General features: G+C 33.3%; 2 protein-coding genes and 7 non-coding genes across 9 annotated transcripts; 2 read left to right on the forward strand and 7 right to left on the reverse strand.

Annotated features, from left to right (window-relative positions):
• Positions 1–10446: 10446 nt before the first annotated feature.
• Positions 10447–18155, reverse strand: LOC146906980 (GPI transamidase component PIG-S-like protein). The gene is made up of 13 exons (XM_085727578.1): positions 17709–18155; positions 17230–17595; positions 16582–16657; positions 16408–16497; positions 15952–16025; positions 15097–15181; positions 14902–14991; positions 14454–14584; positions 12428–12509; positions 12292–12339; positions 11722–11794; positions 11509–11612; positions 10447–10981 (listed from the first exon to the last, which is right to left on the reverse strand). The coding sequence occupies exons 1-13, from the start codon at positions 18134–18136 to the stop codon at positions 10862–10864; spliced, it is 1767 nt and encodes a 588-aa protein (XP_085583704.1). The 5' UTR covers positions 18137–18155; the 3' UTR covers positions 10447–10861.
• A 108-nt stretch (positions 18156–18263) lies between these two features.
• On the forward strand, positions 18264–18336 carry TRNAK-UUU (transfer RNA lysine (anticodon UUU)). The gene has a single exon. It is a non-coding gene; the product is annotated as a tRNA-Lys (tRNA).
• A 2237-nt stretch (positions 18337–20573) lies between these two features.
• On the reverse strand, positions 20574–20734 carry LOC146906982 (U1 spliceosomal RNA). Its single transcript, XR_015020787.1, has one exon. It is a non-coding gene; the product is annotated as a U1 spliceosomal RNA (small nuclear RNA).
• A 3725-nt stretch (positions 20735–24459) lies between these two features.
• LOC146906983 (U1 spliceosomal RNA) lies at positions 24460–24620 on the forward strand. The gene has a single exon (XR_015020776.1). It is a non-coding gene; the product is annotated as a U1 spliceosomal RNA (small nuclear RNA).
• Positions 24621–26649: 2029 nt separating this feature from the next.
• LOC146906984 (U1 spliceosomal RNA) lies at positions 26650–26810 on the reverse strand. The gene has a single exon (XR_015020798.1). It is a non-coding gene; the product is annotated as a U1 spliceosomal RNA (small nuclear RNA).
• A 1294-nt stretch (positions 26811–28104) lies between these two features.
• LOC146906985 (uncharacterized) lies at positions 28105–40207 on the reverse strand. The gene is made up of 2 exons (XM_085727579.1): positions 39570–40207; positions 28105–28857 (listed from the first exon to the last, which is right to left on the reverse strand). Exons 1-2 carry the CDS (start codon positions 39853–39855, stop codon positions 28487–28489), a joined length of 657 nt encoding a protein of 218 aa, XP_085583705.1. The 5' UTR covers positions 39856–40207; the 3' UTR covers positions 28105–28486.
• Positions 31273–31434, reverse strand: LOC146906986 (U1 spliceosomal RNA). Its single transcript, XR_015020820.1, has one exon. It is a non-coding gene; the product is annotated as a U1 spliceosomal RNA (small nuclear RNA).
• LOC146906987 (U1 spliceosomal RNA) lies at positions 35043–35201 on the reverse strand. The gene has a single exon (XR_015020844.1). It is a non-coding gene; the product is annotated as a U1 spliceosomal RNA (small nuclear RNA).
• LOC146906988 (U1 spliceosomal RNA) lies at positions 37804–37963 on the reverse strand. The gene has a single exon (XR_015020832.1). It is a non-coding gene; the product is annotated as a U1 spliceosomal RNA (small nuclear RNA).
• Positions 40208–72089: the final 31882 nt, after the last annotated feature.

Consider the following 72089-nt stretch of genomic DNA (forward strand, 5'->3'; position numbering starts at 1 on the left):
CCTCCCATTTTGTTAGGGTGTTTCAACACAAGATTTTTGATGAATTATACCATGATAAGCATAAAATGTGGAAAGCATGAACTCAGGGCCATTATCAGTTCTAATGAATTTAGGGGTGATATGAAATTGAGTTTGGATCATAGTAATGAAATTAATAACATGTTGAGAAACTTCAGCTTTAGATTTGAGCAATATCACCCAAAGGAATCTACTATGATCATCTACAATGATAAGAAAATATCTGTGACCATGAACTGAAGCAATGGATAAAGGACCCCAAATGTCAAGATGGAGCAATTCAAAATTGGTAGAAGCATGAGAAATACTAGAACTGAAAGGTAAATGCTTATGTTTAGCAAAATGGCACAAATCACATGCATCTTTATTATTATTATTGATAATGTTGGGATACAAAAGAGACATAGAATGAAGTCTCTGATGAGACAAATGACCAAGTCTGAAATGCCATAGAGCATTTGCAGGTATACTACTACTTGAATTACAAGAAATGGCTGCAACAGCATTACAAGTTTTATTGGAAACATCATTAAAAGCAGAATTTGAAGAGCAGGGAGATGGATTGTATTTGTATAAGCCACCCTTTTGCTTAGCCAAACCAATCATCTTTAAAGACATTTTGTCATGTATGATGTAATGAGTAGAAGTGAAGAGTAAATAATATGACAGGGATTCACACAATTTAGCAACATAAATGAGATTATGAGTAAAAGCTGGAGAATATAGAACATGACTAAGATAAAAAGAGGAAGTAAAAGGGACAGTACCAGCATATTGAACAAGAACACAAGTTTTATTGGGTAAAGAAACATAAACAGGTGAAATTCTGTAGAAAGAACTGAAAGACGAAAGATTACAGGAAATATGTTCATTTGCCCCTGAGTCAAGCAACCAAAAATAAGGTTTAGATTTTATACCTGATGAGGAAGACTCAGGTGCAGAGATGGATGTGGATATCAAAGGGGTAGCTGCAATATGGTTAGAAGAAACTTGAGGTGGTGATGATGCTGGAACAACCAAGTTTGCTTGTTGTAACAATGATGCAAGTTGAACCAACTGCTCTTGAGTAAAACCAGTGGAGGAACCTGTAGAAGAATCAGAACCAATAGAGGAGGAATTTCCAGCATCAACATCCTCATTAGTAGCAGCATTAACTCTGGGTTGAGTTTTATTGGGAAAACCATGCTTCAAGTAACAAAAATCCACAGTGTGATTAGTTCTGTTACAAAAAGTGCATAATCTAGTAGGCTTAGATTGGGATGGATTCTTTCCACGACCTGGAAATTTTCTAGCCTCAGAAGCATTGATTTGCACAGAAGAATCATCAGACACACTCAAAGAAGAAAGAGACTTGTGTACCTGCAAATGAAGGAAGAGGATCAAGAAGTTGCTTTATGGCCTCACTGGTTGTTCTTGTAATTCAAGTACCTTCAAAGTGTATCTGATGAGACAAATGACCAAGTCTGAAATGCCATAGAAGCATTGTTGCTTTCTTCTTGAACAACCAGTGAATACACTTTGTTCAATGAAGGAAGAGGATCAAGAAGTAACACTTATGTCCTGACAATTGCAAATTGGTCATTGAGACCTGTGAGAAACTGCATGATTTGGTCCTCATTTCTATGAGTTTTAGCAACTTTTGAACCTTCACAACGACATGTGTGAATGCATGAACAATTAGGGATAGGTTTGTGAGAAGCCAACTCTTCCCAAAGAGCCTTCATCTCAATGAAGTAATCTAACACAGACTTTGAACCTTGCTTGAGATTGTTAATAGTAGAACGAAGATTGGCAATGCGAATGCGATCAACCTTAGAGAACCTTTCTTGCAAATCACAAACATCAAATGCAGTATCATAGAAAACGATAGTTTGTGCAATGGAATCAGAAACAGAATTAATGAGCCAAGATTGCACCAAATGATTGCATCGTTCCCAAGCCGCGCGATTCAAATCATCAGCATCTGGAAATGGAATAGATCCATCAATGAACCCTAATTTGTTCTTCGTTCCCAATGCACACTTAACCGTGCGATTCCAAGCAATGTAATTAGGACCAGTAAGCTTAGGAGTAATAGAAAGTGAATTAGGACCTTCACTTGGATGCACAAAGAAGACTGATTCAGTATCAGGCGAATTGTTTCGAGGAGCCATGAAAATGGTGAAAAATTGCGAAAATAGCAGTGAAGATGAAGAAATGCAATGATACAGAACAAAAGAAGGATTGAAATCACAGTGAGAAACTAGTGAATCAATCACAACAAGAAAGAATAGGAATCAAGAAAGAAGAAGAACAAGAAGAAAGGTGAGATTGAAAAAGAATTCAATCGAACCAAAGAAACAGAGTATTCATCAAACGATGAAAAACAATGTGCAAAGAGAAGAATCTAGCACCATGAATCAAGCAGAGAAACGATCAATGAAGATGATCGGAGAAGAAAACACAGCGGAGAAAAACGATTAGAGGCCGTTGAGGATCGTAACTACCTTTCCCCATGGGAGAAGGCGCATGATACCATATTATGGAACACACTATAATAGTGAAAACTGAATTCTCATTGATAGAAAAGTTGTTACAGAAACTATATCTACATCTATTGAAGCTGCAGGATAAACTAATGTATATGAATCTTAGAGAATAACTAGCTACTACATGTTACTTGAGTTACAAGTTTCTTTAGTATGCTATGTAGGATCTTCTATACACTCTTCATGATGCAATAAATAGTGCTGGATAATTCAAAGTCAAACCATAATTATACCCCACTACCCCATGTTTTGTGGAAAGTGTGAAATTTCATTGGCTGGAAGGCAATTCTTGAGAAATTCGCTATAAAATTTCTCGCTACAAATAGCATTGCTGTTAGAAAATTACTCAATGTATCATCAATAACTAAGTCCACATGAAGCTCTACTTAACGAAATCTACGAGCTACTTTTTAAATAAATGATGCCAAAGCAAAAAAGGTTTTAAATTAATAATATCTTTCAAATTACCGTAAAAAATAAATAAATCTTACAAATTGTAAAAAAGTTTAGTTATTAGAAAAATTAATTCCTCTAAAAAAATCATTTGTTAAATATTACTTTTAGTTTTTTTAATGGAAATATAACTTACAAATGAAAATGATTGGTTTAATTAAATAAAATGGTATGATTTAACAGAAACGTTCTAAATAAACTTCAAAATAAATATATGAAGATGATAAGAAATTACATGTTTTTTTAGAAAAATTATAAATTGATGCCATATACATGAAAATGACATTCGATTTCGTAATAAATGTGTATCATATGTTTCATGTAGAATGATGAAAAATCATTTTCGAATTTAATAAAATGAAGAGAGTGCATCAGAATATTTATCACGCTCGGTGTTTGTAGAATGACTGGAACGTGGATAAAGGCAAATATATATGCACCGCATATGAGATGATCATCAACTCAAATCGACATAGACTTTGTTTTTTTGACCGAAACAAAGTTAACTATTATCATTAATCAACTAATGTTCAATACAAGAAGGATAAGAATCAAAAATACGGTGACTAGCCCAAGAACAGACCGTCCTAGCTAAACTATGAGCAATCATGTTTGTTTGTCTCCTAACAAACTTCACCTCGAAGTCGGAATGTAAAGATAACTGATAAATAATACTAGAAACAATAGCATAGAATTCCGAATCACCATGACCCGGAGACGATAGAGTTTGCACTAGAGTAGATGAGTCAGACTCGAAGACAATCTGGTCTCATCTGTTCGCATCAGCAAAGTGAAGAGCCTCGAGTTAGGCTACTGCCACCCCCTCCAAAATTGTCATATTTGTCTGCTGCCATTTCGTTTGAGCCCGAATAAATTGTCCGCGGGAGTCTTTAACACAACACGCAAAAGATGTAATATGGTTACAGTCATGGAACGCAGCATCCACATTGCACTTCAACCATGTCTCGCGTGGTTTCTCCCAAACTGAGTTGTTACCTTGCACTCTATTATGCCCGTGTTGCACAACTGGTTGTGGGGGATGTTTATGAACCTTCCCAAATTAATTGATATAAATAGTTGATATAAATAGTTTGTTGATAAAAATAGTTGAGAGCTGATAATTTAACCGGTAGTTTATACCGATAATTAATTGATGGTTGATAGTTGATCCACAATTTTTTTTTTGAACATCAAAATTTTTCTATATTATATATAAAGAAAACCGCCCCTTTCAGCACTTTTGGGTTGAATTTTTCTTTTCAAAAATACCCTCAATTTTCAATACAAATAACACATGTAACAAATAGATAAAAATAAATTTAAATATTAAAAAATGTAACAGACATGATATAAATATATATTTGCTCAAAAAAATGATATAAATATATATATATGTTTGGTTTTTTTTTTATCATTTAAAAAGTGTAACAAAACTATACGAGTACTTATTTTTTCATTATCCCAATTATATCCTTAAACAATTTTTTCTATAATAAAGATCGTTGTTGATGTCATTAAAAAATTAGATTATTTTTTTTTGTTATATTATTGGTGTTATTGAAATAAATAATCATGATTAGTTTGATTTGTTATAACTTGAAAGCAACAAACATTTATGTTTTTAATTTTAATTTAAATCAAAATTTTATAAAAAAAACACGGTTAATAATTTTTAAACGTTATTGCAATAAAAAGAGTGTAATCAAAAATGAAAAATCATTTTCGATTTTAATGAAATGAAGACATTGCATCAGATCATTCGGCAGGCTCGGTGCATGGAGAATGCTTGGAGCGTGGATAAAGACTTGCACCATCATGAGGGAGGTGCAAGCAACCAACTCTCTAGGAACTATGTGTAGACTCAACGATTCTCATCCAATTATTTGTTAAAGATTTGCTCACAAACACATTAAATTATGTTTTCTCGTATCTAAAATAATTCAAACGGTAATTAATTATTGTTTGAATCTCTCTCAAAAAGAAAAATTATTGTTTTAATCCTTTTCTTTCTTATTTTCTAATTGTTAATTAATTATTCTTCTTTGTTAATTTGGATTTTATTTGTTAAATGTTAATTATCTATTAATTTTATTTACCAGTTCAACTTCAATGTTGCTGAATTGACCAAGAACAATTACAAATGTTTAAACCGATGAAAATCGGTTTGGTTTGCTTCAGTTTTTACTATTTTCTAAAATGCAACCGAACCAAACTAACTGGGTTGGTTCGGTTTGGATCGTTTCGGCTGATGGTTTATTTGGAAATGTTGGTGTAAGGTATAGAGGCCAATAGTCTATTCTCTAATTATGAAACTTAATGTCTACTAAAAATACAATCTTACCTCTTAATTTTTTGATAAGTCATCAAAATTATATCATTTTGTGTCTTTTGCTTCAACTTCCCCCTATTTTTTTTCTCTTAAAATCAAATTAAAACAAACTCACTCAACAAAACACATTAACTTAATCTTTTTTTAAAGAACAAACAAACTTAATCTGAATCTCAATCAAAACAAATTTTCCTACAATTCTTCTTTTAAATATCTAAACAGTTAAAAAAAATTACAAAATATTTATTACAAGGCATATACCTACTTTTCAAAAAATTACACATTTTCAAGATTGCTTCTTTTCTAAATATAATTTGCCTTTGTTTTTTTCTTTATTTTTTTTAGTCAAAAGAAAAATTATATTAAATAAAAAGAAATAGATAAAGATTCTGACGACATTAGACCTGATTCATGTTCAACCAAAAACAGTGATACAACATAATAAATCAAACCAAGTGGATTGACCCAAATCTATCCTAACAAAAATTCATTAATCAGCAAGCGAACCTGTATACGGGCACGAAACAAGGTTTAAAAAAATATGAAAAGTGAACCTCTACGAAAAACAATTAATGGATCGACCGTCAACACGATATCAAAATTCAAGTGCCAACATCTCCCTAAACAAATCAGCATGCACAAAAGCTCTTTCGAGCTTGAAGAACCAGAGTGTATATAAACAAGACACATTGAAACGTGCAGATCTCAACATATTTAGAAACAAAAAGGAATCAAAGAAGTCAGACCACCATGTGATATTATAAAATATTTTATTTTATTGTTGTAGATTATTAATTATTATATCTTTTAGAAAGATGACTATCAAAAATACTGAAAACATGATAAATTAGTCACTAAATAATATTGTTGTACAATTCATACACGAGACTCATAACGACGTCTTTATCAATAATGAACATTTTACTATTTTAAATATTTCTACACATTTTTAGTTTACCATTTCATAATATTTAACAACAACTATTTCAATGATTTTATCATGGGAAAATTACACTAACCTATCTTAAGGTCTTCTTAAATAACACAAACACCCGGTCTATCTTTTAACTAAACACTAATCTCCCTTTTTTTATTTTATCAAATTGACAAGCACTTCTCTTATAATATAACACGGTTTAAACTTTGTTAATTTCATTTATTTTGAGCAATTAACTTCTTCATATGAGTATGAACTCATTTAATTTTCGACCATTTTTTCTTTCAATTTTTCACTTAGGTGATTTTTCTCAACTCATTGTTACTCAGTCAAGGTGGTTTAATTTTTAAACTTTAATGTAATAAAACAGATATATCGAAGATTATTTCCTTTTCATTGATCAACCATAATGTTCATCCAACAAAATTCTTCTCATTTCTATATTATCTTTTGATCTCTTTTGTAATTTCCGATGTTTGATTCTATTTGGTGGTAAAAACAAATGTTGTTATTGCTTCTCCATTGTGACAAAAAAAACTCATTTAACTTAATTGTGAAAAGAGAAAACATATACAAACAAACCAAGAAAAAAAAACCTTATTTTTCTTAATTGTGAAAAGAGAAAACAGATACAAACAAACAAAAATGACTGAAATTAAATCATATATTTATAAAGTTATTGAAATGGATAAAATGAGGGGAGATTGATGTGTTTAGAAAATTAGAATGGGTGCTTGTGTTATTTAAGAAAATCTTATAGGAAATCAAAGTAATTTGCCTTTTTATCATTAACGTCGGCTTTATCATTCGTTTTTTTTTTCTTCTTATTTTCTCAATTCATATAGCATTGCAATGCACTTTGATGCATAGCCCCTCACTTAGAATTAGCCCGTGTGGAGCACGGGTCCGTGCTTAGCACGGGTTTGTTGCTAGTTTTATTAAAACTTGATACTTGTATTGAAAATTTATTTATTAATAAATTGAGATATTTATTTATTATGTTTATATTTTAAAATAATAAAGTTCCTAGAATAGTTAGTTTGTTTACATAGAACATTAAGCATGACTTAACTGTGAGACTCCATTAAACATAAGGACACTATTCTTAAAACATCCATGATCAAGTTTTAGTGTGAAGTGAGATAACATTAAAACATGGAGATTATTATGTGGGAAGACTGATAATCACATCTCACAAATCATGGATAAAGAGTTATCAAATCTTCACATAGATATAAATATTAGGAGTAATATTTATATTGGATTGATCCGCCATGAGAATGCTACATATAACTTTATTTAAAAGTCACAAGTGATTCTCATAGTGATAAGTGGTGTATTCCACCCTTCGACCTAAATTCACTATGTACCCTAGATGTAGGAGTCGGGTACTTTGTTGTCGAACAAACGTCATTCGTAAAAGGATGACTATAAAGTCGGTTGATGGATACTCCACAAATCATTGTTGTGGGACATGAGTGATCTAGATGGAATTTGTCGCTCCTACATAATAGGAGAAATGTCTAACGGCTCAGTATTGAACTGGACAAGGGTGACACGTTATGCATTGTGTTCAATATAGACATGAGGATAAAAGAGTAATTATACACATGATTGTTATTACAGAAAAGTTTCGTTAGATCACTTGACATTCATTTCACTTGGGTAGTAGTTATGTATTGCTAGATACCGCTCATTGTTTCTTATATTAAATATAAGATTTAATGTTATTGCCAATGTTACAATAACTTATAGGGTCACACACAAAAGGACAGATAAATAAGGGGTATAAGTGAAACTTATTATTTAGGGGTGCATTCGGTGAGTGGAGCTAATTAGCTCACAAAGCAAATGGTTTATTGGGCTTACATAAGCACAATATGATTTCTTGACTTCTTCTTCTTTTTTTTTTTTTTTTTGAGAGGAGTGATTGCTTGACTTGCAGAGCAATAAGTGGTTATATGAACAGAACCCTTGTGTTGAAGTCAGTACTACACTTAACTTAATTCCATCATTAAGAATCCATATATTTCTGAACATTAAACCGTCCCTTTCTCTCTAAGTCATCATCTGTAAGCAGCTCGCACTATGAGTGAAGGAAGTTGTTCGTGTGGACCGAGTACAGGTGTTGCCAAACAAGCGGTGTTGGTGAAGTTCCATTGAATTCAACATCAAAAGAATTGCACTACAAGAAGTCATACGTAGATCCATGATCATGTCCATTCATAAGGATCCATTGTAAGGGAAATTTGTTTATTTCATCCATTGTGTATATTCTCTTTTGTTGTATGATTTCTCTTAAGAAAATATAATTAAAAAAAAAGTCATTCTCATAAATTTGTATTTCATACACATACTCAAATATTTCATGAAATTTGTATTCCATTTTGTTTGAAGCAAGTTGTACCCCTCCATAATCCATTCATTCATCATTCATCAAACACAACTTCATCAAACTCAAATATTTCAATCATTCATGATCCATACATATATTATCTATCAAACACAAAAATTCTAGGAAAACATCATGAAATTAAAACATACTAAAAACAACAAATCCATACAAACTGAAATTAAAGCATACTAAAAACAACAAATCCATACAAACTGAAATTCAACATCCTCAAATTAAGTTCACCGTCGAATTAAAAAAAAAAACACACACACACATCCAAACTAACATTTCAATTTAATTTCAACTTGAATCGCCAAATTCAAATTGATCATCCTAACTATACTTAAGTGTGTGTGGGGTGAAGAAGGAATGATATTAGTAAATTGAGGGGTGTGGTATCGGTTTGATTCATCAGTTCTTTTGATCTCAAAATAAAAAACTAAGAACCAAACAAAACTAAGTCGGTTTAGGTCGGTTTGGTTCAATTTTAAACCGAATCAAACAAGGTCGGATACTTTTTCGGTTTAGATTTTCCATACCGTTTGTTTTGTCCAAACCACTTACACCCCTATCTAGAGATGATGATTCAACTCAAATCGATATACTGAAATGCATGATATATTTTTTTCAATAATAATTTTATTTTTCATTATTGTAATTTCAATAAAATTGTTTTCCATTTTTTAATTCAAGATCAAATTCCTTTTTATTTATGTTTATATTTATATTTTATTAGATTTCAAATTCCTTTTTATTTATGTTTATATTTATATTTTATTAGATTTCATGCTTTATATTTTAAATTATATTGTGTAGGAATAATTTAGTAATCTATTTTCTTATCATATTTTACCAGTTTCTAATACAACTCTTAATCAAGATAAAAATAATAAAAAATAAAAATAATAAAAAAGTTAGGTAGAGAGACAGAATATGATTTATTTGAGAATTAATTTATCATATCATGTTGTTTCATCAAGCATTAGATAATCCCTATAAATAAAAATCAAGCATTAGATAAGATGTGATATGATATAATTATCATATGTTGCCTCTTATCCTAGTCACCAAATATGCCCTAAATAATCTCAAGTGCATCCACAATCCATTCATCTATCATTCATCAAACACAACTTCATCAAACTCAAATATTTCAATCATCCATGATCCATACATTAAGTTTTGCGTATCTGAATATTATTCACTTGGTGAGCATGCTACAGAGATTCGGTTGTATGGAGCTGATCTCATTGAAGGAGATTGGATAAATATAGTAATTGCATTAGAGCATTTGGAATAATATAAAAAGTAAATACTGGAATTTAGAATATGTAGTTGTTCTTGTGCAATGTGTGTGTGGGCGAGTGTGTGTCCTAAAAAAGGACATATCCAATTTTGGTAAACTTATATATGAAGAACAGGTGAAGCTTGTAACAGTTATCAAAACAAAACCATAGTTTTTTTGTGAAGGATTGGTCTAAATTAAAGGGAAGGATCCAGATTTGGAAATCTTTGTGAGATATGGGAATGCCAAGGTTTAGATTAACAACTTTTTTGTCATTAGTAATTTGATATTTGGATGTTCAATTTGTTTAAAAAACTCAGGTGCAAGTTTGAATCAAGTTTAAATTAGGAAAGCCATTTTTGAACTTATATATTAATTTCACACCAATTGTCTTTTTTTCCCCTTTGAAAACTCTAAAGTGTAATTCTTTTAAATTGTTTACTGCTACTCTCCCGTAAAAGATATTCATTGTAACTCTATTTCTCTTCTTTTGACGATAAATTTAACAACAATTATAAACGGACACCTATAAATTTTATAAGTTTCATACACATGTTCAACACATCATTTTATCTCGATCTATATCTCTTTCTTGAACTCGTTAGAGCCATTCCTCTTCAATCTTTCCTCATTAGCATGCAAAGATGATCATCCACGGCACAATTGTTTCCAGATTTCCGTTAAAAAGTAACAATGGCACAACCACCTTTCAAGTGAAAGGGAAAAAAAAAAAACTATGTTACAACCAAGAGCCGCCGCATCAATGTCTTGTTGCACGTATACTAGTTGTCCCTAAGGACCGTGTCAGCACTACTGTCATTTTCAATAAAATTAGAAATGGCATTTGGGAGAGAAGACACTCACAAGACCTCGACTACCTGGAAACTAGCTTCAACCTGTCACTGTTGATCGACAATTAAGCTGCAGCTTTTGCTTTGCCCTTCCAAGCCAAGTACTTCCTATTTTCTTGCTTGTATCTTTTCCATTCTCTTATCGCAGCTAGAAGGATATGCATTGTAACTGGCAGAAAAAATGGCTGATAGCACAGAAGGAGAAAAGACATGAGAATCAGTAAACAACTTGTACCTTAAAAACTGTGCATCTCACGCAATTCTCATGAACCTAATATTGGTACAATTTCAGAGCTAGAGGAGCCGTAAGTCCATAAAAACAGAACTTACACGGTTGGCAAAAAAAAAGGATAAAAGCATTTAGATTTACATAACAAACAACGAAAGAATAAATACAAGGCTAAAAGGCAACATTCATCCAATTTTCCATCATGACATCTTTTATGGGCACCATGGCTCTTCCAATTCATTAATACTTAATAATAATAATAATATTCATTTCTCTCATACTAAAAAAATCTTATCAAAATAAATAGGAATTACGTTTTCATGGAAGAAATATGCATGATCTGCATTCAATAATTATGAATATCAAAATGTAATGGATAATCTGGTCAATATGAAGGTATCATCAAAAGATCACGTTATCCATCAATATAAGCAAGAATATATTTCTTGTATTTATGGCAGAGAGAAAAGTTAAAGGACGAACCGAATAGATAGCAAAACAATGCTCAAATGAATAGTAGCTGATGGACATAATTGAAGGATGAAAAAAGGCATCCTCCGCAAGAGATCTTGATTGCCTTGATGATACTGACAAGAAAAGATAAACATCATAAGTTGGCAATAGACAACAACCTCTAAATCTTCGTCGAGTTAATAACAAGCTTCAAATTAGCGATAAGTCTCAAAAAAGGCATACCAGCAGAAGCATCATACATTCCAACAGTTGCATTATTTTGAGCAGATTTTGCAGCCTCAAGTGAAAACTTCACCTGCTCGAAGGCAGCAAAATATTGAGGAAAGGAGAAGCGATTAGTATCGTTTACTAACTAAATATGAGGAGAGAAATTTTTTTATATCAATTAATCAGGAAGATGTAATTGTACACACCAAACGGAATTGTTATATTCATTCATACAACTGAAAATACAAGTGTGTTTATGACCCAAATTAGAAAATGAATATCATAAACTTGAATTCTTCATACCTAAAAGCAAGAGGAAAACATCTATCTCTAAAGAAAATTATTATGATGGACACCATATTCAATACTATTAGTAACATCCAATATAAGTGTTGGAAAGGGAAGCTTGAGAGCTTGAGGATTGAGAGAAAGTCTCGTAGAGGTGGAAAAGATATAGAAAAATAGATATTATTGAATGATTGATCACTAACCATATGCAACTAACTAATTCCTAACAAACTCTTAACTAAAATTCTTAACAATAAGTTCAATGACAAGAAATATCTAGTTGAAAAAAAAAATCACCTGTTTTCCAATTTCATCCATTATAATCATCCTTGGTAATGATTGTACCTGCAAGAAATAAGAGTTAAACAAACTTTTCCCCAACAATAAACATTTAAAACAGAATCAACTTAAACGACCCAGTCGATAAGCATACCAATCTAGAAAGAGATCCAAGCGTTGTGGCACATGAAAGGAGATTAAAGCAAAAATGCTTCCTTGACAAGACATCCAATTCCCTACACACAGTCAGCCCACAAGAATTATTTTTGAAGTGATTTTCTTCTTCAGCAAAACAAAATGAATAACCATCCCACAACGGTAACTTTAATGGATTCAACCCACCATGGTCTAAATGATTATGTTTCATGGAAAAATATATATGAAAATATTATCGACAGTTTTATACATTTGGCGTAAGAATATATATATTTCAAAAAACTATTCTTTCATTTTGGTGCAACAGTCAAAGAAATATATTTCAAGTAAAATTATACAACTAATTAAAGACGTGAAATTCATGAAGTTATCAAATAAGGGAAGTTATTTTCCAATTCTATATAATTTTCAAAGATAAAACATTTTATTGTTATGAAGAATATAGGAATTTTTTTTTTTAAATGTTGTTGGGATCAAATGAAACAATTTTCAATTAGGATCAATTGACACCATGGTGTCAAATTAAACAATATGACACCTTTGCTGAAAAAACAAAATAATATGACACCTACGATAATTCTGTACCACATAATTGTATTACAAAATTCACCGTTGGATTGAAAACTATTATCACATAGATCGTGTCAACAAAATTTGACATTAATTGGATACAATACGACATGTTAGCGACATACATAAAAACTAACGTGTTTGATAAAAGTTCATAAAACGTTAATTTTGATCTAACTCATTGGCTTATCAAATGATATTCGATTAATGTCAATTTTGTAGACATTGTCTATGTGATAATAGCTTTAAATCCAAAGGTGGATTTTGTAATACAATTATGTGGTACAAAAATTACGGAGGTGTCATTTATTAAGTTTGACACCATGGTGATATATATATATTGCACACAAAACAGCAGAAAATGTAGGTGTTACACAAAATAAAATCTTCTGCTAAAAAAAAGCCACTCTAAATTGCTTCCAACTTAGTAGTAATAAATATGTTGTCAATCCCAAATAGCTGCGGAGTTCACCCCAGAACTGGGATAACAAAATAATGTGGACAGGGATGGCCGCTAATTGAATATTTTAATTAATGCTATAAACACATTTTTTTGTAAAACTAACCAAATAATTCAAAGTTCATGAAATATTCATAATTAGCAATAAAAAAATCACAAGTCTACAACAAAGTATACATGTAAGTACCAACAAAAATCAAGGAAACAAACAAGTTGAAGCCTCTAAGACTTGAATTATAACTGTATCCGAATTGTTATATTTATATCTTATACATAAGAATTGTAAGAAAGATTTGTGATTATTGACGGGGTAGCTTCCCACTTTCCCTCGAGGCGGGGGAGTTATCTGTGTTCGGATTTAGAAGGAAAAAAAAAATCGAATTCTTTAACTAGGTCTTTAAAAATCCCTACATTAAATGTTATTGTATCTGTTTTTTCATGAAAGTTGGGATAAAAAGGCTTAAAACCGAGTTAAATGAAAAATATGCCACGTGACCCAACGGTGTCTCAACCTGTGTTTAAAAAATAATAATTGTACTAAAACCCTGAAACTGTAAAACAGACGTGCGGGTCTCGTATTCCGGTCTGATAATGTTCAACCAGCGCCGCACCTAGCTTCACAGTGGCGACAAGCTACTATTCCGTAACACATCGGAGTGATCCTGTTATCCTGTCCTGGTGCTACTATTGACAACCTAAGGTAGTAGTGGTAGTTGTAGCGTCCCAATCAAGCTTTGTATTCCATGACTCTTCCCCATGTGTTTCCAAAGTGGGTCTTAATCCTATTCTATTATTATTTAGGACTCATTCCATGTGGAATATAAAAAATATACTAACACTTACAAAAGCATTTGATTCCCCTTAAAGATATATATTTAGCAATAGAATCTGTGATATGTGAGTATAAAAATAATGGTAATTTAGCATTCCCATTATTGTGTAAACATATGACACCAGCATCATGATTTCAAAACTATAGGACTATTATTCATACCATTCTGTGAAACCTCTTTCGCTCCCTAGGAGAATGGATGTGCCAGACTCACCAACATAAAGGTCATCTGACTTTAGACCAAGAAGTTGCCGTAACTGCCCCATGAGAACTTCAAAAAGCTTCTGGAGATCCTGTTTCAGTATATGAATGCTACAGTGCTCAGCAAGAGAATTAATGACATCAACAATAGAGGGACAGTATGTATAACTGTAGAAATAAATGGCATAGAAATATTTATTTAAACTAAATTAAAGTAGCTTTTACAAGCAACTGAAATGAAATGCCTCCAAACAAAAGTATATCCATTATTTATTTAAAGTAAATCTATGTCCTAAGTGTATCATACATGGAACAAAAAAATCCAAAGTACTGATCCAACAATGAGAAGCAACTTTGTCAACAATAAGCCTACTAATAAACAGTGCCAATTAATGAGAAAAAGTAAAACCTGAGGAGAAATCATATGTCTGACTGGATCCTTACTTTCCAAATCCTTTATACAGCTTTGGGGGTTCCATACCACAACACCTCCCCACATCTGCAATAGTATAGAATAGGCTCTTCGTAAGTTAACTGCTTAGGCAATTCTATAACCAAAAAAAATAAAAATAAGTACAGAAGTTTTGAAGGTCAGAGAAATAACTGGAGATATAAAGCCATTAGTCTTAGAGATCTCTCCATTCGCAAGCTCTAGTTGGAGAGGACACTCCTTCGCAGATGGAATATATCTGACATAAGTATAACATAGTTAAAAGGTTGAAATCCAGCACTTCGTGAGAATCACAAAGATAGGTAAAATAACATACATAGAAATCATGCATCATCTGTTATATTACATAGTCAGACAAGAGAAGAAGAAGAAAAACACTTAGCAGCTGAGTTTATGCATCCCAAGAGCAAAATTTATTCTAGAAAAAACTCCTGCTACTACTGTTATCTTATCTCACAAACAAAACAGACTCCTAAAACTAGTCTTTAAGCAGTAGTCTTCCCAATGTGGGGATAGTGGCACAAGACAGACACAAACTACAAGTGGTGCAGTGATCACAATCAGCATGATCTCTGGATATCATAAGTATATAATCTGCAGCACCACTTCTTTGGAGTATGACATTCTCAGTGCACCTCATAAGCTCCATGTCCCTACTATAGGAACAGGTCTAACATCAGTATGGTTACTTGGTGCATGCCAGCATAATCAGAAATTTAGATGGACCCAAATTAGTTAAGCCTAGGGCAAGCACCAGACACAAATGGTGATGTAGGACGTGATTCTACAAAAGGACATGGAACCTATGAGGTACATTGGGTGAGTCATGCCATGACATACACAGGACCAGTGGTGCTGCAGTTTATATACCAACTTTATCCAGAGATCACACGGATTGTTAGTACTGCATAAGTTGTATGTCATAAAGCCGATGCTAAAAATATAAACTGAAACTAAGCTTTAAGATGTCAACAAGTAAATTAATTTAAGAGAGCTGAAGTAATATACACCACAAGTTGCAATACTTTTGACCTCCCACCAGCTGCAACTGAAGTATCTAAGTGCCACTCATTAGAATTCACCTGTTCAAGATTTAAACATTCAAGTCAATAAATATTAATAATAGTATCTCACTGTCTCCATTACAAGAGACGTCAAATGAAATATGACAAGGAAAGAAAAAGACAGTGCAGCAGATTTCACATATACAACAAAAAAGGACTCGCATAAATTGGACCAATGAAACAGAGACACATACATAACTCAGGATAAAGAAACTTCTAAACAATAAAAACATCATTTCTAATCTAGAAATCCTGCTAATATGTCAGATGATCTGGGTGGAAACTTGCACCAACTATCCAATTGATAAAAGTTTGCAACATCACAAGATAAGATACATGGCAATTCTATTCAAAATAACTGTAATTATAAATTAGTAAATGATAAAACAATAGAACATACAAAGAACGGAAGATCTTGAGTACTGAATACGTGGCTGCCATGCTCGTCATCCCAGGAAGAAAATGAAGACTTTGGTGTGTGGTACAAAACCTGACAATCAAATAAGAGCAATGAAATCACTTGAATCCAAAGCATACAATGAGTCTTGCAACTTCTACAATTAGGAGACTTCACCTGGCTTTCAACAGTGACATCGGCTATAGGATGCAAAGCCTCAATAACAGGTTTCAAGTCTATTTCACCAAAATCCCTACAATAAGATCATCATCCATCACACAGACTTCAAACTTACAAATTTCATAAAGATAACTAAGCTAACAACCAGACATGACACAGAAGCATTGCCAGCAGGGTTTAAAAAACAAATTATTATTAAGAGCCTGATAGGATTGGCTTAATTGTGCTTATCTACTGACATAAGCACCTATGAGACTGTCTATGTGATTGCTTGGAAGAGCTTATTTCCATAAGCTATCCAAAATAGCTTATGAAAACAGCTTATTTCTTACACAAAAACAGTGTGCTTTATTTTATCTTTTATCACAGAAATAGCCTATTTATCTAGACTTACATGATAAGCGCTTAATCAAGTTGTTTATCCAAACAAGGCTTAAGTGTCTATGAGACTAATTTCTACTATCACCCAACTATAAATTTGGCAAACTCGCACTAGTTCAAAAACATGTGCACTCTCTGCCTACCCCAATTTACAAATTACAATTACACAAAGCACATAAATTCCAAAAACAGCACCTTTTACAACCCAAAAATAGAAACAAAACAAACAATTCAACAAAACCAAATTTCACAATCCATACATACCAATCATAAACCCAATCCCTTGGGTCAGCATTAAGCAAACTAAAAGAAAGAACAATCCTCCCATCAGAACCAACCGGCATAAACTCACTCCGAATCGAACCATCTTCACTCCCACCATTCACAAACACCTTACCAAAAATCTCCGCCACACGCAAAACCGCTTCGTCCTCCGAAACCTTCCCAACAATCCACCCATGCCTGTACTTCCCAACCACAGCCTTCACCTCTTCCTCCCCATTTACCACCACAACACTATACACCTTCTCTTCTCCATACACATTCACCATATTCTTCACCAATTCATCCGCCTCTTCATCGTTTCGCCTCAATTTCCCGCCAAAATCAACAGCATTGACTTCATCAGACCTAACAACATTCAATTGTTTGTCACTAATTAATTAGAAAATTATAATTATCATAAATAATTTAACTTAATTAACCAATTAATGACAAATAACTATTTCGTGTATGAATTGTACCTTTCAACGACAGAGACAGAGTAATCCCCATTGCAACCACATTGCGAATCACCGCGTTTAAATTCAATCATTTTCATCCTAATTGCATCCCTTAGTTCATCATTAGAAACCCTAAAACTGAAACCGATGAAGATAGCACGAAATTTACACGGAAAGAGTAAGGGACTGGATTCGATTTTGGAGGAGAATGATTCAATGCGGTCGAATGGAAGAGGTGCACGGTAGATTTCGATGGATTTCCAGAGAAGAGGAAAACCTAGAATGAAAGAGATGAGAACTGTGAGTGTGATGAAAAGACGTTTAACGCCGGGTTTGGTTTTTCGCATGGTTTTGGAATCGAATTGTGAAGATGAATCGGTTATCGGAGTTTGGGGGTTTTCGTCGGTGGTTTTTGGTTCCGGTGGTGGTGAATCTGAGATTTCCGCCATGGAAGCGTGAAGTGATCGTGGTTCTGCAAATTCAGTGAGGTTTTTGAACAAAAGTGAACTGAAAAATATTTTTCAAATTAAAGAATACAATTGATATCTAATTTTACGATGAACAATAAAATACCGAGCCGTCTTAGCTCAGCTGGTAGAGCGCGTGGCTTTTAACCACGTGGTCGTGGGTTCGATTCCCACAGACGGCGATATTAAGGTTTTTAATTTTTTTTTTGTCTTAGGTTACGAGGTCTTTTTTAATTTTTGTCTTAGGTTTCGAGGTCTTTAAATACCTTCATTTTATTCTTCAAAAAAAAAATACCTTCATTTTCTTTTTTTTTGTTTGCTACCTTCATCTTTTTTTTGTGGTGGCCGGGGTTTGAATCCCGGACCTTGCATATATTATGCACCGTTCATACCAACTGAGTTAAGCTCACGAAGACAATTTGCTACCTTCATCTGTATCAAGGAATATAGGTTCAACACAATTAATTATGTGTGTTGGATACTGCAAACGTAGAAAAATTAGCAGAAAATGTTTTAATTTTTCTTTTATTTTAATTATCTCTCTTGTTTTTTATGAAAATAGTGAAGGCGCGGGCAAAAAAAAAAAAGTAAGTTTGTGATGCATGACGATAAAAATAAGGTTGAACACAAAGGTAAAATACGAAAACTACTATATTATTTCTTTTTATAAATGAGTTTTTTCCTCAACATGTTTTTACACCAACGGTGGTAATTCATTCAAATAAATAATTTTTTGATATTTAATATAGCGTACTCATAGAGCCTGACAAAACGAGCTAGCTTGTATGAGCAGTTCCGTTAACCCTAATTAATTGTAGGATTTGGCCCTTAAATATTGAGTTTGAATTTTTATAGTGTTTTTTAGTTGATTATTAAAGTAAAAAATAAAAGTAAAAATACAATGAATCAACACACAAACATAAAAGTATTAAAAAAAATATTTACTCGTTCGGTTACTTTTAATTTTATAGATCAAATATATAAATATTTATAACCATAACATATGTAATTTATTTAAAATTGTTTTCCTCCCCCTTTTAGTTTGCGATATTTGTACGAAAATATTTACAATCTATTTTTGTGCTAGACATTATTTAAATCTATTAGGAATATTATTTATAAGAAATTTTATAGCAGTAAATAGTACTCGAAAATATTTACAATCTTTTTTTGTGCTAGGCATTATTTAAATCTATCAAGAATATTATTTATAAGAAATTTTATAGAAGTATATAGTACTTTTTATAAATAAAAAAAATAAAAATATTATTACGGGCCGGCCCATTTAGCCTACGACCCGTGGAGGGCGGGGCTCAGGTAGTTTTTTTCAAGCCCATATTTCAACAGGGTTTTTTGACCTGGCCCAGTGAAGACTATTAAGGCCAACCCTAAACGAGACGTGTAGCACGTTTCAAAAGCTCTACATACAGTACCAATACGAGAACTAGGTACCGTATCTATACCTACAAATCATAGACTCTAACCAATTGTAAGGTACTAATTTATTTGTTCCATGAATAACATAACAGGTTTATAAGTAAATAATCTTATCAAGACTCCATGTATGTTTTGCATTTGAAATCATGGTTGAAAAATTGATACACTGATTAGGTTTAGTTTGTATGCAAAATGGCCAGTTTTTTGTATATGAATGAAAATTCAGATACTTCAACATCAAGCCAGTAACTAACAGGTACTTGATCTTGACAATTCACTGCAGATTTATGGTAGGAATGGTACTCCCCTAAATAAGGACTTAACAACTTTTGGTTTTTTTAAATATTTTGACAATCTTATACCAAAATGATGAACTAACTGAGAGAGGACAGAAAAATCTATGAACTTTTTTTATTGATACCTAGAATAATCTATAAACTTGGAGATACTCAATCCAAGGAATGATATGAAACCTATATATTCAACAACATAGAAAAGAGTACAAAATGAATATGAAAACTATATATTCAAAACAAGATAGAAAAAAGTGCAAAATGAACATAGTATATTACAAGTACCTTTGTTAATTCTTCATTGAAAGTATAGACCTAATCAATCCATGTAAAAAATAGCCAACAATTTGATCATGGGATTGAGAAAAAAGTAGAAAACATATCAAGCTTAGTATTTGAAAAATTTCACATTAAATATTGATGAGTTAAGTTGCAATTAAAACTTATTATTACTGTAAATAAGTAAACAAAAAAAATGACAATAGGTAGCAAAAACTTAATAATTACTAATAATAAAATAAAATAAAATATACATTATAATAACAAAAATTTGATAACTAAATTAAGGGTCACGCGAATGCAAGCCCAACAAATTATGATGAAGACTCCACCACTTGGGTAAACCTTAGAAGAGCACCCCTCCAATTAAGAGAACACCCTTATAAAAACAAAAATTTGATAACTAATTGAAAGGGGCCGCGCGAACGCAGGCCCCCACAGCAACAAATTATGATGTAGGCTCCACCACTTGGGTAGACCTTAGGAGAGCACCCCTCCGAAGTGCAATGGAGGTCACTTTCCTAGGCCATGGGCCTTCATGATCACCCATTGACCCCATCCAGGTAAGTAATTTGTTAAGATGCTAATCAGGTTTATTTTATACACTTGCTTCTGATGACATCATTTACAAATTAACGATGTGGGACTCAAACATGCACACACAGTCACACACTAGATTTCAAATTCACATAGCATGCATTGAAGATACTGATGATTAACACCTAGGAAGCATTAAAGATTCTGTCAAGTCTGAAATCTACCTCAGTTCAATTGCTTTACTAACAATTTATATTCATGTTATTGAAAATTTGGATATATATTTTCAGGTTGACAGTAATTGTTGTGACATTTATATGGAACTCAACCAAGACACAATACTATCTCTTCCTTAAGTTAATTCTGTGCTGATTTATTATATTTCAGATTCCTAAGAAGCATACTCTTATTTTTATTCACTAACTGGTGTATAAACCAATGGCACAAATATACATATTGCAAAATTATTAGGCTGGACGCCGTGACCGAGATTTGAACCCTAGCTCCTCCCTTGTGTGTGTGTGTGTGAGTTGCCAATGGCAATTGTCATTTCGTCTATCAAGCAAAAAAAAAAATATACATACAGTTTACTTGTTTTGATCTGGATTTAGAGATGGCAAATAGAATTCCAGAAAGGAGTATACATTTTTCACTATTGGACCTTGCTAAGGTAATGCTGCAAACTGAAAAGGAATTGGTGAAACCATTTAAATAAAGCAAAGGTTTGAGAATGAAGCTCTATTAATTTATCCAAATTTTGAACTTCTGAATAAGGGGACGTGACTACCTTAAGGAAAAAAGAAAATTCACGGTATTAGTTGCAGAACGTGTTGAAGAAGAAGAAAGAAAGGTTGGATTTCGGCACTATTAAAATATTAGAATTTGGCAACAAAGAGATGGCGTCTAATTCAAAATGATGAACTTCTTCTGACCAAATGTTCTAAAACGCGCTATTGGATGTAACCCGAGTTATGGCGGGGGAAGCATCGTAAATGTCCAAGAAGAGATCATTATTATTCATGTGGGTTTGTGGAGAGTGGGAGAGATGGTAATGGAATCTGAATTTGGGAGAACATGACTTGGCTGCCTTTCTAACTTGGCTACAAAGTGTAGTCCCTAGAACCAGTTAATTGTGAGACAGAATTAGTTTCGAGTTAATTGATGCAGATTTATGGTCGTGGAACTCTCGTCTAATTAATAATCTTTTCTACCCTTTTGAAGTGAAGCAAATTCTTTGGATTCCAATCTCTTCTAGTAATCCAAAGGACACATTTATGTGAGGAACTAACAAGAATGGTGTGTTTTTGGTAAAATCTATGTATAAGTTTTTGATGAATAGAAACGAGGCTATACAATCTAATCGGTCAAGCTCGGTTAATGAAAAAAAAAAAACTGGACTAAGCTTTGGAAGCTGAAAACCATTCCTCGACATAACACTTTATCTGACGAATTTTACAAGGAGATATCCCAATTGGATCTTCTTTCTTTAACAGAGGTGTTAACTGTGTTGGAACAAAGGTTCAGTTTTGTGTAAATTTGAGAGAATAGAGAAAGAGAGAAAAGAGAAGAGATTTCTATGAGGGAAAGTTAGTGTTGTATATTGCTTTTGAAATCTCTAATTGTTTGTTGCAGTGAGCATGTGAAAGACTATGCTATTTATACAACAATACTTGTTACACAAGTTACTTCATATGTAAGCTATCTCATAACAACTTCCTTAACTAACTTTCTCAACTAACTAAGATACTCTAACAAACTGAATTACACTTCTAACAAATTGTTCTCCTTTGTGTGTTGTAACAATTGATCATTTGTTTATGGAGTGTAATTCGGCGAGATCAGTCTGGTTCACATCCCTCTTGGTGTTGTGCTTCACCATGTGAACAAGAACTCTGGTGTTTTCTCGAACTGGCAGCATGACTTAATTCGATGAGGTTATCCAGCTGGTGTTGGCGATTTATTATGAAATTTGGCACGCGCATAGTAAAAGAAACTTTGAGGGGCAGAATATGTCTAACGCATCATCAAGGGCACGTTGAGCTCAATCCTTGATTGAGTTGTTGGAATATTTTATTATTTGATCCTGAAACAGTGCAGAAAATTTTAAAAACTCCTCTCTTTCGTCAGGTGGAGGAAGACCAACTTATATGGAGAGCAGAGAAAAATGAACATTACTCTGTGCTGAGTGCGTATCGTATATGCATGGAGGAGATAGCAGGTAATTCTCATCTTCATAGAGCAGAAAATTGGGACAGTATTTGGAGGATTAAGGTACCTCCGAAAGTGTAATTTGGAGAGTGTGTCGGAATTGTCTACCATCGCGAGCAAGATTGTTAGATAAAGGAGTTCATTGCCCGTCTTTGTGTGCTTTATGCGATGAGAGTTATGAGGATACGATACACATATTATTTGACTATCATAAAGCAAGGAATGTGTGTAGGGAGAGTTGTTTGTTGAGTAAAGTTGATTTGGCAATGCAGAACAACAACACAGCAGCTGAGATCATCTTCGCTTTACTGCAGGATCTGCCACAAGATCAAGCTCATATTTTTTGTATGATCTTGTGGAGCTTGTAGAAGAGTCGTAACATGCGTGTTTGGCAAAACATAACAGAAACTTGCCAAGTTGTTGTAGAGCGTGCGCGGCATCTGTTGTTTGGCTGGAGAATAGCAAATGGCAGCAAGCAGAGGTGTGGAATGACAAGAAATACAGCTGGTATGCATATTGTTGAACATGTACTGCCAGTTCAGGTGTCATGACAGAAACCGGCAAGTAGCAGGCTGAAGTGTAATGTAGACGCATCATTACCGGAGGCTTTAAATTGTGTTGGGTTTGGTTTGTGCATTCGAGATGAAAATGGTAATTTTATTAAGGCAAAAACATTGTGGTCGAATCCGGTGTGTGCAACGGACATTGGTGAAGTTTTGGGACTTTCACATGTCATACATTGGGTGCGAGGCTTACAACTTACGAATGTGGACTTTGAACTAGATCATAAAAGGTTGTAGATTGCTACAATGGGATAAGTCCGAATGACATTTCCGAATTTGGTGCAATTATAGAGGATTGTAGAAGATGTTGTCAAGCTCATTTTCCAAACTCTAAAGCTGAGTTTAGTCAGAGACAAGCGAATGAGGTTGCTCACACCCTTGCGCGAGAGACCACTTTTTTAGCTAATCCCCATGTTTTTAATGTTGTACCTTCTTGTATTTCAACATTGATTTCTAATGAAAAGCTATAAGTTATTTTTCCCTAAAAAAGAAAAAAAGTCTCCTTGGATCCAAGTAAAAGAAATACTAGCAAGTAACAGCAAGAAGTAATCAATTACTAGATTCACATAAATTAATTTCCTCTTTGTAATTCGTTGATAGTGTGACACAAAGTATACTTGTTTGGGCATAAGCTCAAATAAATATATTGAGTAAATAGGTAATTACCCTCTGAAATCGTAAGTTTCGTCAATTATCCCCCTGAAATTAACAAAACTTCAAAGACTTCTCTGAAATTGCACAACGTTAATCAATTACCTAGGTATTAATCACAGGTATCTATTATTACTCTCTGTTCCACTGAGTATATATAACTGCAGTAGATTGTAAATAATATCATCGAATAATGAAGAGACAAAAGGAGCATTATAAATGAGATAAGAGAAGAGTAATGAAGTGTGTGTGCACGGTTAAGTCCCACATCGTTAATTTCTGAATGGCACGTACAGAAGCAAATGTATAAAATAAACTTGATTAGCATCTAAACAAATTACTTACCTGGATGGGGTCAATGGGTGATCATGAAGGCCCATGGCCTAGGAATGTGACCTCCATTGCACTTTGGAGGGGTGCTCTCCTAAGGTCTACCCAAGTGGTGGAGCCTACATCATAATTTGTTGCTGTGGGGGCCTGCGTTCGCGCGGCCCCCTCCATTTTAGTCAAAAAATTTAGTTAAGTTGAGTACATATGTTCTTTATTTCTTGTCCCGTGGCAAAATCAATTTTCACATTGCGAACAAAAGTAGAGTAAACAAAATTTCCTTATAAAAATACAATATTATATAATTTTTTTCGTGCAACAAAATTACAATTTTAACTACATTAAAATCTGTCAATTTTTTTAACTAAATAAAAAATTGAAATAGACTAAAACCTATTAAAAATATAAAAAAAATTACAATTTTGATTTGAAACAGAATCACAACGAAGCATTTACCATTTTAATTTGAAACTTAAATAACCAAAGTGGTCTTGTTAGGGTGTGTTTGGATAGGGTGTGTTTGGATGAAGGGGAGGGGAGGGTTTACTTTTCATTTAAATTACGGATACTAAGAAATATTTTTCAAAACGTTAACATATTAACATGATAAATGATTATATAATACTTCAATCACACATAATTTATATTAGAAGAAAAATGTTTTATAGTCCGTAATTTAAAAAAGAAAGTAAATTCTCTCATCTCTTCCCTTCCTAAACCCTCAATCCAAACACCCTTAATGATTTGAAATCTCGTTATTGAACCAGAATAAGCATCAACAAAGAAATAAACTTGTCTCAGTCACCAACTCCTTTAACAATTCCCAACAAATAAAACACAATTACAATAGACAAATAAAAGAAAGGGGGTGAGCAACTCCATCATCGTCTCTGTCACCCGAGTGAATGATTTTGACATTTATATGTGATATGTCCGATGAGGAAGGATGAGAGGGAATGGTGACGGAAAGTATTCTGGTACGGTGGCGATAAGTCTTCGCGGTGGGGCGAAAGGTGCATGCAGACACGTTAGCACTCCAACGCTCAAGTCAATAATGGAACTGAGAAAGAGTGTGTAGAAAGTGTTGTGAAAAGTGAATCATACCTTGAGGGCGGAGCAAAGTCACCCTTATATAGGCGCGCGTGAGAATAACCGTCTCTAGGTTTTGCGGCGTGTGATTAGGGAACGGTTAGAGGACACGTGTATGATGATTGTCGCACGGAGGCATGCTTGAGTGTAACACGGTGCTTTGATATTGGTGTGTTCCTTCAGGCGTCGAGCCTTAAGGCAGTGGACGTTTAGTCCACGTGTCAGTATGAGATTGGACTTCTGGCCGGTCCAGAACAATGTGTTTGAATCTTGTTGAATTAGCAACTTGGTATAAGATTGTCAATGTATTATAATTGTTATGGTGAATTCTTCTTGAATATATTAGGGGCTGCTAATTTTCTCCTTAGTATTTTTAAGTAGGGATGACAAAGCGGACCGACCTGCCCCGTTAGATCCGCCCCATCTAAGCTCGCTTAAAACGGACGAGACTAACCAAATCAAATTGGATGATCGAGTCCAAAATCTCACCCTGCCCCGTTTAGTGGCGAGTCGGCCCGCCAAACAAAAAAACATTTGAGAGAGAAAAAAAAACAATATTCTTTTAATGCATTTTCTTTTGCAATTTAATTGTTATAAAAAAACTATGTTGTTTTTATCATACAAAATATAAAAGAATAGGCAGCAAATAAATTCATGGTAAAAACAAAATAATTAACAAATTGTCGAACTCAATATCATACTTAATGGCAAAATTAAAATAAGTTGTCAACATATAACAAATTCTAAAATAAATCCAAAAGGATAAATTAGGGAAAAAAAACAAAAACAAATTAAGCGGGCTAGCCCACCCCACCAACGTCCACCCCATTTTTTCAACGAGTTAAGCAAAATGAGCCAACTATTTGAAGTAAGTTCAAAATTTTAACTCAATTTGTCAAAAACAGCGGAATGGGCCAACACAACGGATTAAGGGCCAGCCCACCCCACCTGTGACCAGCCCACCCATTTTTTCAACGAGTTAAGAAAAATAAGCCAACTATTTGAAGCAAGTTCAAAATTTTGTCTCCTTCTGTAAAAAAACAGTGGGCTGAATCCAACACAACAAATTAAGCCCACATAAATAATCAAACAAAAAAAATTAACTAATATGGAGGGGGCCGCGCGAACGCAGGCCCCCACAGCAACAAATTATGATATAGGCTCCACCACTTAGGTAGACCTTAGGAGAGCACCCCTCCGCAGTGCAATGGAGATCACTTTCCTAGGCCATGGGCCTTCATGATCACCCATTGACCCCATCCAGGTAAGTATGTTGCAATGAAGACATTCAAGTTATTTTATACACTTCCTTCCCTCAACACCTTTTACTTTGCCCGATGTGGGACTCAACCCTTGCTACTCCTACTTCCTCTTTTTTCCTAGTTCAAGGCTGATTTAAACCATTCACTGCTCAATTTCCTTCTTTCTTCTTACTAGTATTTATACTTCCCTTTAATTTTTTATGTTTCGGACATAAAGGTTTCATTTTGGTGGTTTAAGGTCACTATTCAAGAGTGCTTTCAGCTGAAAACTATGAACACTGTTTTTCTTTGAACCATAAACTTTGGTTGGTTTTATTTGTAATAAATACTGTGTGTGAGATTGCAAGTTGAAATATTCAATATGTGGTTTTTCACATTTTTAAGTTTGTTTGTTGTCTCTACGTCAAGCATCAACCATTAAAAAGTTGGATGAAATGCTTTGTTGATCATTTAAACTAGAGTTTAAAGGTGATGTAATGCAGTATAAAACTACTTTACACGTGTCCAATAAGAATCCATCATTATATCATGTCGCATCACTCGTGATACTTAATTTCAAAATAACTGCTATGAAGTGGCAAAATAAAAGACTTTCATTGGATGTTAGTGTAAAAGTAATTTACACCGACAATTTATGCTCTTTAAACTATAACTAGAATAGTTCAAAAAACTAAATAGCCTTGCCTTCTATAACTGAAGTTTTTGTTATTAAGCATATGAGAAGTCTTTTCATCACAACTGTCGTCCATTGTCATTAAATTGATCATGTGTGTTTAGGGAAAAGAGTTGCATCAATGCCTTTAAAACATTTACTTCGACAATGTCTTACCAGTCCAATATCTCATGCCAAGGTTAGGCACTGATAAAAATTAATCATTAAGTATGCTAATACTATTGCTGATAATCAATTTATTTAATTGATCAGGGGTGTTCGATGTAGCAAACTTCTGAAATTATATGGCAAGGAAGGGGAAGCCATCGGTTTACATTGATTCAAATGAAGAAATATACCTTTCTATCACCTTGAAGGCATCTCCGCTCAGCGCCATGAAATATGTTGTGTGGCGACGTGCTTTTTGTGACTTAACCAGTCAGTGTTTCGAGGAATCATAATTAAGTTTAATTTAAGCCGGTGTTGTCAAATGACGACGGCTATGACCAGTAAAAAATGAACAAATCGGTATTGTTCTGCAGTACGATACTTGAAACAAAACGTTGACAAATAGCCGCTATAGCGATGCTATGGCACTGTTGCATAGCTGAATTTGAACAAATTGCCACTTTCTGCAATGTACAATCCTCGATTAACAACACCAATTTAGGAATAAATTAGAGTAGAAAGATGCACCATGAAGCATAATTATAAAGATGAAATTCAAACTTTTTTCCTAATTCATGACATCTATTTGTCCCACCAATAACCCTTGAACTAAAATGTATCCACTCGAACCAAACAAAAAAATGTGAAGAAAAAAACCAAGATGGCCAATAGTTAATAAACAATTTAATAAGAAAATATTGAACAAACTGAGAGGACTGCAAAATCTGTAAACTTTCACAGGGAGAACCAAAAAAACACCCTTCTTTCATTTGTTAAATAAAGCTGATTTTGCAACAAAACTAGGGGTGGTTCTGGTAAGATCTCTCCTCAAAACTTTGTTTTACCAAAGTATTTCAGTCTATTCCTCAACTCTTATGCCTCCCTGCTTGAGCCTGAAGATTTTGGTTGTCTTCCAAGAGTCTGTCATATTCAAGCAGTAAATCTGCAGCTTGTTTTTGGAGGGAAGCAACATGAGCATCAGCCGTCTCAACTCTCTTGTCTTTCTCTTCGGATTCCATCTTTACCTTTTTCAAACCTTCTGTTAGAGTTGAAAGTTCTTTCTTCAGCTGTTTTATCTCCTTGGAAGCTTTCTCCTCCTTTTCTTTGAGCTCGACATTTTCTTTTTTGAGGTTCTCCACTTCTTCTTTTGAAGCTCCCATGTTACTCCTTAAATTAATAAGCTTTTGGAGGTAATGGTGCATTCGATCAATTAGAAACCCGAGGAATAATGTAAAACCTGCAAGACCAATTTAATTCAGTTAAGACCAAGATAATCTCTAGCTTACTATGTAATCAAATACTTAAATGCAATGGGAGTAAGCTGACAAAACCAACTTAGTAGCAGATTGTTCACACTTGTTCATTTTTAACGTAAAGCAATACATTTTACATAGTCAGAACGAAACTAATAAAACCATTTACAAATTACAACACATAATTGTGCAATCATCATCACATGAAACCAAGTCAGCTACGTATTAATCCGAACACTCTCTTGGTAGCTGAGAGGGTAAAATAGTACTGACACACTTCACATGTAAACATCTCATCCTCAGTAAAACACACCTACAAATACCACTATCTGGTCGTTGTGTCACATTTGAAAACAATATCTATAGCAGCTTGTTTCTTCACCACTTTTTTATATAATTCCTTTCGCCTTCCCTTTTCTTAATTCAGTTCTGGTTGAATACAACACGCTAGATCCTCATTACAAGTCTGCTAACAGTGTTACATCGGCACCAACAAAAAAGACACAGTTGGAAGCCGACATGAGTAATTTAACCAATGAATAGAATAAGTAACTCTATTACACCGTCAAAAAACCATTATCTTGGCTTGAAAGGGGCCACGCAAGCGCAGGCCACACTACATGTGAATCAAATACGTGAATTAATTAAATAGATACAAACATGTTTATCGCTAATAATGATATATGTTTGCCTCTACATACGAGCTTAAGGCTTTCTTCTTTGTAATAATATATACTTAAAAGTTAAAACACCTATCATAGAATTTCAACACAATAATGTGTATAGTAAATATTCAACAATCTAATTTAGTGATAAACAAAATCACAATAACAAAATCCAAATATTCTACAAGCAACCATCAAACCAAAATACACAAACATAGCCGCCTTAATTGTGGCAAATTTGGGATGCCTTCATTACAGCCTCCTGCGCTTTCATTGTGCAGTAAATATTCATCAATCTAATTTAGTAATAAACAAAACCACAATAACAAAATCAAAATATTCTATAAGCAAGCGCCAGACTAGAAGGTACATTCATAACATCACAATTCAAAAATCATAGATAAATTCACTTATAGAAATGCGGAAACTATTGTTTGGGTGTAATCGTGTGGGTTTAGTCCTACATTGCCTAAAGATATGGCCTTTGTACAGATTGTTAATATTGCTTTCCCTTTCTCGATCTCTCTCTAACAAGAAGCATGAGACGTAGTTACCATTAAATGATGTTTCATATAAGTATTCAACCAATGTCAGAATTGGTGTGCTTTTAAAGTTTACATTCTGTATAGTACTTGGAAGTTTGTAGCAGATTTGTTCAGATATTGTTCATTTTTAATGTTAAGCAATCACATCTTACATAAACAGAAGGAATTTCAAACCATTTACAACACATTATGTGTACAATCATCATGACATGAAATCAAGATATGTGTTAATCAAAACACTCTCCACTCTCTTGATTGTGGAGGGGGTCAAAATAGAGTTCAGGTATGCTCCATTTAGTCCATTTATGGTCTGGATGCATGACATGTGGAAATAAAACAGTCAACCGCTGAGATTAAAAGTTAAAAAATAATTCTTTGTTTAATAAAAAAAATCACAGATCACGTGTTGTCACAATGGAACCTCATCGTTCCCTCTTCTCCTTCCCGTTCATCCCACCCTTATGTCAAAATCAGATTGAATGGAGCAACTTCATGATTGAACAAAAAATTACAAACCAAGAACAAACATTGCAGTTTTGAAAAGCAATAACCCCTTTATCTGGAACAGTAGCAGCGGCGATAAACTAGTTTGTTACGGCGGCGGCGGGAGACAGAGATTAGAAGAAGGGCAGAGAGGTGATGAGAGGAAGAAGGGCGACACCATGATGGAAAGAGAGAGGCGAGTAGTTGGTGCATACCACCGCAGAGGAAGGGGGTGAGTCGTGAGGGAAGCGGTGATCTGTGATTTTTTTTATCTAATAGATGTAATTTTTAACTTTCAATCTCAGTAGTTGATTGTTTTTTGGCCACATGTCATGCATCCAGACCATCAATGGACTAAATGGAGCATACTTGAACTCGTCACAAAATAGTACTCACACACTTCACATGTAAATATCTTAAACTCGTTAAAACAAACCTACAACAACCATTATCTTTGAAAACTATAGCTATAGAAGCTTGTTTCTGCACCACTTTTCTCTATAATTATTAATGCCTTACCCCTACCCTTCTAAATATTCCTTTGCTCTTGAATATATCATGCTAGTAGATCCTCGTTAGAAGTCTGCTAACAATGTGATATTGGTACCAACAGAAAAGTCACAGTAGGAAGCCGATATAAAAAATTTGACAAATGAATAGAATAAGTAACTCTATTACACAGTCTAAAAAATATTAACCTGGTTTGAAAGGGGCCGCGTGAACACAGGCCCCACTACCACAAATTATGACGTAGGTCTCCATCACTTGGGTGAGCCTTAGACAAGCAACCCCTCCTAAGTGCAATGGAGGTCACTCGTCTAGGTCATGGGCCTTATTGATCACCCATTGACCCCGTCCAGGTATGTATGTTGCAATGTTGGTATTGAAGGTTATTATATGTATTTTCTTCTGTCAGCGGCTTTCAAATACCTACGATGTGGGACTTAATTATACTTGTATATACTATAACAAACTCTAGCTGCTTTCGACTGGGAAATCAGTTGATAAACATCACCCTATAATGTATAATATCTTTATGACTGCATCTAAAGTGCACAACCCTTACATATATTGCACGGTGGACAACTCTTTTTTGACCATTTGATAATAAAATCCCTATCAGATTTTTCATAGACCCACCACTCTAGATTTTTCTTACCCACTCCCATTGAGTCCCTTTCCCAATCTTAAAGCCTTTTCCCTATGTTCGTCTGCTTCTTCACATACACACACAGCTCCATAGATTGTAAAGTTCATATGCTGCCCACAAAAAATAGATTGAAAGATTCAATTAACATTTTCACTTCTTATTGGAGCTACAACTTTCAAAGCTAAGAACCACAATAGATTGAAAGATTCAATTAACATTTTCACTTCTTATTGGAGCTACAACTTTCAAAGCTAAGAACCACAATAGATTGAAAGATTCAATTAACATTTTCACTTCTTATTGGAGCTACAACTTTCAAAGCTAAGAACCACAATAGATTGAAAGATTCAATTAACATTTTCACTTCTTATTGGAGCTACAACTTTCAAAGCTAAGAACCACACTTGTATTTTTACATAAAAGCTAAGAACTTAAAATTGAAAGTTTCTAACAGAGAACCACCACAAAACCTTTTGATTTGGTACAGATGATGATTTAAACAAATATAGGGGAAATTGTTGGTATCAAAAGTATCATGGAGCTTCAATGGGAAACGCCGTTAAATTTCCCTGATCATCCACCAGTGTTCACCTTCGTATCAAATCTCTCCCATGGGTTGTGCGGCGGTGATTTCTCTTCAATCGCCAAGAGGGAAAAGGGAGATTCAATGAAAGTGGGTAAGAAAAATTTAGTATGGTGGGTCTATGATAGATTTGGTAGGATTTTATTATCAAATGGTCAAAAAATGGTTGTGCACCATGCAAGATATGTAAGGATTGTGCACGTTAGAAGCAGCCTATCTTTATTTATTCAAACACAGAACTTTAGCACATATCGTAGTTATTTTTCGCAAAAATAACATCCCATGTTAAGGCTTTATTTTCTCTGCAATATTTTTGTCGTAGATTGTTGTGGAAAATGATAAAATATAATTTAATTCTTTTTTGGTGACATTATACAATTTAATACCTTGCACTACATGTGAATCAGATGCATGAACTAATTTTATAGGGACCAACACGTTTATAGCTAGTAATAATATATTTTTTCTTGTCCATACGGGCTTAAGGCTTTCATCTCTGTAATAATATACTTAAAAGTTAACATCTATCATAGAATTTGGGCACAATAATATTGTGTATAGTAAATACTCAACAATCTGATATAGTGATAAAGAAAACCACAATAACAAAATCAAAATATCCTATAAGCAGCCACAAGACCAGAATACACAAACATAGCACCACGGTTAAAAAATGATAGACAAATCTACTTATAGAAAATCTGCCTTAATTGCAGTGCGTCCCTAGCCGCCTTTATTGCAGAAAATTTGGTCTGCCTTCAATGCAGCATCCTGCTCTTTCATTGTACAAGATGCAATGGGGTAGTTTTAGTCCTACATTGCCTAGAGATATGGCCTTTGTAGTGCTTGTAACTTGAAGAGCGTAACAAGTTCAAAATTGATGGACAGATTGACGAAGCACAGGGTCCAAAACTACTAAAGAGTGTAGATGATGGTATTGGGTTCCCCTTGTTGACGTTAGATTCAACTTGATGGAGCTAGGTTTTAGCTCATAAGAGTAGGGTTCATTCACCTCGTTGGCATGTTCAGGTACCGCACCAGAGTCCACAAACATAGATCACAATTTAAATTGATGAACAAATTGGTAAATCAATACGTTCAAAAAATCTGGAGTAAAGGATGGTGGCACTATCCCCTTATTGGAGCTAGATTCAGATTGATAGAGCTAGGTTTTAGCCCATCGCCCCATCCGAATCAGGTTCATTCGCCCCAATGGCCTTTCGGTCTCCTGGAAGACTTGCAACGATGGGTTTGCTCATATATTCTTGATCATAACTTTAAATTAAGTTGGGAGGAATGGGATTGAGGCTCAATACAACGCCATCCACCTCCTCTGCATATAGGCTTGCGTTGGGATGTTGTGGACTCTGGTGCTACCATTGTGAGGTTACTGTTTTGTGCATTAGGCAGCCTCATCAAAGGTATTGCATTTTGGTCTTTTATTATCAACACGGCCATTGCCTAAAATGTTGGGCAATTTTGAGGAATGTAACAGAAAGACTCATTCAATCATCCTCAAATTTGTGACCTACCTGAGTTTACAATTACATAAATGATTTTCTCAATAAGTTAACTCGATTTCTAGGAAGCCGAGATACATCGTAAGATCAATACTACACAGATACAGAAATTTTTTAAAAATCAAGTAACTGACTGGATACTCATTAGAAATCAACTAATGATGTGCCATCATGATGGAAGCCGATATGAAAAATTAAACAAATGAATAGAATAAATAATTCCAGTACACGAGTTCAGATCTGCTCCATTTAGGGAGTCATCCATTTAGGTGCATAGATGCACGACACGTGGCAAAATAATATCCAAGGGTTAAGATGAAAACTTAGAAATTAAGGGTTTTCTCAATTAAAAAAAAAAAAAAACTCCGCGCCACCTCTCTGCAAACAAGATTCGCAAACACCATTCACGATCCCTCTTCACTTCATCTGTATCGCCTCCACCACCTTGCACCGCCCATCGCTGAATCGCGTTTCTTTCTTCTTGTCTCCCAAATTTCAGAACCAGAATCACACATTTTTATTCTTCAATGAAGCTTAAATTATTCAAATTAGTATCACAACATATGTATTACAACAAAAGTCGTGGCAAAACAAACAAAACTGTAACATTTATAGTCCATATTGCAACCAAGGTTTTTTTTTTATCCTAAGCTGAAGATACAATATCAGCGGAATTAATGGATATGAAAAATATCAGAAACATGAATAATTTTATGCAAAAAAACGTGTTGGTTTGTGACGGCGGCGGTAACGCAATTTGGGGAGAAGAGAAGAGAGAAACACAATTTGCAGGACGGCGATGGGCGGCAGCTGCGGTGATACAGATGAAAAGGGGCGGGGTGAAGGTAAAGAGGAAGAGGGAACGAGCATCGCGGGTGTGTTTATTTCTCTTCATTTTTTTTTTAATTAAAAAAACCTTTAATTTTCAAGTTTTAATCCTAGCCCATAGATGTTATTTTGCCACGTGTCATGCATCCTTACAACTAAATCGATAGCTCCTAAATGAAGCAGATCTAAACTCCCGTCTAAAAAATATTATACTGGCTTCGAAGGGGCCCACAAACACCGGCCCCACTATCACAAATTATGACGTAGGTCTCAACCCTTAGACCAGCGACCATCCTAAGTGCAATGGAGGTCACTCATCTAGGTCATAACTAAATGGATAGTTCCTAAATGGAGCAGATCTAAACTCCCGTCTAAAAAACATTATACTGGCTTGGAAGGGGCCAGCAAACACAGGCCCCACTACCACAAATTATGACGTAGGTCTCAACCACTTGGGTGAGCCTTAGACCAGCGACCCTCCTAAGTGCAATGGAGGTCACTCGTCTAGGTCATGGGTCTTCTTGATCACCCATCAGCCCCGTCAAGGTAAGTATGTTGCAACCCTGGAATTGGAGGTTATTTTATAATCTTTCTTCTGTCAACAGCTTTCAACTACTTTCGATGTGGGACTCAACTACACCTGAATATACCATATCAAACTCCAGCTGTTTTTGACGGGGAACTCTCCTGCAAAGCATCACTCTAAAATTCTGCCTTAATGCGGTCCATCCCTAGCCGCCTTAATTGCGGCAAATTTGGACTGCCTTCATTGCAGCCTCCTGTGCTTTCATTGTTCTAGATAAAACTGGGTAGGTTTATTCCTAACATCGCCGGGAGCTATGGCCTTTTCGATGCTTGTAAGAGCGTAATAAGATCAAAATCAATGGACAGATTGGCAAATCATGAGGTTCGAAATTACTAAAGAGTGAACAATGATGGTATTGAGTTCCCCTTGTTGAAGTTAGACTCAACTTGATTGAGCTAGGTTTTAGCTCAACAGAGTAAGGTTCCTTCACTTCATTGGCATGTTGGGATACTACAACACCAGAATACACAAACATATATCACAGTTCAAAACTGATGGACACATTCACAGATGAAAGTATAGGTTTCACAAGTCAGCACACAAAAAGAGTGAAGGATGGTGGCACTAGGTTCCCCTCGTTGGAGCTAGATTGAGAATCGATAGAGCTAGTTTTTAGCCCAGCATAGCTGGTTACATTCACCTCAATGGCCTGTTGGGTTCATTGCAAACTTGCAACGATGGGTTTCCTCATCTATTCTTATTCGTGACTTCAATTGTTTTGGAGCTATGGGGTTGGACTCTGTTAGAATATATAGGATTCTGATGCATTAAAGCATCTCAGGTTTAGTTAGTTTCTCTTGTTTTAAGTCTTGCATTGCAAGCTAATGACAGCTGTCATATTGTGTACAGCTGTCATACAATCTCTTAGCCTATATATTCTTGTAACTCATTCAACAATATCATAATAACAATTCTGTTACAAAGTTAGTTAGAGATTCTCTCTCTCTTCTCTTTCTTTGAGTTTTTCAAGCTTTTCTAACATTCATCAATGGTGAACTCAGTTTCTAACAGACTCGATACAACATCATTCACCTCCTTAGCGGATAGGAAAAGGTTGCGATGTTGTGGAGTCCAGTGCTACCATTATGAGGTTAATGTTTTGTGAACTACACAACCTCATCATTCAGGTATTGCATTTTAGGTTATTTTATAAACACAGACATTGTCATGAGCCATGATATCAAACAGATAAATATGTAATTGTAATGTTATAAAGTATTTTTAATGAGAATCATGAAGAAACCAGACACAAAGCTGGCAGATTTACAATTATGAGCTTTAACTGCTTTACAAAAATAACGCATATATAATGCCAAACGGCACCAAATAAGACATTGAGTAATAAATTCAGATAAATAAGGAAAACGAACTATCCTGTTTGCAGATTAGTGATTGGAAAAAGGAACTTTTAATATGACCATTTCCAATAGCAACTTAATAATGACCGGTACGTTAAAGTTTCTAATTAGATTTAAAAGATTATATAGTTTTCTGAAACAACTTCAATAATAACAGAGCAAAAACAACTTATAAATACATGTTTTCACAGCATGATGATAAAAAAGAAGTTAGATTCAACAAGACAGAGCACGGTTTTAGCTCATCAGAGTAGGGTTCATTCACCTCATTGTCATGTTGGGGTACTACACCAGAATCCACAAACATAGATCAAAATTCAAAACTTATGGACAAATTCTCAAATCACAATATAGGTTCACAACTAAGCACACACAAAAGAGTGTAACAAGTTCAAAATCAGTGGACAAATTGGCAAATCACAAGGCTCAAAATGCATGGAGTGAAAGATATGGCACTAGGTTCCCATCATTGGAGCTAGATTCAGTTTGATAGAGCTAGGTTTTAGCCCATCAGAGTCAGGTCCATTCACCCGAATGGACTGTTGGGCTCCTAGATGACTTGCAATGATGGGTTTTCTCATCTATTCTTGATCATAACTTAAATTAAGTTGGGAGCAATCGGATTGAGACTCAATACAACGTCATTCACCTTCTTTGCGGATAGGCTTTACATTAGGATGTTGTAGAATCTAGTGCTACCAATGTGAGGTTAATGTTTTGTGCATTATGCAACCTCATCATTCAGGTATTGCCTTTAGGACTTTTTATTGTCTAAAATGTTAGGGATGTTTGAGGAATATAACAATAAGAGTCGTTCCTCATGACCCACCTGACTTCTAAGAAGTCGTCGTTCCTCATGACCCACCTGATTTCTAAGAAGCCAATATACATTGTACGATATAATACTACACAGACCCAAAATTTAAAAAGCAAGTATTTAACAAGATCCTCGTAGGAGGTCTGCCAACAATGTGCCATCGGTACCGACCAAAAAGAAATGGTAGGAAGCCGATATGGAAAATTAAACAAATGAATAAAATATGTAACTCCTTTTCACAGTTTAAAAAACATGCCCGTAAGTGTAGCTCAGTTGGTAGCTACGAAGAACATTATTTGCAGGGGTCGTGGTTCGAAAACCGGATTCCCCACTTCTCCACTAGGCTACTAGACCAACAAATATAAAAAAATAAAATAAAAACATTATTTTGACTTGAAGGGGCCGCACGAATGCCGGCCCCACTACCACAAATTATGACGTAGGCACCACCACTTGGGTGGGCCTTAGACCAGCAACCCTCCTAAGTGCAGTGGAGGTTACTAGTCTAGGTCATGGACCTTCTTGATCATCCATTGACCCCATCTATGTAAGCTTGTTGAGACGTTGGAATAGAAGGTTATTTTATGCTCTCTCTTCTGTCGACAGCTTTCAACATCGTACGATGTGGGACTAAACAACACTTGTATATACCATATCAAAGTCTAGCTGTTTTCGACGGGGATATCTGCTGCTAAACATCACTATAATTCCGCCTTAATTATGGTTCATCCCTGGCCACCTTAATAGCGGAAAATTTGGACCGCCTTCATTGTGCTAGATTTAGCGTGGTGGGTTTAGTCCTAACATCGCCGAAAGTTGTGGCCTTTTTAATGCTTGTAAGAGCGTAACAGGGTCAAAATCAATGGACAAATTGGCAAATCACAAGGTTCAAAATTACTAAAGAGCGAACGATGGTGGTACTAGGTTCCCTTTGTTGAAGTTATATTCTTGATAGAGCTAGGCTTTAGCTCATCAGAGTAAGGTTCATTCACCTCATTGCCAAGTTGGGATACTACACCAGAATACAGAAACATATATCACAGCGGTATTATTGATGGACAAATTCGTAAGTATAGGTTTCATAATTCAGCACACAAAATGAGCTTAACAAGTTCAAAATCGGTGGCCAAATTGCTAATGTACAGGGATCAAAATTTCTAGAATGAAGGATGGAGGCACCAGGTCCCCCCCTCCTCATTGGAGTTAGATTCAGATTGATATCTAGGTTTTAGCCCATCAGAGTTGTTTTCTTTCACCTCATTGGCCTGTTGGTTTCATTGCAAACTTCCAATGGTGGGTCTGCTCATATATTCTTGATCTGACTTCAATTATTTTGAGAGCTATGAGGTTAATGTTTTGCGCACTACGCAGCCTCATCGTTCAGGTATTGCATTTTGGGTTATTTTATAAACACAGCCATTGTCGTGAGCCATGATAATTTCGAACAGATAAATATGTAATTGTGATGTCATAAACGTGTTTTTAATCAGAATCATAAAAAAAAAAAAAAAAAAAAAAAAAAAAAACCAAACACCAAAGCTGGCAGATTTACAATTATGAGCTATAACTGCTATACGAAAATAACGCATATACAATGCCAGTCCGCGGCAAATACGACATCAAGTAATAAATTCAGATAAATAAAGGAAATGACATATGCTGTAAGCGGGTTAGTGAGTCGAAAAACGAACTTCTAATATGTCCATTCCCAAAAGCGACCGGTATGTTAGAGTTTCTAATTAAACTAAAAGATTATATAGTTTTCTAAAACAACTTCAACAACAAAGCAAAAACAACTTATACACAAAAACAAAAAAACACATACCAGCCACACATTAATTCTTCTTTCTAACCCTTGAAAATTAACCTAACTTGACAACATAAGAGCATTAAAACTAACCTAACTTAACAAATTGAAAATTAACCTAACATAACAACATAAGAGTATCAAAACTAACCTAACTTAACAACTTGAAATTTAACCTAACTTAACAACATAGAGAATTAAAATTAACCTACAAAAAAATCTCACTTTTTAGTTCCTGTAAAATTAACCTAACTAAACAACTTCAAAATTAACCAACTTAACAAAACAAGACTTAAATAAATCTATAAGCATTAAAACAATCAAATAACAAAGACGAAAAGAACGTGAACATACCAAGGAGATAAGCTTCAAGCAAGTGAGTTCTCCAGAGAACTTGATCCATAGGTGACATAGTACCAAGCTTAGCACCTTTGTTCTGGATCTTAACAAGACTCATAAGACTTGAAAGAAGGATCACAAACATTGTACCAGCAATAGTTTTTACAGTAGCTGGTGCTTTTCCCATCTTGAGTTGATCCAAACTCTTCATCACAAGATCCCTTAATGGACCTATCTTTACCATCATAAGAAAAGCCATAACACCTTCAGCAATAATCACCAAAAACAACAACTGAATCATCTTTTGACAAAAATCTTTACTTTTTCCAAATGGGGTTTTGTTACTTTGTCACTTTCAAATGAGAAATGAAACCTACCCTACAAACCAGTTCAAAAAACAAGTACACAAAGAAGTACACTTGAATTGAACCCTCTTCTCAAGACCCTTTAGGATTTTAGTGAAACTGGGGCAAGTAGAGAATGACCCAGATGAATTATAGAACGAAAAAATGAAATCTGGGTTGAAAGTTTGAGTCTTTACAATGTATTACATGCATTAGCTTGAAGGGTATAACGTTGATTAATGGGACATGGATCGGTAAAGTAGAGAGAGAGAGAGTTTGGGAAAGAAAAAGCTCTAAACCCTTTTGAGCGAGGGACTTTGTGCTGAAAGTGAAAATTAATAGAAAAACTTTCGAGGCAAATAGTCATTTTCTTTAATACATTAAAATTCTAAAATAATTTTTAATTATACAGTGCGTTAGTTAAGATAGTGTCTGACGTTGTTCTTGTGGGCTTAATTCAGTTGGTATGATACAAATATGCAAGGTTCGAGGTTCAAATCCCGACCACCACCAAAAAAAGATAGTCTCTGACGTTAAATATTCCGTTAGTATTTTCATATCAGTCCCTCGTAAATATTGTGTATTGAAATTATTTTAACGTCAAATACTATTTTGGCTAACGGAATGTACAATCATGGATTATTTTAGAATTTTGATAATGAGATATTATTGTGGATGTTCGTTACGCATTTAGGAACGAAAATGACTATTTGCTCAAATATTTTGGGTTGAGTTTAAAAAAAGTGTTGACTCAACCAACATTGTCAATATTTGGCTCGACATTTTCATTTAGATTCAAATGGGATTTAGAAATTGTACGTTCGAGCTTTAGGTGCATTTGTTGTTTCGTCTTTAAAGAAAAACGGTTGTGATAATTAGTGTGTACAAGGCATTTGTTAAGGGAAAAGAGGGTAACTTTTGTATTAAAAATAGGATTTTTAACACTTTTAAAAAGTTAACTACACGAATTTTAAGATAATTTTACTATATTTGATTTCTTAATAACACTTGTTAAGATTTTTCATTAAAAAAATGCAATTAAATGTCCTAACACATGTATCAATCCGTATCAATTCGTAACACACGTCCCTTGAAGAAACTTTGTCTTTGTGTGATGAACTTTATGATTTTGTTGAATATGGATTTGTTAAAGAAAAAACCTTTATTATTTCACAAGCTAGAAATAATGTTTATGTTTCTCTTGAATTTTGTGACCTTTTTTGGTTAGAAATGAATTCTATGAATGTTATATGTATGAATATTATGTTTGGTAAAAAGAAAAATATATATGATGGACTTTTGTTACAAGAAAATAAATAATAAAACTTAATAGACTTTAACTTACTAATTAAGTGTTTAATAGCTTAAGCACAATACTTTATTAGAATACATATAAATCAAGGAAACTCACATTTGATACATGATTTGTAATAAATAAAATCACGATTGTGATAAATTTCGATGTTGTTAAGAGGAGGAGCAGTTTGAGATCTAATTGTTGATGTCACTTGAAACAAAGAAGCTACAAATTTGGGTCTAAAAGAAGAAGAGAAATAGAGAGAAAAAAATCAATCAAAAGCAAAATATATCTACATAAGCAATATAAACATTTTTTGGAACCTGAGTTTTGTTCATTATCTCTTTTGCCTTCATCTTTTTTTTTTTTTTTGCAACCTAAAGTTAAAAAAATATGAAATTTACGAGAGTAAGAGAAGAACACACAAAACAGAGGTGAAATTTGATGAAATGGAGGGTAATGAAAGAGTTCTTACTATCATCATTTTAGGAAATGGGGTTTTGAAAATGAATGGTGCGACTGGGGAATGAATAAAAAGGCAAAGGGTATTAAGATGAGTGCAACTTCCCTCTATTTTGGAAGCCTCCTTTTATCTCGGGCCATTTTAAAGATGCATGACATGTGGTCAAACCCTATAACTTTGATATCTCCACTTACATATCAAAAAATTAAGGTTTATAGAATAAACTAGCTTGGAAACCCGTGCCAAGCACAGGCTAGAATTACGACTATTTTTTTTATTTTATACACAATATGTAAATAGAACGCATCGTTATCGTATTTTCGATTGCATATTATATACAAATATCAACGTTTATATAGTTATTTGGATTTTCGTATCGTTAAACAGGAATGATTTAACGGATGTAACGTCGAAACATTAGTATTTAATGACGAAATATTTTACACGGATGACTAAAATTAATCACGGAGACATGAGTTTTTTTTATGTTTTGCATATAATTGGGGGTGTTGGAGTCTCGAGACCTACCACTGCATATACAATTAATTGTCTCTACCCGATGAATTGTCTCTACCAGATGCCCTTATATATGGTTTCTTTCAAATTCCATGATTTATATAGCGGATACCCTTATATATACAAAGTTAATATCGTGCATACACTTGATTCATCTTATAAAATAAGTATTCAATCAATGTAGCAAATAAGTATAACAAACAACGACTAAGACACCAACTATCTATCACATTTTTTAACTTAGCATATTATAAAATAACCCATCAACAAAAACACAACAGAAAAGGCTTAAAAAAGGGACTACAAAATTGTCCTCTGCATGCACATAGACATAGGCGCTCCAAAGAAGAAAAAAAACGGATATATAACATATTGATAAAAAATGAAGCAGAACATATAGTTGATGATATGGTCACTGAAAGAGTACGACTTACATTAGGAAAAAAATGAGAAAGATCAGATGGATACTGACATTATAAATAAAATTAAACAGAGTATGAGAATATTGGAGTTGCTCTATCAGATAATAGAAAAACCGAAGTCTCGGTAGATAAACAACTTAATGTATCAGGCAATGTTAATTTCAGAGCCTAAGAGAAGGTATTGCACCTATTGCAATTGGTCAATGATATTTCAATACCATAGAAATTCCATTAACGTCAGCTTGTGTACATATGAATGATATCACGTCACTTGAGGCACAAAACCATTACCTGAAGGTACATGAGACCAAAAATATTGTTAAAAAGGGATCAAAAATATTACTCCATATAACATATTAGTCCCTATAACAAATTGATTACTCAGCCTGTTCTTTGCACAACAATAAATGTCATTGGATTTTATAAAATGAAATAAGAAGTGTGATCTCAATTGTTAGTTGCAGAATTGTAGTTTATCTACATGACCAATCCATTAATCTTTCTTTACGCAACTATTAGAATGGTTCCAAGTAGCAACAACCAATACATATCCAAATAAAAAAATATATATTACAACGAAGTTTAAAAGAGAAAAAAAAATACTCATACCCATCTGCGTCATCAGGAACGACCGGTTAAACATTCCGAAAAACTTCAAGTTACACAACAATAGTGGTCTCAGTACACACACGATTTTCTTCATCCAGTATAAGCATTTTCAATCCCTTTCTGGAAGTGATTCTCGACACAGCGACATACATTTGTCCATGAGTAAAAACCGGTTTAGAAAGATAGATTCCAACATGAGACAACGAATGACCCTGAATTTTATTTATTGTCATTGCAAAATACAAAGCCAATAAAGTCAGTTCAGGATCACTCGGAACTAAGTTCATTCTAGGAATAATTATATTTCACCAGCATTTTTTTCGGTAATAACAGTTGCACCAATAAAGTTCTTCCCAAGATTGTCGACAATCAACCTAGTCTCATTGCACAATTCAATTACTTGGTCAATGTTCATCATCAATATAACTGGACATCCAACTTTAAATCTAAACTTGTGGTTGGAATACCGGAAAACATGATATTGTTTAAGAATTTGGTGGTAAACCATTCGCTTTGTACCTCACTATGCTCGTCTGATTTGCAAACCGAATCAGAACTGGTATATTTCTTTTCGTCTCATGGAACCAATGATAGAAGGAATTTGTTTACATTCTCAACTACGTCCAGTGTGGGAGCAAGTATCCCCCGCTCTTGGAAAAAATCCGAGATGTTCATGTTTTGCAAAAAATTCGGATATACAAAATCAACCAGAGAACACGATGAATCAGAAGAATCTTTTATCAGCAACTCATAAAAAATGGGTATGTTAATTTATCCACTCTCGTTAGCGGATCCTATTCCATCTCCAATTGAAAGCATCCAATCGACAAACTTTCTTATCTCATCTTGCTCGGCACGAACGGTTGAAGCCCATAAATACATATTTGTTGTAAATGTGAGAACCTTACAGTGACTCCAAAACTTTGATGAGTTGATGGATGAAGCAAGTATATCTTGTATGCATCCTTTTCTTATGACTGGCAAAAAAATTCTTAAATCACCACCTAAAACAACAAAAACACTCCCAAATGGTTTGTCTATATTATCGACACCATCATAAGACATTATATCGCGCATGGTTCGGTCAAACACCTCAAAACAATAACGATGCATTATCAGTGTATCATCCCATATTATTAATTTTGCTTTTTTGAACATAGCAGTTTTGTCGCTCTCTTTATCAAATCCACAACTTGACACTTTGTACCTCACTATTCTCGTCTGATTTGCAAACCGAATCAGAACTGATATATTCCTTTTCGTCTCCTGGAACCAATGATAGAAGGAATTCGTTTACGTGCTCAACTGCGCCCAGTGTGGGAGAAAGTATCCCCCGCTCTTGGAAAAAATCCAAGATCTTCATGCTTTACACATGTTTTTTCCCATTGTTTCTTCTATTGTTATTCTCATGCTTAAAGGATGTGAATCTAAAATTTTCATGGTAATAAAACTCAACTTGCTATAAATTCTCACTACCATTAACATTTATTTTCATTTTAATTTTTTTAATTAATTAATTTCTAAAATATTTCAGGAAATATAAATTTTTACCAAACAAATGGGTAGGAATGTCCTTTCAAGGAATGTAATTTCTAGCCTTGAAACAAACACACCCTTAATTTGTCATAAATTAAATTGAGGCTTTTCAAAGACTACTATCATAATCTACAATTTACAATTTAAAAAAAAATTTGTTTTTTTATTATAAATATTTTAGGTGAGTTGCACTCTGGAGGACACATCAAGATCAAGATATGTCTCATGACTTAATGAGCACTTACAAAGTTACTCCCTATCAAAGAGATCCTCACGCTAATAGTAGGGATTGAATCCACGCCTTTAAGGTTGAGTCAACTCATTATTAGCCGAGCCAACCTTGATTAGGAATGTTATTATTAGTATTAATAGCAAAAATAGCGATTCAAAACCTGATATCATATAATGGTATCATTTAAATAACATTTTTTTTCATCTGACCCAATAAATGAGACATTTAATAGAATCGTTTTAATTTAAATGGCCACATCAATGACTCTTAATTTATTTTATCATGATTATATTCAATAACATGAAAAAAATCACAAAAAAAAAGGAAAATATTAAATTATTCAAATTGAAGTATTCGAAATTTAATGATATTTTTTTTTGAAAATTTAGCGATAATTTTTTTAAGTACATGAAATATTCCATTTAAAAAAATAGATGTGAAAGAATAATAAAAACTTAAAATATATCTATTTTTAGTTTATTTAAAAAAAAATAATCAATAGTTTTTTTTCTAAGTAACCTCAATTATTTAAATCTTGAAAGCACGTCATTTTTTCTTTGCAATATAATTAATATTTTTTATTTCGTTTAATTAAGGGCAAATTTTATTGAACTTTCTTTGCAATATAAAAGTTTCTTAATATATTCTTTCATGATTAGTGCAAATTTGGTTGAACTTTCTAATTATTTAGTTGCTTAGTATAAATTTCCATAATTTATGCATATTTGAGTAACCTCTAGTCGTCCAAAAGTGACAATTAATGTTTTTAATTACATGTTATTAATCATATTTATCATGTTACCAAATAATAACTTGGCCACATAAATAGAATTTTGCATACGTTTGTTGGCAACAAAAAAAAGTTCATATGCTGATTTAGAGATTCATAAATAAAATAATATTCAATAATATAATTATTAATCCTTGTGAATCCTGCAAAAATAAAAATTTCATTTGCACGTTATTACTAAGCTACACAATAATGATCTTAAGAATAGTTCATAACAAAATAAATCATATTTTCATATCCAGGTTAACGAATATATGGAACAATAGCACAAAAAGTCAAATTTTTCATAGAATGAGTGAAAACGGGAATCAAACGCACATCATAAAAGAATATGCAAAGAGGAATGAGCAAAAATCTAAACTACAATAGAATATAAAATTGGTCGATACAATCAGCTTAAATGTAAAAACGCCAACAATAGACTTATCAAATAAACATTCTTAATTTTTCTCTTGGTACATAAACCTTCTTCAAGTTACATTACATGATTAGATCTATGTGATAACTCGTTAGAACTTGAGTTTCATATGACGATCTTGAGTATTTGGACAACATACATGAAGATGTACAATATATAATGGATTTATATGAGAAATTGAATAAATTTTCAGAATATGGAGCCATATGTTCTCCAATGGAAACTAACATACAAATAAAAAAAAAAAAATCAACCTCAATACATTTTGTTTTTGGGAGAAATAAAAATACACAATACATTTTTTTTTGGGAGAAATAAAAATACACAATACATTTTTTATGGGAGAAAGATGAAAATGATGAAAAACAAATTGTATATATATATAGGAAAAAAAAACCATGTATTAATTTACAAATGAGTTATGATCCATTTTGATTGGCTCATGAAAAACAAATGAGTCATGATCCTCTTTTTATTGGTTGATATACAAATAAATGTGTCATAATCAATTTTGATTAGATGATAAGAAAGCATTAAATGAAATGAGAAATATGAAGGTGCCACGTGTACTATCAAAATAAAATAAGGAAAATATATATAATAGAGATGTGGGGGGACTTAATAGGATTTTAAAATAAGTGATAAGTGATTTATGAATTTCTTTAATCAGAATAAAGAATGCATAAAAATAAACTCCAGTTCTTAGTGAAATTGTAAATTTCGTAAAAAAGAACAACACAAAAAAATGGTGGGTTTGTCAAAAAACAAAAGGTGGGAATCAACTTTAAGACATTTTTATAGACGGTTCACTCTTAATTTATTTCAAAATTATTCTTTGGTTTTGACCAAACAGAATAATTCTTTTTTTTTTCCTAAGAAGCATTCAAAACAATTGTTAAGAGTGAATTCCAATTCAAAATATTTTTTTTGTTGGCTTATGTAGGTTTTTTTAACAAGGCAAAATGGAATATATATATTATAAATAACGGAGGCTTCTCATTAGCACAAGTTGTGCCAAAAAGGACCTTAAAGTATACAACGGATCAGGCTACAAATAGAGTAAAACCAAAAACGAATTAGCCGATGCCCAGACAAACAAGCGGGCTCGACCACCACATATGAGAATTTAGATGAACAATAATGTTATTAACCTTCATCCACCTAAAAGAATGAGACTGTGAATGGTACTTTCTTTGTTCTTGAAAATTTTATTGTTTCTTTCATTCCATAATACCCACACGCAGTAAAGTCAAACAAGCTGCAGAAAAGAAGAACGAACTTGTGAACCACCTGAAGACCAAACAGACTGAATAAAATGATCTTGTAAAAGAAACAGATCAGCCATGAATATGTCGAGCCACAACTGAACCAAACCTCACAGAGGAGCAAAGCAAGGGAAAGAAAGAACCAAGTGTTGGACAGTCTCGACACCTCCACATCCGGACACGCAAAGCTGCGACACGTGAGATACAATGTCGCGCGCCACCAAATTATCCTTTGACGGAAACCTATTGCGAAGAAGTCCCAAAGCAAGAATAAAAACCTTCAAAGGAACCTGCTTGTGCCAAATGAATCTGAAGTAGCATTAGAGTTATGCCCTCTTGAGTAGACAACAACTGATACATACCCCAAACCGAATAACCACTGGTAGGATCAAGCCTCCACTACCAATGATCTGTAAAATTATGATGCGAAGAAAAATTAAGAAGTAAAATCCTACACTCCCCTAACATCTCCTCCTCCCATGCCCACAACCTACGCCGCCACTGCCAAGCATCCCATCCCTCCCCCAACCCAAATCGCTCACCACCGCCACTGTAATGGCTTATGTAGTTCTTAAATTTTCTTTCTCTCCCCGTTTCAATTGTTATATGTTTATATCATATTATATTTTTATTTTGTTTTATATCATATCATATTTTTATCATATCATATCATGTGAATCAAACAAGTGTATGCACGACGAAAATATGTAATATTTAAAAGTTATCAAGTCTAAATTGCACGTGTTTGAAAAGAAAAAAAAAACACTATCCAAATAAAGTCTAATCAAGTTGATCTCATACTAGAACGAATTTTGGTAAAATAGAGATCAATTAGTTTTGATAACAAGATTAGTAAAAAAAAAACTTAAATATGTCATTGGTCCCTGCACTTTAACCAATTTTTAGCACTGGTCCCTGTACTTTTGTTTTGTTTGGTTTTAGTCCCTACACTTTGTAAAAGTATTGCTACTGGTTCATCTGTTAATAAAAAAAAAGTTAGTACTAACATAATGTCACATGACCCAATCATTTTATGCCACGTGGCAGAGTAAAAGAAAAAAATTGAAAATAAAATTAAAGCAAATAAAACAACTGATTTTTAATTAGTTTTATTTTTTTTTATTAAATTGGAACAAAAAAACAGAAAATATCATAGGGTATGAAACAAAAACACTATTGAATATAGAGAAAGGGGGAATGAATTTTAGGTTTTAAATTGAACCGTAATTCATTTTCAGTAGCCTAAATTGTTGTTTGAGATCCCAGTCGATCATTATTTCGACCTCCATCATCAATTTGATTTCGCGTTTTGTGTTTCCCCAAGTGTTTCTCGTTCCATTCGTGTTTCCATGTCGTATCTGTTCGTTTTGAGCTATGTTTTCTTTGAATGTATCACTGAGCAATTTTTCTGTAAAATCGTTTGTGGGGAATAATTTTTTTTAAGGGTTGTGCTTTGGTGGTTGCGGTTTTCCCATCGGTCTGGTTTTGAGATCGTTTTGTTGAAGTTTTTTTGTTGCATATCTTTTAACCTTTCATTGTTCCCTTGTTTTTGATGTGGTTATACTAAGCAGTAGGGGTGGGCAAAAAAACAAAAAACCGAACAGAACTGCTAAACAGAACCATTACTAACAATTTTGAAACTAAACTGAAACATCTCAGTTTGGTTCAAAACAGTTAAGTATGATTCGAAACAGTTTGGAACAGTTTAGTTCGGTTTGACACATAATACCTTCATCTAAACCAGTCTAACAAAAATTTAATCTTTTCAAAGGAAAAACATGAATGCCGAGCGAAATGCTTGAGTCCTCGCCGTTTGGCGAGTTTGAATTACCCCATTTCAGAGGTAAGACAATTGTTGTAGTTGGAATGCACCTTACCCTAACTAATGACGATCATCTGGCGGAATCAAGCTGTTGATGATATCTTTAGTTGATCTCAGCAACGTTACCCGCATATCGATCCACTGGAACATGTTGTGCTCCCAAAACATGCTCGTCACATTTTCGTCTTACTTTAACTCCACCCAAGTGAATGATACTCTCCCCTCGTCAAGCTTTGGACGTTTATACCGAATATTTTGCACCCTCCTTGTGTCTCTGGGGTTGAGTGCTTGGTTGAATATATTCAGTTAATCCTTGAGACCACTTAACGTTACATCAAGGCACCGAACCTTCAACCTCTGAGGTTCTCCGCCGTTGAATTGTGCATGAACGTCGATCCACCCGGCCATTGCTTCAAATCTACACAATTACAAATTAAACACAATCAACGAAAAACTCATTCAAACATTTCATCAAACACTTGGAGTGCAAATTATACATAAACCCTAAAAATGATAACTACAACATAAACATGCAAAGATCTAAATAATTAAGCAATATTACTCATTTGCATGTAACATTGTATCATATCTTCCAAAAAAAAAAATTAAACATACCCTAAATCTAAAAAACTCTAATCCAAGTGTAAAAAATCTAAATAATCATGCAAACATCTAAACATCATAACAATTAAGCACTATAAGTCATTTGCATGTAACATTTTATCATTTCTTGCAAAAAAAATTAAAATTTTAACAAAACAATAAACCTAACAAATTCTAGATTAAGTGAAAAAATCTATCATACCAACATAATTTAAGTGAAAGCTTACTTGTTCTTGTTGTTGTAGTGTTGTTTGATTTGAAGTTGAAGGAATTTTGTGTGTGTTGTTTGAAAATGAGGCAGAATGTGGTTCTGCCTGGCTAATAACAGCACGCAACGTGACTTAAGTCACGCAGCGTGACTTAAGTCACGTTTCTCTTATAACTGAAAATTGATGTTGACACATTGCATAAGGCTGTGCCACACGAGTAATTTACCTAAATACCCCATCGGCAGTTAACTGCCGAGTTTTGAAGAAATCGGCTGTAGTTAACTGCCGAGGTTTTCCTCGGTAGTTAACTGTCAAGGATCTTTTGCTACAAGTCTGGCAGAAGCTCTCTCATCTTCATTATTCATCACATCTTCCAATTTTTTTTCTCAAATCTCTCTCACAAATCTCTCTAAAAAACCCAACCAAATCCAACCAAATTTATTCAACAAAATCACAAGTAAGTAATTATAATGCTATTAACTTAAATTTTAGTTGTTATAAATGTTTTTATTTTTTAGTTTTTGAGTAGATTTATTTTATTTTCGTTTTTAGTAGATTTACATAGTATAATTAATTTTTAGAGTAAATGTTAGTTGATTATTTTAGTTAAAATGTTTGTATGATGTTTATGTTATAGTTTAAAATTCGTTGGTTATATTTTAATTTGGTGTTTTAAATTTAATTTTTTTTATTTTAGTTTTTAATTAGATTTACATGTTATAAATCATTTTTAGATTAGATGTTAGTTGATTAATTTTGTTAAAATGTTTGCATGATGATTATGTTGTAGTTTAAAATTTTAGGGTTATTTTTTAATTTTGTGTTTTATATATATTTTTGGAAATTTTAGTAAGAGTATATGATTTATTTTAAGAGTATATGATTTATTTTACGTTATTTTTATATTTTTTTTAGACAATTACATTTTAGGGTTATTTTTATGATTTTTAGAGTCTGTATAATTTACACATCAAGTGTTTGATGAAATGTTTGAATGAGTTTTTCATTGATTATTTTAAATTTCTATTGTGTAGATTTGAAACAATGGCCTGGTGGATCGACGTTCATGCAGAATTCAACGGCGGAGAACCTCAGAGGTTGAAGGTTCGGTGCCTTCATGTAACGTTAAGAGGTCTAAACGATCAACTGAATGAATTCAACCAAGGAGTCAACCCCAGAGACACAAGGAGGGTGGAACACGTTCGGTATAAACGTCCAACGCTCGACGAGGGGAGGGTATCATTCACTTGGGTGGAGTTAAAGAACGACGAAAACGTGACGAGCATGTTTTGGGAGCACAGCATGTTCCAGTGGATCGATATGCGGGTGACGTTGCTGAGATCAACTGAAGATATCATCAACAACTTGATTCTGCCAGAAGATCATCATTAGTTAGGGTAAGGTGCATTCAAACTACAACATTTGTCTCACCTCTGAAATGGGGTAATTCAAACTTGCCAAACGGCGAGGACTCAAGCATTTCGCTCGGTGTTCATGTTTTTCCTTTGAAAAGATTAAATTCTTGTTAGGCTGGTTTAGATGAAGGTATTAAGTGTCAAGGAATGGACCTCATTTCGGTGGCACTTGAATACCTTCATCTAAATCAAGCCTAACAAAAATTTATTCTTTTCAAAGGAAAGCATGAATGCCGAGCGAAATGCTTGAGTCCTGTTGTTTGGCAAGTTTGAATTTATCCCATTTCAGAGGTAAGACAGTTGTTGTAGTTGGAATGCACATTCCAACTGCAACAATTGTCTTACACTGGATGGGGCAATTCAAACATGTTAATCGGCAGGACTCCAACATTCGATGAGCATCTTGAACGAAGGTATTCAAGTGTCAAGGAATGGACCTCATTTCGTTGGCACTTGAATACCATCGTTAAAGATGCTCATCGAATGTTGGAGTCATGCTGCTTAGCAAGTTTGAATTTGCCCCATTCAGTGGTAAGATAATTGTTGCAGTTGGAAGCTACATTCTGGAATGTAATGTAATTGTTGACATACATGTCGTTTATGTAATGTAACGAAACCTCTATCGCAATATTTATTCGAATTCACGCTATCGCAATATTTATTCGAATTCACGTTGGATTTAACTAGTTTTTATTCGAATACGCAATAATTCAAAACGCGACTTTAATCAAAGTTATTCAAAACGCGATTTTTATTCAAAGCACCAGGAAAATGTTGTTTAATGTACCAAAACGAGAATGACATATAAAAAAACATTAAAAAAAACCCAACAAAAGTAGGCATTACAAGCCACTACACATCTTCCTCGTCACAGAGGTTTATCGGGTTGTCCGCTACAGTCCCTGGGGCACCTTCTTTTGGTTGAGGACCAAAATAGCATGTCCTCCCGCTCCTCCTCAACCTCGAGTGATTGTACACCGGCACCTTCGAACCCTTCTTTTTTTCGGAACCATCACAAACAATTCCGTGCCATGTCATAGGCGATTTTTCTTTGTTCTTCTCATCACCCTGAACGTTACCTGATTTTGATTATGAGACATATCTACATTAAAAAAAATGGCGATCAAAACCTCAACCTAAACAATTCTAACAATTCCTAACACAATTCTATTATAAACAACATATAACAAATCAATACAAAATCATCATCAAATTAAAACAATTTCTAAAATCTAAATTTGTCAAAAAAATTCCAAAAAATCTAACATTTCAATAACAAAAAACCAATGCAATAGGATTCAAAACACTTACTTGATTTTGTGATTGAAATTGGCTTGGAATGGCTTGAAATGACTCAAAATCGCACCTTGGAGAATCAAAAAACGCAACAATGGAGTTTGGGAAACTCCTATGCCGGTTTTGTTCTTATAACAAAACCTCGGCAATTAACTACCGAGGTTTTCCTAGGCAGTTAACTGCAGCCGGATCTTTTAAATTTCGGTAGTTAACTGCTGAGGGACATTTGGGTAAATTACTCGTGTTTCTCAGCCTTCTCAAATGTGTGAACATCAATTTTCCTTATAATTGACGTAAGTTTAACATGCATAGGGGTATTTTGGACTTTTACTTTGAAAGTGAGCAAAGCATTTGGTAAAGAGCATAATTCTACATAATAAACCTAGTATATAGTATAAGTGAGCAGGCTCGGTATAACACTTCACATATGTGTTGGGTTAGAGCGTGAGCAGTTTATGGTTTCGGCGGCCGGACAATAGTGTTGTGGGAATGGGAGATTGGAGAGTTTAGAAGTTGTGGGAATGGGTTCTTTGGAAAGAGACACATATTCATCGAATTTCTTTCCAATACCACCCATTCCTATTATTTCTTAATTTCTCCTGCTTCCTTTCCCTTCCTTCACTTCTTTTCCTCACTTCTTTGATATTTTTATCGATTTTTTATTCAGATCTGAGCCCTTGAAAAATTCATTTACATTTGATAAAATTTGATTAACGTATATTTTAATTGTTAGATCTGAAACTGTACTCTATGCCGTAGGTATTCTACTTCCCAGATCTTGATTTAACATGCAAATTTGTAACTTAATCTGTGTTTAATTTTTAATGAGTTCATGTTATTTGATATTTTCGTTTTTGTGTTGTTAACCAGATCTGATGATTTAGCTTCGACATATAGATAATCTCATTTATCTAATGTATTAATCTCATATTAAAATATAATTTATTTTTATTTCTGAGGAATTTTGTGTATTTTTTTCTTGATTTTATGAAAGGGCATTCAACAGAAATTTTACTATCATAAAACTAATTAACTGCGAGCTTGTAGAATTAGAATGAACGAAATCTTTGACCATTTTATTGTGATCGGTGATGTAATGTGTTATGAGATTGAAATTATTAAGAAATCAGAAATCAAAGTTTGCAGATTTACAAATACAAGCGAAGATACTCCATCTTTTTTATTTAACTGTGTTTATCATTCCAAGATGAAAGAAATGGAGATCCATTTCCAGCAATGGTGGTTTGTAAAAAAAAATTGTCTGCATGCAAAATGGTGGTTTTATGTGATATTATTGCCTGTTAAAACCACCAATGTTTATATTGTGGCAAGTGTGAAGTAAATTCAGGATTTTTTTTCTTTTTTTTTCTTTCAAGAAGTGAATTAGATGTCTTAAAAATGAGTGTTGGACAATATAAGGGAAATGATTCATCAATCTAATGTTATATGGTTGTTATATGGATGATCTTTTAAACTTTTCTCGTGTCCCAACAGTTTTTACATAGCACACTTTATTTTTAGTGTATTCTAATACTAAAGATACTCATGCTTTAGAGAATAATCAATTGAATGGTTATAAATCATGGTCTACTAGGTCAAGTTTAGGTAAACATGGTAAAGACCATCGATCATGTTAACTATGATTTATAATCACTTGATTGATTGATTATTCTCTAAAATGTTATGGTGTTATATTAGGCATATATTCACATTGACGAAATCACGAAAATTAATAAAGTTGATACTAATAATAAGTTTGTTGACGGTTACAAGTTTAACCCTCATGAAAGTACTCCCTCCGGTCACATATATAAGCAAAAAAGTACTTTTTAGGTTCATTGAATACATAATGTATTTAGTCTATATATAGTCCAAATACATTAAGTATTGAATGAATCTAAAAAGTACTTTTTTGCTTATATATGTGACCGAAGGGAGTAGGTGTTAGGAATCCGTAATATGAAAGAAACAATAGAGTTTTGAGGGAATAATTTGATTGATTATTAATACTTGTGGAATGTATACAGAGAGGGTGTGTGATAGAGATCCTAAATTTTGTCTAGAGCTAGGCTCCTTTCAGGAAGCTACTACTTCCCAATCATAAATAACTTGTAATAATGTAATAAAATCTCAAAATGCCCTCTTAGCCTCGCTCTATGATCCTTATACCATGTAATCATTTCCAATCAATCCTAGTGCTACATATAATTAATTTCGTGAATGCTACTCATACTCCTAGAATAATAAACCTTCCAAACTTTGAGCCTAGTCACAACATCATGAATTAATCCTTTTGAGAGTCACGGTTTCTAACAATACTCCCCTAAGCTGCAACCTTGTCCTGTGGGGAATTGACTACTAATAACGAATGATTGATTCCTCCCTAGTTGTCTCTTTTGCTAGCATCCCCTTCCACTAAACCAGAACCTGCAACCCTTCACCATTCTCTTGAACCCGTCTTGATGCTAGCATTGTGTCAGGCTCAACTATATTATGCCCATCGCCCTCTAAATGGTCTGGTAGTTCCTCTTCTTCGTTGTAATTCCCAGTTGCCTTCTTGAGCAAGGATATGTGGAACACTGGGTGCACTCGTGATCCCTCATGTAATTTCAGTTTGTAAGCCACAACTCCTACACGAGCCACAATTGGATAGGGGCAACAAATTTTAGCTGCTAGCTTCGTATAAATATGAGTCACCATTGATTTTGGGACTAAAAGTAAGAACCGAAAGTCATGATAAAAAACACGAGGGATTAAAAATTGAAGAAATTTTTTAAAGTAGCTAAAACAAAAATTGATATATTAATAGGAACTAAAAATATATTTAAGCAAAAAATTTCTGAAGAGATTCTCCATAAGAAGTACTACATAATAACCACTGGCCTTAGTTTTCCTTCCAATTCGCGCATGACTTTTTTGCAACAATCCAATAACAGATTGAAATACGATTGTTTCCTTCTTATGAATTCTGCTCTTTATGCTCATTCCTAAAGTAAATGTCCAAAATGCCCTTACGCATGTTAACTCACGCTAGTTTAAATGGTAACGTATGTTAACACACGCAGCGTGACTTAAGATACGCTAGTGTTAACATTGGCATAAGTTAACTCACGCTGGTCTTAACATTTGCGTGAGTTAACTCACGCTAGTTCTATGCGCACAAAACCTGTCAGGCAGTAGCTACTGCAGCTAATGCCTTGTTCCCTGTTTAGCAAAACTCATTCATTCATTCAACCAAAACTCATAATTTAGAACACGTGCATTCATTCATTCATGATTTAGATACGCAATATTAACGAAAAATTACGTAAATGTCATAAATAAGCGCAACCGCGCGCGCAAATGTAAATATAGTACAACCAAAATGTCAGGAAAATACTACAAATATCCAAAAAGTCATAAAAACAAGTCCTAAATCAAGGCACTACTGCTCCTCCTGTGGACTCCTAGACCTCCTCCTCAGAACCGGCTGCTGCTCAAACACGCTATAATCGGTACGGAGGCCCTCCAAAATGCCAAAGAAGAGTGGATTTGAAACCACCTCCGAAATCTGCATCGCATGCTCCACTCTACCTCGCATGCTGGTAATGACCTGCAATGGATCGGGAGGATGTCTGGCCCACTCCTGTTCAACAAGAATATCCTGGTAGACAGGTCTCGGCATGACAATGTCAGGCTCTGGAGCAAGGTTGACAATAAGAGGATGGGATACACGGCAGAACCACCTAACTTACCTATCTGAATGTTTCGAAGGCTCGTCGTCTGGGACCTGGGCACCCCTATGCTGCTGGGGAACGACATGCAGAGCAAACTCCAAGAAGGCAGCAGCCACATCTGATGGGGCAAGAGGCATAATCATAAAATGATTAGGTCATGTGACATTATGTTAGTTCTAACTTTATGTTTTTTATTAACAAAAGAATCAATAACAATATTTTTACAAAGTAAAGAGACTAAAATTAAAAAAAAAAAGGTTTACATGTGTGTTTAGTCCCTGCACTTTTACTCAATTTTGGCTTTGGTCCCTGCACTTTTTTTTGTTTGGCATTGGTCCCTGCACTTTATAAAACTTTTAGCATTAGTCCTTTTGCTAAGTATCTGTTAAAAAAAAAAAACCAAAACTAAAGGTGTGCCACATGGACCAATCATGGCACGCCACGTGGCACACTAAAAGACAAAAAAAAATCAACTTTTTAACTTAAAAATATCATTAGTCCCTGCACTTTGGTATTGGTCCCTGATGTTTTATGTTTTTTTTAAAAAAACATTCAATGAAATTATTAGTTTTTATTATTGTTTTGTTCATTATTTTTATTGAGAATAATCATAAAAAAATAAAATCAAAAAAATCTTTTTAAAAAAATAAGAAAGTTTAATAAAACTTAACTTGAAAAATAACAATTGTATAACATTATATTTTGCTTACCAGTTACGATTTCACTTGTAATAAGTAAGTTTAATAAATATAAATGTTGTTAACACAATTTGTACTCCAATAATATATTTTACTTTAAAAAAATAGAATTTCTATGACTTGAACCAACATAAACAAATGAGAGAGGTGTGTAAGACATTGACAACCATCGTATAATTTATGATAGAAGATTATAGAGTTAAATATGTTTTTGGTCCCTATAAATATACCAAATTTTCGTTTTAGTCGCTCTAAAATTTTCCTTCAACTTTTAGTCCCTATAAAATTTTCAATCACTACTTTTGGTCCCTATTTTTAAGTTAATTTTAGTATTTTTTTAATGAAATTGTGCAGGAATATGTAGAATATTGTAAAAAAAATTCCCCAAAAAAATTAGATTTTTTTAAAAAAAAGATAAATTAAATATGAATTTTTAACCGTCAAAAATATAAAAATTCATATTAAATTCATGTTTTGTTAAAAAATTCTAATTTTTTTAGGAGAGATTCTTATAATATTATGAATTTTTCTACAAAATTTTATTCAAAAATATGAATTCTACATATGAGTTTACTTTAAAAGAGGGACCATAAATGAAGATGGAAAATTTTATAGGGACTAAAAGTTGAAGTAAAATTTTAGAGGGACTAAAACGAAAAGTTGGTATATTTATAGGAATCAAAAACATATTTAACCAAAGATTATAATATAATTTGACATAAGCAAATGAGAGAGGTGCGTAAGACATTGTCAGCCATCGTATAATTTATGATAGAAGATTATAATAAAATTTGATTTAGTTAGCCAACGATAAAACTTGATCGAGTAAATAAGCAATCACCCTTCTGAAATTGTAAGTTTCGTCAATTACCCCCCTGAAATTGCACAACGTTAATCAATTTCCTAAACTCCAAAATTAATAGTTAGCTTTAATATTTAACTGTTAATTGTTTGCCTTTAAGAAAAAAATATAAATTTTTAAGTTCGGGGGGCATTTTGCACATAAGTGCAAAACTTTAGGGGGGTATTTGCAAAACGTCATGTTCACTAACAGAAAAATTTGACGGAGGGGGTAAATTGATTAACGTTGTGAAATTTCGGGGGGTAATTGAAGTTTTGTTAATTTCAGGGGGGTAATTGACGAAACTTACAATTTTAGGGGGGTAATTGAAGTTTTATTAATTTTAGGGAGGTAATTGACGAAACTTACAATTTCAGGGGGTAATTGCCTATTTACTCAAACTTGATCATTTTTGGTATAAAAAAAAAATCATTAGAAAGATCCACATTGGAATTACTACACATTTTACTCTAAAAAAAATTATTTATTATATAAAAAGTAGTAGAGATAAGTAAGATATTTATTCCCCTTTAAAAAAACAAGCTAAGATATTTATTGTCAAATAAAAGGTATAAGTAAGATATTTTGCTCTTTAAAAAGATTTATTAAACTTTCTTATTTTTTTAAAAAGATTTTTTTGATTTTATTTTTTTTATGATTATTCCAATAAAAATAATGAACAAAACAATAATAAAACATAATAATTTCATTGAATGTTTTTTTAAAATGAAAAATAAAAAATTAGGAACCAATGCCAAAGTGCAGGGACTAATATCGAAAAATGTTGAAAGTGTAAGGACTAATGATATTTTTAAGTTAAAAGGTTGGTTTTTTTTCTTTTAATGTGCCACGTGGCGTGTTATGATTGGTCCATGTGGCACACTGTTAGTTTTGTTTTTTTTTTAACAGATACTTAACAGAAGGACTAATGCCAAAAGTTTTATAAAGTGCAGGAACCAATACCAAATAAAAAAAAGTACAAGGACCAAAGTCAAAATTGAGTAAAAGTGCAGGGACTAAACACACATTTAAAAAAAAAAACTTGCAGAGATCAATGCCAAAAATTAGTAACAATGCAGGGACCAATACACATTTTAAGCCAAAAAAAAAAAAAATGATTAAATTATACCACGTGAATTACTCATAGAGTCAAGTTATGTCGGTCTAATTTTATGAGGGCTTAGTAAAAATGGGAGGTGTGTGTGAGTAAACAAAGTACTCGCAGTTCACATGTGTGAGTAAGCAAAGTACATAATAAACCTAGTAGTATATAATGGAGCAACCACAGGACAGACGCTTCACATATGTTCGGCGGCGAGTGTGGTGGGAATGGGAGATTGGAGAGTTTAGAAGTTGTGGGAATGGGTTCTTTGGAAAGAAACACATATTCATTGAATTTCTTTCCAATTCCACCCATTCCTATTATTTCTAATTTCTCCTCCCTTTCCCTTCCTTCACTTCTTTGATATTTTCATCGATTTTTTATTCAGATCTGAGCCCTTGAAAAATTCAATTATATTTGATAAAATTTTGATTAACGTATATTTTAATTGTTAGATCTGAAACTGTGCTCTATGCCATAGGTATTCCACTTTCCAGATCTTGATTTAACATGCAAATCGGTAATTAAGTTGTGTTTAATTGTTGTGCGTGTGTATATATTATCTATATGTAATTCATTTTCCTATAGTTTGTTGAAAATATACAAGTTTTCTGAATTGTATGAGTTTGTGTTAACCAGATCTGATGATTTAGCTTCGACATATAGATAATCTCATTTGGCTAATGCATTAATCTCATATTAAAATATAATTTATTTTTATTTTTGACGAATTTTGTAATTCTTTTTTCTTGATTCTATGTTTTGATTGTTTGTGTAAACAAATGAGGACAATATTGATTTTATGAATTGGTCTTCTACATAAATTTTAGAATTAGAATGAACGAAATCTTTGACTATTTTATTGTGATCGGTGATGTAATGTGTTATCAGATTGAATTATTAAGAAATCAGAAATCAAAGTTTGCAGATTTACAAATACATGCAAAGATCCTCCATCTTTTTTATTTAGTCTTGTGTTTATCATTCCAAGATGAAAGAAATGGACAATATCCTAATCCATTTCCAGCAATTGTTCATAAAAAAAAATTGTCTGTATACAAAATGGTGGTTTTATATGATATTATTGCCTATTAAAACCACCAATGTTTATATTGTGGCAAGTGTGAAATAAATTCGAGTTGTTTTTTTCTTTTCAAGAAGTGAATATGATGTCTTAAAATTGAGTGTTGGACAATATAAGTGAAATGATTCATCAATCTAATGTCTTAAATTTAGAATTAAAACATGATGTACAACTCACTTCTATGGTTGTTATAGGTTGAATATGGATGATCTTTGAAACTTTTCTCGTGCCCCAACATTTTTTACATGTTAGAACAAAATAACATTACACATTTTATTTTTAGTGTATTCTAATACTAATGATACACATGTTTTAGAGAATAATCAATTGAATGGTACCATTGATCATGTTGACTATGATTTATAATCACTTGATTGATTGATTATTCTCTTAAATGTTATGGTGTTATATTAGGCATATATTCACATTGACGAAATCACGAAAATGCATGAAAATTAATAAAATTGATACTAATAATAAGTTTGTTGACAGTTACAAGTTTATCCTTCATGAAGATAGGTGTTAGGAACCCGTACTATGAAAGAAACAATAGAGTTTTGAGTGAATAAATTGATTGATTATTGTGGAATGTATACAGAGAGGTTGTGAGATCCTAAATAACTTTGTAATAAAATCTCAAAATGGCCTCTCAACCTCACCCTATGTTCCTTATACCATGTAATCATTTCCAATCAATCCTAGTGCTACATATAATTAATTTCGTGAATGCTACTCATCTATATTATATAAATTTAGGACCTATTTCATTTTTCTTCTCTTCTTGACATGTGTCACCACATTTTAATGTTTTAGAATTTTTTTCAAGTCACGACACGTGGCACTCTAATGTTGTTTTATTCTTATGCATTATTTTTGGAATTATTATAACTTTGCATTATTATAACTTTCACTATTAATTTTTGTAATTCATTTTTGGTATCATATGTATCAATTATATTATATCATTGTGTTATATTATTTGTATTATAATGTAATGCAATATATAAATTCTCTAAAAAAGAAATTAATAATAATTTTTTTAATGAAAAATATTGTTGTAACATTGACCGATTGATACCCTATTTAAACTAATCTTTTTTTTTGTTTGAGAGAAACCGATTAAATTTAAGACTGTCGTTGTATATTTTATAACTTATATCAAGTAGCCATGTTATTAACAAAAAACAAAAAAACATGCATTATTTTTTTTTATGTTTTTTTTAAATGTTTTATTACTTATATCAAACGAGCCATATTATTAATATATATATATATATATATATGTTTTCTTTTGCTCACAATGAATTTGACATTTAATGCTGTTAATTTTATTTTTATTTGAGTTTTATAAAATTATTCTAATTTCATGTGTTGCTATTCATGGAATATTAAATATATAATATATCTGAACTATTATTTTAATTGAATTTTTTCTTTTCACACACATATACACACGAATCTATTTATATCTAATTTTTTTTGTGTTTGAAATTAAAAGTAACAAAACCAAATGATACACTTCATTATGTTTTGTATTTTTGTTCTTAAAAAATAGCATATGTCGTATTTTCGTTATGAAAATAAAGAAGTTTATATATTGTAATATTATTATAAAAAAGGGTCAAACTTAAATGTCACTATAATGTGAAAACAATAATGAAAACAAACTATTAATAAGAATTATTATTTTTAATGAAACATTTAGTGAGAAAATGTTCACTATTATCACTGATCAAAATTTTAATTGTTTAAGCTTTGATCATTACATATATTATAATAATAATAAAAAAAAACACATAATCGGAAGAAAAAAAAATGACCTCTATTTTTACGATATTTTTAAATGATTATGATATATATGTCAAAATCACCTCAAACTTAGCATAGGAGATTTCAAAAAAAAAAAAAAAACTTAGAATAGGACACTTTTTTATGATACGCTTTTAATGGCTATTAAAATAATTTAAGGACATTAAAATTGATTACTGTAACATCCCAGACTGCTTTCAAGATTGCTGACTAACCCCACAAACCAACACGAGTCTTTTCAGCATGCTTTGTCCTCACTCACATGCTTACCGGGAAACTTCCCGGTAGGTCACCCATCCTAGTACTACTCCAAGCCAAGCACGCTTAACTGTGGAGTTCCTATGGATTGAGCTCCCGAAAAGAAGATGCATCTTGTTGATATGGGTAGTACCTAACAATTCTTATAAAGCCTTCCTTCAACCATGTAGTCCCATACCTACACGGCCTCCGGATCCCTCTCATTCCGATGTATATTGTTCTTATCTGCATAACTTAGCGATTGGGGAATAACTACGATCGCTGTCTGAAATACTAATATAATTCTGATACCAATACTAAAATTATAACCATAATTATAATCTTAATGTCTGTCATATTATGTTAGAAATGTTAGCGTTGAACAAACAATATTATCTGAGTTGATTTTACGGAATAAACCCAGGTGGAGTAACCCCGGAATTTATTCCACTCTGACCGGTAATAATTTCCAACTGGCGGGAAACCCAACTGACGGGGATACCGGACTCCTCTGAATAGCGTGGGGTCATCCTTACGGATAGTGCCCGTTCCAACTGACGGGAACCTTTCGTATCCAACTGGCGGGATATCGAAAGCCACGTCGTGGGTGTTACATGCCCACCAGCTTCCGCCTGGTTCGTCCCCGAACCACACCGTACTAGGAGAGGTCTGCTCTGATACCATTTTGTAACATCCCAGACTGCTTTCAAGATTGCTGACTAACCCCACAAACCAACACGAGTCTTTTCAGCATGCTTTGTCCTCACTCACATGCTTACCGGGAAACTTCCCGGTAGGTCACCCATCCTAGTACTACTCCAAGCCAAGCACGCTTAACTGTGGAGTTCCTATGGATTGAGCTCCCGAAAAGAAGATGCATCTTGTTGATATGGGTAGTACCTAACAATTCTTATAAAGCCTTCCTTCAACCATGTAGTCCCATACCTACACGGCCTCCGGATCCCTCTCATTCCGATGTATATTGTTCTTATCTGCATAACTTAGCGATTGGGGAATAAGTACAATCGCTGTCTGAAATACTAATATAATTCTGATACCAATACTAAAATTATAACCATAATTATAATCTTAATGTCTGTCATATTATGTTAGAAATGTTAGCGTTGAACAAACAATATTATCTGAGTTGATTTTACGGAATAAACCCAGGTGGAGTAACCCCGGAATTTATTCCACTCTGACCGGTAATAATTTCCAACTGGCGGGAAACCCAACTGACGGGGATACCGGACTCCTCTGAATAGCGTAGGGTCATCCTTACGGATAGTGCCCGTTCCAACTGACGGGAACCTTTCGTATCCAACTGGCGGGATATCGAAAGCCACGTCGTGGGTGTTACATGCCCACCAGCTTCCGCCTGGTTCGTCCCCGAACCACACCGTACTAGGAGAGGTCTGCTCTGATACCATTTTGTAACATCCCAGACTGCTTTCAAGATTGCTGACTAACCCCACAAACCAACACGAGTCTTTTCAGCATGCTTTGTCCTCACTCACATGCTTACCGGGAAACTTCCCGGTAGGTCACCCATCCTAGTACTACTCCAAGCCAAGCACGCTTAACTGTGGAGTTCCTATGGATTGAGCTCCAGAAAAGAAGATGCATCTTGTTGATATGGGTAGTACCTAACAATTCTTATAAAGCCTTCCTTCAACCATGTAGTCCCATACCTACACGGCCTCCGGATCCCTCTCATTCCGATGTGATTCGGTTCCTCCTATTATCGTGGGGTCATCCTTACGGATAGTGCCCGTTCCAACTGACGGGAACCTTTCGTATCCAACTGGCGGGATATCGAAAGCCACGTCGTGGGTGTTACATGCCCACCAGCTTCCGCCTGGTTCGTCCCCGAACCACACCGTACTAGGAGAGGTCTGCTCTGATACCATTTTGTAACATCCCAGACTGCTTTCAAGATTGCTGACTAACCCCACAAACCAACACGAGTCTTTTCAGCATGCTTTGTCCTCACTCACATGCTTACCGGGAAACTTCCCGGTAGGTCACCCATCCTAGTACTACTCCAAGCCAAGCACGCTTAACTGTGGAGTTCCTATGGATTGAGCTCCCGAAAAGAAGATGCATCTTGTTGATATGGGTAGTACCTAACAATTCTTATAAAGCCTTCCTTCAACCATGTAGTCCCATACCTACACGGCCTCCGGATCCCTCTCATTCCGATGTGATTCGGTTCCTCCTATTATCGTGGGGTCATCCTTACGGATAGTGCCCGTTCCAACTGACGGGAACCTTTCGTATCCAACTGGCGGGATATCGAAAGCCACGTCGTGGGTGTTACAAATACCCTATATAGAACAATTGTTTTTTAAGAATGTTAAAAAAATAATGGTTATTATACCAAATTACGTTTTTTAAGAATGTTAAAAAAATAATGGTTATTATACCAAATTACGGTGTGAAACAAGTGTATAAATTAGAAATTTGGATTGACATAATTTCACATCACAATTCACAACTCTTATCCCCCATTTTTTTTTTCTATGTCACTCTTTCTTTTTCTTTCTATTTTGTTTAGTTTTTTATTCTTTGTTCTTCATTTTTTTTTTACTTTGATATCAATGCTACAAGATTTATATTTCTTTTATGTTGTGATATCAATGCTACAAGATTTATATTTCCTTTATGTTGTGATTTTGATGATTCAAATGTTCGCACAAAGATTGTTTAGTTTTTTTATTCTTTTTTCTTCATATTTTTTTCATTGATGTCAATGTTTCAAGAGTAATATTTCTTTCATGCTGCGATTTTGATGAATCAAACGTTCACAACATAAAAATAGTTTCTTCGTCTCTCCTATATAAAAAATCTTCATTTCTCCTTTAATTTTTTTTTCGGTGACTTATTTTATTCTTCCTTATGTTTTTATGACATTGTTTATGCTTTTTTGTTTTCTTTATTATTCTGTTTAAATTTATGGATGGTTCATAAATGAATACTATATTTTTTTTTTTGCTTTTATGGTCCTGATGCATACAGGTGATTTGAATCAAGAAATCACGAACAAGTACAAAAAATAAGAATATTGAGATATTATTTTATAGATGAAACCGATTATTTGGTGGTTGAGTTCAAGACAACATATTCTTCACACGAGGACCTAGAGGAAAAAATTAGATGACATTATGACAAACTTTGAGATTAAAAAAAAAATAGTCGTTCTTATTAGAAAAGAATCTAGATAAATTTTCTACTATGATGAGTCACTTTTTATGTCTCTTATACAAAGAAGAATTGTATAATTTTTTGTTATAATTTATATGTAATCAGACTGAAAAATGGAACAAATGAGTATTATTTTGATGAAATTAGTTAATAAATTAATCATCATTTTAATGCTTTTTACTACAATTAGTTTATAATGGAGTTTATCATTTTCTCCATTTTTTAAAGTCGGTTTAGTCAAAATAAAAAATAAACATCATGCACACACACTATCAAATGGCAACACCCAAGTTTCAATTCCAAACCAACAATCTCATGTCCTCTTTTCTTCGGTAAATTGTATATTCGTTTATTGCTTACAAATTTTAGTATTTAATTTGTTATGATTTTATTTTTTTTGTTGAGGGAAGTAATAATCTTAATTGACATATTTAATTTATCCATCACAACACCATATATGTTGTAATGTAAATGGTAATTAATAAAAATAATAAAAAAATATTAATTGATTTATATAGTTATAGCTCATTTAGTCATTTTCACAAAAGAGTAAAGAGAAAACTCTTTTTTCGAGAAAAATTTAAGAATGCCATGAAATAAAACTTTTTTTTTTGTAGTGCCATGAAATAAACCTTTGACCAAATAATTAAGGAGTTTATATTTTATGTTTATAAATTATGAAAATTCGAGACATTATTATTTTTTAATTAAGACAAATATCTCTAAGGATCAACAATATTTTGAATGTAATTAATTTGGTATAAACTTTCTAAATAAGTGATCGCATTGTAATATTTGAAATAAACATTGTAATATTTTGAATGAAATTAATTTGGTACAAACTTTTTAAATAGGCTATCTTTTTTTTTCTTTGTTTCACGACATTTGATTCCAAAGACTTGGGAGAAATAAAATAGTTCAAGTGATTGTTATTAGTTGTTGTGTATGCTTATAGCAAGGGATCGTGACTTCCGCGTGAATACGACATAAAAAATTGTTAGAAAGTACCTTTAAATAACCTTTAAATAAGCATAAAAAAATCCTATTTTGTTCTTTCAAAAATTAAACACATACTTTAATTGTATTAATTATAAATGATTTGTTGAAACTTTGAAATGCTACAATCAGGGCTATCTTAAAAAAGAAATTCACTAAGTTATTTAAATCATTTGAGAATATAAAACAAGTTTTCCGTTTTCCATAGTCAATCAACTTTAAATGACTTTTAAACCATCATAAAAAAAAATCATCTTTTATTTTTTAAAAAATAAAACCCATGAATTAATTGTATTAAAGGTAAACAAATTGTAGAAATTTGAAATGCTTCAATCAAGTCAATCACAAAAAACAAATTCAAGGAATATTTTAAATCAAGCAATAATAAATAGGTATGTCTCATTCTCTTAGTTGTGTTTACTCTTGACCCCTCATCCGAATCTTCAATACATGTTTCTACTATTCTTGGTAAACAATAGATCATTAAACCATCTTTCAAATAAAAAATAAATCAAACCAAGCAAGTTCTTGGTAATCATGAGAATCAATCAAAATATGAACTTCATACTTTTTTTTTTTGATAAGGCAAGAGTCCGTCTACATAAAAAGGAATAGAAGAAGGTCTAACAAAGTTAGAATATCTTGCTGATTCCAATCTATGTCAGGTGCTCATATATATTATTAAAAAAAGGAAAAAATAAAAACAAAAAAGAATTGGGGGGACATAAACCTAACCCAGTCAATCCACACCAAGTGTAGGCCAACCCAAATGGGTGATACAAAAAATAAAAACAACACCGGTGAATCGAGCCAATCAATCCAACATCAAATATTGATGAGGATTTTGAAACCTCCCCTAAGTTATACAGTGTCAAACTTCGTGAAGGTGAGAGATTCGACTGCCAACACAGATACAGAACCCCACACCTACAACCCGCTATGCTGCGACAAAAAGCAAGCAACTCAAAACCAATTGAAAGCCAGATCGAGGGATGGTCAATCAACGAGTCTGATAAAAAAATTGGGAAAAATAACTTATTTGATATTATGTGGTTGCTAATTTAAAATTTAACAGAAAAACAATGGTCACCCTTAAATTTTAAATGAAAGTTAAAGATAAGCTAATTAATTAGTTGTAGAAATTTCTATTATACTTATAAATGATTATTAAAGTTTTTTATTTACAAGAAATGAAATTTTTAGTGTTTTTATTATGAATTTTTTTATTATAGAAATCATTAAAAAAAAATTATTTCTATAATCCTAATGTGCATTAAATCAAAATTAAAAAAAATATATTTTATCAGAAGTAAAATGAATAAAATTGGATATTTAAAGGTTTTGAGTTTTTTTTTTTGGTACAAAAAGGTTTTGAGTTTTAATATGAAAAATAATACATAATAAAAGAGAGTACAACAGACACTCTAACTCATATTATACCATGCAAACCATTCTTTTTCCTAAAAAATAAAATAAAAATATACCTGTTTTTCTCCTGAATTTTTTATTTTTTTTTAGTAAAAGTGGGATGGGCACTTTCAATATGTCATTGTTTTTTAATGAACTGAATAGAGTTCCATTGATGAGGGAAATAGAATCATTCAATTCATTCGTCGTCTAATTAAAAAAAATATTCAAAAAAAAAGTTAAATTTAAGCAAATATAATTTTATGATCGTTATGGGTATGAAAAAAATTAATTATCGATGAGGAGACCTATTTCAAAATAAGCAAACATGCTTTTGTATCCGCGCCTACATGTGTTCACATGATGGGTCGGTTTTCATTGTAATCTACTACTTGATGCAATCAAGTTTCATTAGGATGGATTAACAAATAATTGCACATAACTTTTTAACAAATATCTTATATAAAGTATCTAAGAGCGGCAACTATTTATTGAAAAACAATAATTATTTATTAAAAAATTACATATTAATAGAAAATACACAAGTTCCAAATCAACGATACTACTTTAAACTTCTTAACATGTGTAAATTTGCACATGATAGAAAAACTCTTTGATTAAATGTTATAAAAATTTCAAGACTTGGACTAGATTCTACTGTTTAAAACTTGAACACTTGAATTTAATTGAAACACTTTGAATCTCTATGGCATGGACCAAGTATATAATAGTGTGAACATTAGGTCAATGCCTAGAAGAAACGTGTTGTATAGCTCAAGTACAATGTTAAATGAGCAAAGGTGGATACATCGATGCCTGAATGAAGTAAAAAATAATGAAGGGTCCCCCACCTTTGTGAACAAGTGTGGGTAAAGAAGTTAGTTCATGAGAGTATGATCTGTTTTTGAACATGGAATAAAGGCACCCTTACTTGAACATATATGGAAATCATTGACGTTATGACTAGGAAGAAGATTAATTTGAAGTGCCAACAAGAAACTAAGTGGGTGGGTGAAAAGGTGAAAGAATTAGATAGTTCAGTATTTAAGCATTGTTAAACTGGAATAGTTAGATCGAGAAATGGTGTAGGCATTATTGAGGATAAGAATGAAAAACAGATATTGTGAATGTAAAGAGGATATGAGATTGGATTGTAGCCCACAAATTTGTAATTGTTAGATTAATCTTTACTCTTTCGTTTCAGTTTGACCACAGTATCTCAAACTTCTTATTCCTTAACTCAAACCATTTGAACTATTCAACCCCTTGAAACAATTTATTAGTTAGGATAAAGATACTAATTTAAAATAAAATATAGTTGTAAACTACATATACTTTATATTTGTAAAAGCAAATATCTTAATAAAACTATATAATATTTTTACAAAAATTACACAAAATTACGAGTTATAGTTTTTGTAAAAAAAACTTTACAATTTATACTAAAGTTACTTTAAATTTATACTGATTTATATATCAAATAACTTAAATATTCACTAACTTTGTGTAGATTAATATTCAATTTAAAATATATATATGTATATAGTTAAACTTAAATAAATATGTAAATTGTTCGAGTAAAAGTAAATAAAATAAGTACGTTAATTTCCGTTGCATTGCTTATATTCTCTTACTTTCATTTTTAGTTTTTATGACAAAGACAGAAATGAAAATAGGCATGTTTCAAGACATAATGATATGTTTTTCTTTTTAACGCTAGAACATGTTGTAATTGTCATTGATGAGAATTAGAACAAATGGCGTGTCACTATGCAACTTTAAAAGGAAAAGCTGCACTTAAAATGCATTAAGAGGTAACATTAAAATTCAAAGTAAAAACATGTCTCCACTGAGATACGCTTTGTTAGTGTTGTCTCCACCACACTTTTCTTTGCGTACTCCTTTGTTGTTGTTTTTGAAGCAACACAAGCCAAAATTGCTTGGAATGCTGTGATGACGAGTTTAGCATCAGGGTGCAAATGACATGGACGAGGCAATTATTTTTATAAAAGTTTCTTAGACAAATAATTTATTTCAAATGGTTCTATCTTTTTTTTCTCAACATGAAAAGCTTATGCAAAGGAAGTGGAGAGAAACTACTCATGTTATTGTTGAAGATGTGAAGAAAAACAGTACTTCACTAACAAAAAATAGGGATAAGGGTGATACATTTGAAGACTATTATACATTAAGAAATTTAGCACATTCCAACCTTGATGACAATGTTGTTTTCGAGGGGTGTGTCTTCAAGGATATAGTAAAGGCTGATTAGAGTAGTTTAAGTAGTTAAGAGGTACTTTTTTAGGATATAGTAAAGAACAAACTAAGAGTTACTAACTCTACGATACCATTCAGCATTTTCCACATTTTTTAGGCTGATATGTTTAAATATAAAGGATTCTCATATAAAGCTAATATTTTTTCTTTCTCTTCAACGTGCACACATATGCATGCAAGGGTGTTAATATTAATTTCGTGACTTTACATTTAATATGAAGATCTGCATATCAGTGACGATGACGTGAAGAACCTGTGTTTGATTGAAATTGAAATGCTGCTTCAGGAAAACAGACAGTCGCTTACTGATTTCAAATCTATGCCCAGGCTAAACGCAACAGACATGCCAACTTTCACAGACATGCCAGCACTATAGCGACTCTTCTATTACCAGGTGGAAGAACCGTGCACTCGACACTAACAGTCTCTATTGAGATTAATGAGGCATCATCGCTTACGATGGAAAAGGATAGTCCTAGGGCAGACCTGGTGCATGCTGCAAAGTTGATAATTTAGGATGAGGCTCCAATGATGCAACGATGGTGCTTTGAGGCAGTTGACCGATCAATGCATGATATCATGTCCAAGAATGATCCCATGTCCAAGAATGATCCCTTAAACGAGTTTAGACATTTTGGTGGAATGACAGTAGTTTTAGGTGGTGATTTCAGGCAGATATTGCCTGTTGTTCGAAAAGGAACGAGGCAGGATATTGTTGATGCCTCAATCAATTCATCAAAGATATGGGCTTATTGTAATTTGTTGAGGCTTACTGTTAATATGAGATTAGGTGCATCTTCGGTACCTGCAGAGCAGGAAGAAATTGTTAATTTTGGTAATTAGAGACGTCAACGACACTTCGGATGAGAATGGTGAAATGCAGGTAGAAATTCCTGAAGATTTGCTCATATCAGACACAACAAATCCGTTGATGTCACTTATAGACTTTATGTATCCCGATTTGAATGATAACCTTGGTGACCCGCTATTTTTCCAAGAAAGGGAATACTCGCACCAACGCTTGATTCAGCTGAGCATGTTAACGAATATATGATGTCACTGATTCCAGATGAAGAGAAAAAGTATTTAAGCTTTGATTCTGTTTGTCGATCGGGTGAAAATTCTGATGTCCAAAGCGAGTGGTTCACAACAGAATTTCTTAATGGTACTAAGAGCTCTAGAATTCCAAATCACCGGTTGAAACTAAGGGTGGGATGTCCAGTTATGCTGATGAGAAACATCGATCATGCCAATGGAATGTGTAATGGTACGAGGCTGACAGTTACACATCTAGGGAAGAGCATGATAGTTGCTACCGTAATTACAGGAAAAAGGGTAGCTACCAGGGTATTCATTCCGAGGATGAATCTTATTTCGAGTGATCCAGGACTACCCTTCAAATTCAGGCGCAGACAATTTCCATTGACGCTTTGTTTTGCAATGACAATAAATAAAAGTCAGGGTCAATCTTTATCTCGAGTGGGAGTTAATCTTCTTAAGTCTGTGTTCACGCATGGACAACTCTATGTCGCTGTCTCTCGAGTTACTTCTAGAAAAGGTTTGAAGCTGCTCATCTTGGATGAAGATAATAATGTTTGCAAGGAGACCACAAATGTTGTGTATCGTGAAGTTTTTCAAAAAGTATGATCATTGGTTATGTTTTACAATTGTTGTTGCTATAATTTAGAAAACAAAAGTTGTGTATTGTTTGGAAGTCTTTTTTTTTTTTATTTCTTTGTAAGGCGTACTGGTCATTACAAGACATGCAATTTCTATATAAGCAGATCCTCCTGCCATTGACTTTTAATTGATGCACTTTTCAGGTATAACAATACGCGGAACATTTTTTTTTTACATCGTTGTTACCCTAAAATACAATATTTACACTTTAGACCATTGATTTTGTAAAAAATAAAAAAAATAACAA

Source organism: Medicago sativa, chromosome 7, assembly GCF_051527215.1.
Source record: "Medicago sativa cultivar Bolivia chromosome 7, Bolivia_mono, whole genome shotgun sequence".
In the NCBI taxonomy this organism is placed as follows: Eukaryota; Viridiplantae; Streptophyta; class Magnoliopsida; order Fabales; family Fabaceae; genus Medicago; species Medicago sativa.

Coding starts and splice junctions, on each gene's coding strand:
- LOC146906980 (XM_085727578.1), bottom strand. CDS start 18,136: ATGGCGGAAATCTCAGATTCACCACCACCGGAACCAAAAACCACCGAC. Junction 16,498..16,581: donor ATGTCACTGTTGAAAGCCAG/GTGAAGTCTCCT, acceptor TTTGATTGTCAG/GTTTTGTACCACACACCAAA. Junction 10,982..11,508: donor ATTGTTTTGCTATCTATTCG/GTTCGTCCTTTA, acceptor CTGTGCTATCAG/CCATTTTTTCTGCCAGTTAC.
- LOC146906985 (XM_085727579.1), bottom strand. CDS start 39,855: ATGATTCAGTTGTTGTTTTTGGTGATTATTGCTGAAGGTGTTATGGCT. Junction 28,858..39,569: donor GCTTGAAGCTTATCTCCTTG/GTATGTTCACGT, acceptor TTGGTCTTGCAG/GTTTTACATTATTCCTCGGG.